The following is a 72089-nucleotide window of genomic DNA, read 5'->3' on the forward strand; positions in this document are numbered from 1 at the left end:
AATTGCATGGCTTTTAATATTTTTTCTAAATATGTTGCACAGTTACTTTGGGTACAGAGTTCTCAACTCAGAAGGATGTTTCTTCCATTGTTGTGGCAAAGGCCTTCACTTGCAAAACAGGAGGAAGAAAAGCAATGGTTGTAATTGTTGTTGGGTTAGAAACAGCCATTCTTGCTCCTCCCCCTTTCCCCCCTTTCTGAGCACCTTATTATGTATAACCCTCCTCTTCATTTTGGGAGCTTTTTGCTTTTCTTGCCACCGCCTCTCTGTTTTGCTCCTCACCACATCCTCCACCCTTCAAGGAACACTGACCAGCTTCTAACCACTTCAACCCTGTTGAGAGGCTGTTCAAATGATCCTTTGGGTGGAAGAAACAGATGCTGTCTCTACCCCTGTGGCGCTGCAATACACATTGTGTCAAGTGATATTCTGCTTCATGCAGGAGGGTGGAGGAACCAACTTGTTCTTTTGTTCCAAGAGTGACTCTGCTGTGGGAATCCAGGAGGTTCTCACACCTTCTGCCTTACATGGTTCAGAAGATGTTCTTTCTTCTGTGCTGTTAATTAAAGCATTTGTTTTATCCCTCTCTGCTGCTAGGTAATTTAAATCAGTCATTATGTCAACAGAAATAAATTAAAATTAATTTAAAAAATGAAAAATCAGGTCTTCAAATTTTATCTCCATATTTCTTAGAGGAATGTATCAAATCCATTTCCACTCAGACCAGGAAGGCTGGTCCCTCCTGAGCACGTGCTTCACTTTCCCTCTCCAAACCTTACTATATTCTTTTTGGCAGTGCAGAAACTCCGGCCTGTTTTGTATTTAAGCTCATTTTATGAAATGAATGGGTAACAGAAAAGAGACATCCTATTGCTAAAATAACTATTCCTGGGTTTAATAAATACACTTCTCTAGAAATAGCCAGATAGACTATTTTTAAAATCTCAGTGCCTTTATATAACGCAGATCCACAGAACCATGGTTGAAAGTGTACATTCTAGGGCCAGAATGGCTTGGATGTGAACACTGCCCTGTCTTGTGATAGCTGTGTGACCTTTGGACAATGACTTAACCTCTCTAGGGCCTGCTTTTCTCATCTGTAAAATGGGGCTAATAGTAATACCAATGTCTTTTGATTGTTGTGAAGACTAAAAGAATTTATACATATAAAGCACTTAGAACAGTCCCTGGCAGCTAGTAAATGTTCAATTACTGTTATTTGTAATTAGCGTGATAATTATGTACCACATACCCAATCCCATAAATAAAACCCCACTTACTGACTGTTCCTATAGAACAGATTCTGGGAATCTCCAGGCAGGATCGCAAAGAGAGAAAATGTTTTGCATCTCACTACCTCTCTAAACACTTTACTTGTTTCCTTTCAAAAGTTCTTTTGATTCTTGAAAAGCTTGTCCAAGGGATTATCTGTTTTAAATATGATAATTGGAGTCAGCCAGATAAGCATTTGACTAATAATGTTTAGTCCTATTAACAATTTTGTGTTAAGCCCTCTATAAAAGAAACCAATCAATGTGAGTGGCTCTCCTCTGCTTCTCTACAGAAACAAAAAGCCATCATAGGTCAAGGAAATTAAGATATTTGCCTTTTCCCTGCAAGAATTTCTCTTCCCACATGTAAGTACAGATTGCTGTCGCTGCATCAAGCTTTTGGGGAAATTAAGATATGGCTTGTGGAAGCAATTAAAATTTATTCATCCAAAGCAGTTTTGTAATGTTCTGTGGGGGGGAAAAAAAGGTCACTGTTTCTCTTACTTCCACCACATCAAGATTATCCTCCAACCTGACATTTCTTAATCCAAGTTTATTTTCCAGGTCATTAATTTGATTTCTCAATGTTTTGCAGCCTTTAATATTCTTCACTAAAACATCATCATGAACATCAATCATCATTTCCACTTCTCCTTTATGTTTTCTTTACTCCTGCCATCTTGTTTCTTTTTTAAAAAATTCTTTTTCCATCACTATTTTTGAAGAGTGTTTGACCAAGCTAATCCAACTTAATAAACCAATTCTGAGTCTCCCAAGGGAGACAAAAGGAAAAGAAGGCAGGTCTATTTTCTAGATTGTGGAAAACAAAAGAATAAGCAACAGTGAAACATATTTTTATCTTTGCAGTATTTCTCCTGGAAAACAACAAACCAAGCTACCAACCAAACACATAAACATTACAAATGAAAAGCAGAAGATGTGCTAAGTGTATTGTGCTATACCAGCTAACAGAAGCCTACCACCCCAACTTCTCTTTTAGCTGTCTTCGGTGTTTTAAAGCTGATCTGTGGAGATATTTATCTCTCAGCACTGTACACCCTCTGCTTTGGGTATAAATAAAGCATTTTTCTTTGCCTCTAATTTGGCAAATCAGATCCCCCAAAATACTACAGTCCCTACATGAATCAAGATTTAAATCTGGAGAAAATAAAAACAAAAATAAGAAAATGCAAATTCCAGGAACTTCACCACCCCATTATCTGACACATAAGTTAAGCTAGTTCAAGAAAATGTGCTTAAGTCTTAATAGTGCAACTTAATAGTTTTATTGCCCAGAGCCTCAAGTGGAGGGGATATGCGTACATTTGTTTAATTATGGTGGAATACACATAAAACTTTGATCACCTAGCCAAGAATAGGCCTACTTGGATTTTCTTTAGGACACTTTCAACCCTGAAATTGCTTGTAATTCTCCATTATTTTCACTGTCTGGTTTCAGATCAGCTCTGAATATCTAACACTCAGTTACTTGGTGGCTGCTCTTTGAAGACCATTCTTAAGCCTTTCCAGACTTTCCAAAACAGGATAGCTGTTTTCCTCTGCTATTGAAGGAAATATTCTGAGGCCTGATCACCATTCATCAGCCATTTAAAAGCTCCCTTTCCACAGAGAACTTTTCATAAGCATTAACACCATAAACTTAGGTATTTCTTCTTGTGTGTGAGTTGGTGAGGTGTATTTAAAGGATCTGGGTATAAATAGAATAGTGGGTTCTGTTACAAAATACCTTGTTTTCATGATTTTCAAGATTTTTGTTGATGTTTAATCAGCTTTTTCTTCTTCTTAAACAATTTTGTTTAGGTAGTCAGGTTTCCAGGTTTAGGTCTGCCTCTGGCACTTTACCTAAACTTTAAGGCAGCTGAATTGGAATATTCATAATAACAGTACAATTTCCCACCACTTCTATGTGAAAACCAATGAAATGGTCCTGACGGGCATATTGGAAGCAGAGTGAAAAAGACACTTTTGCAACAGTCCCAGTTTCCAGAATTTAACTTAATTTCCTTTATATTTCTCTCTAGCCCCCCTTTCTCTCTTCCTTTCCTACTCAGGGGCAGGGGGTGTTCTCTTTTCTTTTCCCTCTCCTGTCTCCCTAAGGTCCTCCTCTTCCCTTTCATGCTTCCCTAAACAAAGACAGGACCCTCAGGGGGTGCTCCCCAGCAGCCAGGATGGCAATAGCAGTGGTGGGCAGTGGCCACAAAGCAAAAGGGGTCTTCCCACAGCTCCTTTCTGAACAGCAATGTTCCAGGTCAACTGTGTAGGTCTTGGTGAGCACTGTTACAAAAACAACCACCAACATTGTACAGTAACTTAGCATTTACAAAACATGTCCACACCCATCCCCACATTTGATGCTGGCAGTAACCTTGCAGGGTAGGTGTGCTTTCCATTCTCATGTTACAGAGAAGGTAAATGAAGCTCAGAGAGGTTAACTGATTAAACAAGGCTGCATGGGATTGAAAATTCTTTTTCCTCACAATACCAACTCAGTCTTTAATATGTAATTGTCTTAGAAGTACAAATAGAGAACTTCTTTTCATTATTATTAATCAATTTGCCTTTATAGGTTTAGTTTAAATAAAACAAAGTGTCTGAAACTTACTGTGTTTTTTCCTTTCTTTAAAAAAAAAAACCTGTATTTTCAAGCTTATTATTACTCTTTTAATAATTTAAATGTTAAGGGCCTGAAAGTTTGAAAAGCATACCTAACAGTATATAAAATAAAGAACTGAAAGAATGACTAAGCATTAGGAATCTCATCAACATAACTTATTCCATTAATAAATTAAGCATAAAAATATTGGATTATATCAATATATGATGAAAGAGCAACTTAGGCAATTTAGTAGGATTTCATAGTAAAATTTCTAAGTAATATAAGAATAGAAGGAAATTCCTAAACAAGATAATTTATTGGAAACCAACAAATAATAAAACACTAAAGAAATTCCCATTAGTATCAGAAATAAGATACAGTGTCCCAATATTACCACTACCAATCAAAACGTGTTTTGAAGGTACTAGAACTGGTGGGGGTGTGGCAACAGAGAGGACTGAGCTACACAGACATGGGGCCTAAGAAACCTGCAGAGGGGTTCCCCTCAGATCCTGGGCCAAGAACTGGAAAGCACATGCACTGGACCTGACTCTGGGAAGCCTGCTGCTGGGAAGCTGAGAGCTGAACAGAGTCATTAGACATCATAGAGTTTGGAGACATTGGGATTCCGGCCCAGCCAGAGTGTAGAATCCTCAATGAAAACATCAGGAATTTGGTTGAGACTATGGAAAAGCCATACCTTATGAGTAAAAACCATTTCCTAGAGTAAAGGCCATACTCTAGGATTCCAGACAGCATAATCAATATCCTTACAATGCACCATCCACAATATCTAGCATGCAATCAAAAATAACTAGACCTGCAAAGATGCAGAAAATATGATCCATAATCAAGAAAAAAACAAATCAAAACAGACCTTAAAATGACTCAGATGCTGAGATTAGTGGACTGACATTTTAAAACATCTGTTATAAATATGCTCAAGGATGTGAAATAAAACATGAACACATATGAAGTAAGAGATGGGGAATCTCAGTCAAAACATAAAACCATAAAAAAGATCCAAATGGAAACATCAGAGCTAAAAAATACCAAATCTGAAATAAAAAAATTACTTGAGTAGGTTTAACAGCAGGTTTGACACTATAGAAGAAATTGTCAGTGACCTTGAAGACAGCTCAATAAAAATTTTTCAAACTGAAAAACAGAAAGAAGATTGAAATAAAAATGAACAAATCCTCTGTGACCTGTGAGACTAAAAAGTGGTCTAATGTATTATAATTGGAATTACAGAAGGTGTGAGTGAGGGAAGGCAAAAATTTAAGAAATTGTAGCTGAAAAATTTCCAAAATTGATGAAAGGTATCAATCATCAAGAAAATCATACATCATAGTCAAACTGCTAAAAACCAAGATAAAGATAAAATTGTAAAAGCTTTTAGAGAGAGAGAGGAAAGACACATTATATAGCAGGGAACCAAGATAAGACTGACGAATGACCACTCATGAGGAGCAATGGAGGTTAGATCACAACGGCATTCTCTTCTCTGTGACTGTACGTATACCCAACGTTCCTTTTCTTATAAGGGCAACAGTCATATTGGATTAGGGTCCACCCTAATTCATTTTGGCTTCATTTTAACTTAACTACCTCCATCTGCAAAGAACCTATTTCAAAATAAGGTCACATTTATGGGACCAGGAGTTAGGACTTGAACATGTCATTTGGGTGCACACAATTCAACCCATACAAGCTGCCATAGCATCCAGCCATTCCACTACCAGATATTTACCCAACAGTAAAGAAAATATATGTCCACATTAAGACTTGAAAACAAATGTTCATAGAAGTTTTACTGTAATAGCCCAAACCTGGACACAATCCAAATGTCCATCAGTAGGTGAATGCATAAACAAAGAGACTATTTCTCTGCAACAGAAAGGAATGCACTATTGATACATGCAACAACACGGATACATTTCAAAATTCATTCTGCTGAGTGAAAGAAGCCAGACAAAAGAATACATATGGTATGATTCCATTTGTATAAAATTCTAGAAAATGCAAACTAATCTACAGTGACAGAAAGCAGATCAGTGGCTGCATAGGTATAGAAAGAGGAAGGAGGCAAGTTAGGGAAAGAGATTATAAAAGAGTATTGAGGAAACCTTGGAGTGATGGATATGTTTACTTTCTTGATCATGGTAATATAGGTATATGAATGAAAAAACATCAAACTGTACACTTCAAATACGTGTAGTTTATTATCTGTCAATTATACTTTAATAAAGGAGTTTTAAAAAAGTCAATAGACAAAATAAATTAGAATACTAAAACGTATTTTATTAACCCAAAAGAAAGCAGGAAAGGTGAAATAAAAAGTAAACCTTTCTACTAATCAAACACACCATTAAGAAAATTCAAAGGGAAGTCACAAACTGGGAGAAAAATTTTCAATACATATAAATGACAAGGGGTTGAATTCGGAATAGGTAAAGCTACAAACAATTAAAAAAACGGCAACCCATATTTTTTATTAGAGAAGTTGTAGGTTCATAGAAAAATCATGCAGCAAATACAGAGTTCCCATAAATCCTCCTATTCTTAACACCTTGCCTTAGTGTGGTACATTTGCTACAACTGATGAAAGAATATTACAGTTGTATAAGACAAACTATTTTTAAAATGGAAAAAATACTTATACGGACACTTCACCAAAGATGACAAGAATGGCCAAAAAGCACATGAAAAAGTAATTAATATCCCTAGTTAACAAGGAAATGCAAATTGAAACCATGAGATACTACTTCATTTCCACTAAAAGGGTTACGAGTAAAAAGACAAACTATCAAATGTTGGCAAGGATGTGGAGCAACTGGCATTCTCATACATTTCTGGATTATAAAATGGCACAACTACTTTGGCAAAATTTTGCTGGTGTCTTATCAAGTTAAAAATGCATCTTCCCTGTGACCCAGTTATGCCATTCTAGGCATTTACTTACTCAAGAAAATAAAAAAATACATTTCCACAAAAAAACTTGTTCAAGAATGTTCATATAGAAGCTTTATTTATAATAATCCCAAACTGGAAACAGTCCTGAAGTCCATCAACAGGAGAGTAGATAAATCAATTGTGTATATTTATACAATTGAATACTACTAAACAATAAAATGCAAAGAATTATGGAAACATGCAACAACATGGTTATCAAGACAATTATGTTTTGTTAAAGAAGTCAGAAACAAAAGAGTACATCCTATAGGATTTCATTTGAATGGAATTTAAGAACAGACAAAAATTCAATCACCTATTGTGATGGAATAATGTCTGCCTCTTGAAGTGGGGGTTGACTGCAACAAAGCACAGGGAACTTTCAAGTAATGAAAATGTAAATTTTGACTGGGATGTTGTTTACACAGGTGCATATGTCTGTACATATTAAATAAAAATCATTGGACTTACACCTATTATCTGTATACTTCACTCTCTATAAATTTTGCCTAAATTAAAAGTAAAATTTCAGACAATCATAATGAACATAGCTAAGAACAAATTAACAAATTCAAAGTAGGAATATATTCTAAATACCTCATGAAAGGATGAGTTGTAAAATATGAAGTAAATATTTAGGTAAACAATGGATCCAGAAATAATAAAATCCTTTCATAGGATTTCTAAAGGAACTGAATAAAGAGATCAAAGAAGCACCAATATTTCAGAAAACAATAAAGAATTTTTTCTCAGATTTGAAGAAAAACGTGAGTCCTCAGTCTGAAAACAGACATGGAATGAATTAATAAACTGTGTCAAAATTTCAGAAAAAATCCTAAGGGCTTCCAGAAAGAAACAGATAACATACAAAAGAACAAGAAATGGAATAAAATAGACACTAGATGAAAGAATGTAATAGAACAGTGCCTTCAAAGTTGTGATCCAGGAAAATAACTTTGAATAAAGACATGCACGAGGATATCACCGAATTTTTTTTAAAACTTAAAAATCAGAAACATCTTAGGGAATCAATAGGGGAAGGATAAATGAAGATGACATATTCAAATAATAGTGCACGAAATAGTATTTAAATGAAGAAACTAGATCTACATGTAGCTGTAGTGATAAATCTCACAATGTTGAGTATAAAAAAACAAGTTGCTAAAGCATATTACAGTATAATACTATGTGTATAAATTGAAATTATCCTCCTTCTCATTACCACTGTAGCAACCATTTATATGTACCAGGTACTGTTTTAAGCATTTTCCATGTTTTAACTTATTTAATCTGTACAAAAACTATTATTCTTTAATATTAATATATTATTAATAATATTATTATTATCATTATTTTACAAATTAAGAGGACTGAGGCTCAGAGAGGTTCAGGTTAAGTAATTTGCCCGAGATCACAAAGCTATAAAAATGACAGAACTGAAATGTGAAATCAGGCAAACTTATTTAGAGACTGTATACTAAGTGGCACAAAAAGATACTATGTATTCTTTATGAATTCACCTTACCTAGTGAAAGTATGAAAACATGGAGAGGAAAGTTATATACCAACTTCAGATCATGGTTATCTGTGAGAGGGGAAGGAATAGGATAAGGGAGAGACGCTAATTCCATTTGTAATGTTTTATCTTGTTTAAAAAATCAAAAGCAACTATGGCAAAGTATTATCATGTCCAATCAGGATGCTGAGTAAATGGAGTATCTATAATATTACCCTCTATGGTTTCAACATGTGTAAAACATCTTAAACTAAAACAAAATAAATAAAACATGAAATTAAAACGTTTCTCCAACCTTGGCTGTGTCCTTATACTGAGACTTAGGTCAGAGCTCAGTGAATAATGTCATTGTTTTAAAAGACCCCATAAAAGAGAAATGCAAGTTTCATGGCTCATGATTTCTGAGAGTAAAAAAATCATAATTCCATCACCAATTCACAGTGTAAAATATAACCTTTATGTCATATTAAGATGGCAATTTCCTAATTTGCTAGATTTATCACAGAATCATAAATCTTAGCCAATATTTCATCAAATGAATGGTGGAGAACTATTTCTGCACTGTCTTTTGTTCCCATTTTTACTGTCCTTTGGGTTTTGGAATATGGTCATCTGACTGTTTGACTCAATTGAAGAACTACAGCCTGACTCTCTAAGTAATTTACTCTTACATTTTAAATGCCAAGAGCTTTCCAAGGGAATCAATACTATTGTTTACAATGCTATTCAATAGTTACCATTAAATTTCATTCAATCAGACCTACCAGAGGGGCTGTTTTCTTAACATTTCATTTTTCTACATTCCTCACAGGGAGGTGACATTTTAAAAATTGGCTGCATAATTAGTGTACTTACTTTCATTACTGCACCAATTAGTATGCTCTGAGTTCTCAGGGGGTGAGTGGTACATAAGTCTAGTAATATCTGATTCTTTCAACAAACTTTGAGTGCTTTATGTTAAACACAGGGTTCTGTTACAGGCAGGGGGTGAATAAGAAGCTATGTGATACAGCCCCTATTCTTCAGGATTTTCTAGTTAGTAAAAAAGACCTGAAATTCATGTAAATAACCATAATGAAAACTAGAATATGAAAAATACCTAAAGAGATATACAAATAAAGGGCTTTGGTAATTCAAAGAAGGGAAAAGTATCTGGGAGCTGAAAGGAGAGAGTAGGTTATCAGGAAGACTCCTTATTGAGAATAATGTTTTAGTGAGGTTTTAAATAGATTCAATAGGTGGCAAAGGAAGGGAGCTATGGGGGACATTTATAGAGAAGAAATGGGTGTGTTTGGCCTGGGTCTCTGAAGTGTGAAGAGCCAGGACAGAATCAGGCTGAACCAGAATATGAGGGTGGAACAGTTTTGTGTAAATGTTTTTGGCCCCAAGTGGCTGAAATGTTGATTTCAACTAGGTTAAAATGAGGAATGTTCTTATATTATATAACAAGATCTCCAGAAGGAGGGTGGATTTGAGAGTCAGTAGCTTTAACAGCTCGATAATGCCATTCAGGACCCAGGTTCTTGCCATGTCTCTGCCCTTCCATCCCTGTGGTTGGCTTCCTTCCATGAGTCACAGTTAAACATGGCAACCTCCAAAGGAAGAAGTCAGACCCTGTCTCTTCCTGCGACTCTCTCAAGAACAAGGAGACTCTTCCAGTGGCCTCCTGGCATACTTCTCCTCATTGGTCACACTGAGTTACTTGCATATTCCTGAACCAATCACTGGCCAGGGGTCTGGTTCATTCTTAGACCAATCAGAGCCTCCCTTCCCCCACCCCCAGACATTTTTCTATGTGTGGGATAAGCAGATATCTGAACAAAATAAGGATTTCCTTTGGATAAAAAGAACAGGAGGTAGGGAGATGGATTTTGGATAGACAAACACTAATATCCAAATAGGGATCAACAACTGCCACATGCCTTTTACATATAGGCACAGTTTTGCTGTATTTATGGGTTTAACACGCGTGGATCCAGATAGTGAAGAACCTTCACAAGGGGCCAGGCTAAGATGTCTGGACTTCATTCAATATAAATGAAAGACATACAGAATTTTGAGCAAGGACGTGATATAATCAGAGTCTGGTATTTAGAGGCTTAGAAGCAAGAACACATGGATATGGAGAGATTGTGTATGTATCTGGAAGTAGAAGGACTACCTGTCAAAAACAGGTTGTCGAATTTTCATTAGCTTTCCCTACTCTTCATTTCTAGTAGCCCTTCCTTCCTTTATTCTTCTGCCTAGTCTTTAGTTTATTCAAATGTACAAACTAAACTTTACCACCCTAAGAAGCAAATTTGAGGTTAAATGGATAGAACAGCGATAAATAACCAAATGGAGTCTTAAATGGCATTCATATTGGCACTGTGTAAAAGCAATAGTCCCTTTACATGCCTCTGGCATAGGTCCTCTTCCCTGGGGCTCTGCTTCTGGGATTCTTCTTGCATTTGTTTCATAGTTTATTTAGTTTTGCTGAGTTGAGCTTCCCATCTCCCTCTACACTTTCTGAGCTCTGTTCCTCTGGGTCTGTCATTCCAGCTTTTTATTATCCCCTTCTTCTGCTCTTGCTATTAAGTCTTTCCCAGGGATGTCCTGTGGCCCTCCCATGTATCTTTCTTCTCCCTGTCATTTTCACTTGGGTTTTCTCAGTATGCCATCTAGCCACCGCATACAGACACCCCATCGGTAACTCTGCTCCTTTGCACCAGAGAAAGTGAGATCATTTACATTTATTGTCACTTCTTAAGCAAATCTCTGAACTCATCTTTGGAGGGCAACATTTATTATCTTTTATCACTAGTCTTTAAAAGGGCCCAGAATATCACAGAAATAAACTTAGATTTAGGTCATTAAAGATGCTCAAATATTGACAGACAGAAAAGGCCTTAAGAAATCATGTCTTTGAGGTGGTGAGTAACTGTTTTAAAAGTATTGTGAGTACATCTGACTTTCTTATTTGCAACAAAAGGTTTGAGAGGCCTCTTCTCTGTCACTTTTGATTTTCTCCAGTGGCTCCTGCCCTAGGCCAGTCTGGACTGGGCCTTAGCCTGTGGTGGCCTCCATAATGGAGAAAGGGAGAAGGAGTGAAGGCCAACTCCAGGTTCCATCAGGAACCCTCTTTACTCCTTTCATTTCCTCTAAGCCATGTCACAAGCACTGTTGCTAGGATGAGGAAAAGGCTTGTGGTGATCCCAAGTGGACAAACTCTGGTGGAGTAGAGATGCATGATGGACTTGGAAAGAGAAGCATGGAAGCCAGACCCCAAGGGCAATGAAATAAAAGCTTAACCAGGGAACTAGGAGATTTTTCTTGGTTAAGGTGTAGCCTCAGGATTTGCATACGCAAGTCAACCCCCAACACTCTGCAATTCTCAAACTGCTCACTGGTCTTTGCCCCGAGCCCAGCAGCATTGGAGCAGGATGGATTCTCTCTCTCAGCCCAACAGGTGGGAAAATGGGGTAGGAGAGTCCCACTCAGAGCCCCCTGCCCTGTGGGCAACACATTCTGGACATCCTAAATTGGAATCTTGGATATATGTTTCCCAAAAGAAAGATGCTACATAGGAAAGACACTGGTACATAAGGCCAGAAAGGAAAACCCAGAGAGTCAAATCCACTGTCCCAGACAACACAGCACATTAGTTGCAGACCCAAAAGACTGGAACCCAGAATCCCAACTCTCAAACCAGTGTTCCTTTGTGAATACTCCATTTTGAGTAAACTGGTCTCCCCAGAGCTGACCTGGAGCCATAAACACCTCTGATTACATAATTTATATGGGAGGGAAAAGAGCATGGAATTTCAAATGATCCACTATGCTAACATTATTAATATGGGGACATCCTGTTCTGGACTTGAAGCTTTCTTTGTCAGCCTTTTCCTCTAAATGCCTCTAGCATGGCTTCTCAATATTGAGCAAACATCAGCTCTGCCTATGTCGTGGATTTAGTCAGTAGAAACTGAAAATGTGCTGGCTTTCTAAGCATCACCAATAGCTTTCTTAATTAACCTACTGATAGAGTCAACAGCACAGTTCACTGTTCACTGTTTACTCTCTAGCCACTACAGAATCAAGATGCTCTTTGGAAGTACAGAACACTTGCCTGGGGTTGTTTTCTTTTACAAAAAGAAAAAAAAGAAAAAAAACAAAACAAAAAAAAACCAAAAACTCACCACCACAGTGAATTTGACTTAATTGCTAAAGCTTCCTTTTGATTGTATTGCCTAAAGTAATAGCCCTTCTTTAACTAATATCTTTAATTATATCGACCACTAGTTATAAAAGTATACCTTTTGTCCTGACTTGCTTTATTCCAGCAAACTTCCAGTTATGAAACCTGAGGTCAGCAAAGTCACCTCCTTAGATTTTCATTAGAAGGGATGTAGGGTCCTGGAGCTACATGTTCCATATTTCAAGTTCTCCAACCAATCTGTTGAGTCCATCTGCCAGCATCTGTTTTTATGATTTGCCTGACATACAGGATGAATGAGAAATAAAAACAGGATCCTTATAGAAGAACTCATTTTTAGAAAGTTACAAAATTGAGGATATTGTGTTCTATCTTTAAGATGAAATACAGATTTCCCAATAAAACCTAGGTTGAGTAGGAGGTACATTTACTGTAAAAACAAAAAAAGAAAAGAAAAAAAAAAGAAATAATATAGCTGCTTAAATTTAAGGCACCAAAAACATCCAATGCAAGTCTATTCTCTGGCTCTGTGCCCACAGCATTTTCATCTGATAAGGACGAAAATACAATTTTTCTGCACTTCAGGCTGTTGTTTCTATTTTTGTTATGGGATGGTTATCAAAGGCTGTGTTGGGCTCAGTAATGATGAGGAACTACTTAAAAGACTCATTTCAGCCGTGTTGTTGCCAGGTGAGGATAGTGTCATGTTTGATGACATGTATGTATTCAGTGGCTGATTGAGCAAGGAATGGTGGTGGTGTTCTAGATTGTTTTGCCTCCTTACACATCAACCCAGCTTGTTTTCCCCACTGCTTTGCAAAGCTGCTCTTTCTCTTCTTTGAAAATCACTCAGCTGTCTCAAAGGTCCTCCCACTTGCTGGCTCAGCTTCACACACTCTCCTGTGATGCTGTGGGGTGGACATTCTCTCCCCTACCTCTTTGGGCAGGCTGTGGTTGGCCCTCACTTTTATATTAAAGTGGAAAGAAAGCAGAAAGGGGAGTTCACAGCATCTGGCTGCCATCTGTGGAGGGATGATTACTGGGTGAGCAGTGCTGACCACTACCCACCCCGTCATGATGATGGACATCCCCTATCCACACACCACAAGAATTTCCCACAGACTCAGTTTAAAAGTTTGATCCTGGCAGATGCCTTCCAGCCAGTGGCTGCATCTGCCTAATGGAATGCTGACTAACAAAAGTTTCACTTCTCAACCAGTGTTCTCTTCTCTTCCTTCTTTTATGCTCCCCTTTCTCTTACTGTGGCTCATCATTTTTAGAGAGATGTAATGTTAGATGAGTATCTGGTCAATCAGGATTTTTTACTTTTATTTTCAAATCAAAGAAGTGGCCATTTAAAATCTGCTAGCCACTTCACTATTCTAAAGATAGCAAGTCATGTTGGAGGCTTCCCTTATTCTGGGAAGAATAACACTAAAGGAAACGTGAACAAATAAGCCCATAAACTACTCCCTGGTGGATTGGGATCAACTGACTAAGTTCTGCTGGCAGGAAAAGACACCAAGTGCCCCCAACGGGGAACACACCAAGATGGAAGAGGGGTGAGGATCCTAGAAATGCAACCCTGACTCAAGAAGAGCTAGTGATGGAGGAGGGGTTCTGGTGTAGGGTGTGGTTGAGCCTGGGAGGCCCTCCAGACCCAGTCATTGGACAAGAGGGAAAAAAGCTGAGCAAGGAAATTCAAATGAAGAGCACTGGATCTTTGGGATTGCATCATCTTCCTCAGTGCAAAGATCACGGCCAAAAAATGGCTTCCTCACAGCAAAGCGCATCCAAGTGTGACTCTGTGGTCTAATTCTCAACAGTAGGGCAGTGACAAGAACAAACGCAGACAAAAGTGGGCTATCTAGTGGGAGGGTCATATAGTTCAGTTCTCTCTCCAAGAGGTGTTTATTACCAGAATTGACACCTTTGGCCTGAGTAATCTGGATACTTTAGAGAGAGGGATTAGGTATTTTGCCAATCTGTGGAGGCTCAAACCAGGTTTAATTTGAAAAACTAAAGGATATGGCTTCATTTATATCCAAGGTGGGACTTTCATCATTTAGGCTAATTTAGGACCTAAAGAACTGCAGAGATCATTTAGTTTTCATTCTGCAGATAAAGGCCACTTAAATCCAGATTAATTTATTCCTATCACCAAGCAACTAAGGGTGGAGACTGTCTTAAAGAACACAGAGCTGACTGCCAATGCAGTGTCTTTTCCATTGTCAAAACTTGCGACTCCTCCTAAATTCAACATTTTTTGCTTTAAACAGTTTGAGATTTAGAAAGTTGCACACCTCCTACTTTAGCTCCTACTTGGAATTTAGAGACTAAGCCTGAATTTTCCAGTTTCTCACTTTGCAAACTTGGTTATTAGATTTCTTCTTGTCACTAGACGAATCCAGAAATTTCTTAGTAATGTAACTACAGAGATGAATCTCTTATTATTGTCCCTAATCCCAGATCTGTCTCCTGAGCTATGGTCCTTTGTATCTAACCACCAATGCTACATCTTCACCTGGATGGCCCATAGGCACTTCAAAATCATCATGTTCTAAACCTAATGTGTTATTGGAGGCTCCACCCAACCCAGTATCTAGCTCTCTCTCCTCCAAACCAAATCCTATTACTCTCCACAGATTCTCAGTTTGGGAGATGGCACCACCAGTCTTTCCTCTCAACCCCACAAAGTCCTACAGATTCCAAACCTGAAAAATTGTTTTATCTCCTCTTCTCCATTTCTACTGCAATTCAGTGATTTAGGACCTCATCATTTTCCATGCGGACTATGATAGTCTCCTAATTGGCCCCCCAGTTTTTTTATCCCACTCCAGAGTTTTTCTTCACTGCTACCAAAGCGATCTTCTGAAAATATAAATCTGATTATGTTATTCCCTTCAACGGTTCTCTAGTCTGTCAAGATATGCTCCAAACCCCTCTGTATGGCAACAAAGGCCTCCATGACCTGCCTCTCACATCCCCCAGCCTTGTTTCATACACTCATCCTCAACCCAGCTCCCCAGCCTCTTCGTCCCAGCCACTCCAAGTTCTTAGAGTTCCTCTGACTAGCCACATCTTTTCCATGCCTCTTTTCTCTCATCAGGAATTCCTTCACCTAGGAATGTCCCTCTGCTTTTTAGCCTGGTTATATCTTTAAAGTGTCAATTCAAGTATCACTTTCTCTATGAAGCTTTTTTGAGACTCTCAATTCCACAGGGCAAAGATGAATACCTTTCTGTTCCAACTGAACCCTGTTTAGATTTTTATCCCAGCCCCTAAAACATCCAGAGCAACTATTATCTCTCCTCCATGATACTGAGACAACTAGACAGCAAAAGAGCATGTCTTACTTATCCTTGCTTTCCAAGTACCATATAGTAGGCACTTGATAAGTCTTTGAGGAATACAGAAAGGGAAAAAAGGAAGGAAGAAGGGAGGGGGAAAGGAATGAAAACATTTATTGTCACTATATATAATTGCTCACTTTTTTACTTCCAGAAGGAAAGACATGTGGCAAAATTTTGATCATTATATCTATAAAACACTGATCCTAAAGTTACCAAAGACAGTTCATGAATTCAATTACTAGTGCTAGAAAAAGATAAATATTTATCTGTTTTCATATTGTACTATGTGGCCATTGGTGAGATACTTCAGACTTAAGGTTTAAAAAAAAACAACCAACTGTTGTGACTCTGGGGGGTACTAGTCATGTCTTTGGCTGTCCAAATTCCCTCCTTATTTTTGGAGAATTCTCCTATATGTAAGTATTTGGGGGAGGCAGAGCCCCACCCTCTATAGTAGTCTCAGAGATGTGATGCTAACATTACCAGTATCCCATCCAGCTCATGACTAGGGCTCACCAATCATTTGTCACCATAAGGAACTAGAACTGGTGATATCAGGATGTGGGCACAGAGGGTAATTCTTTTCTGCTGGTAGCAACGGTACCAGCACCAGCAGCTGGGCAGACCACAGTGACTGATGCCCGGCAGTGGTCCTTTCGGCAGCTGGCTCATTCCACACAAGGGTTTTGGCCAAGGATCTGACACATTGCCTCCCTTTGTTTCTGACCAATCACTAAGCCTGTTCCTCCTAGTGGTTCTCTGAGCCACCTAATAGCTTTTAATAAATTTCTTTTTTGCTTATAGTCCTGATTCTCTTGCAACCAACAAATGCAAAAAACCCAGGAACTCCTCGGCAGTTCATAAATTTTTCTGGCTTCCATGATTTGTGCCTACCAGTGTGCATGACTTATATGAATTTAGTTAATAAAATGTCTGACCACTGATGAGTCATGGTTGGCTCATTCCACATTATTAAAGGAGTTTTTCTAGGCAGATTATTTTCCACATGGTTTTATTAGGGAAGGTTTTCTTGCTCTAAATAACATCCCCATGTTTCAGCACAGTGCCTGGTATATGATAGGTACTTGATAAATAAATACTTGCTGAATGAACTAAAGAATGAAAATGTTTTGAATCCAGGAGACCATTGGCTAATTTTACCATGTTAAATTGATACTGTGAAAACAATACACTACAAAAAAAATAGAGGGCAAACTAGATGGCCTTCAGAGAACTTCTTCAGACATTTGGTTTGATGATGAGTCCATTCAAGTCATGCTTGCAGATATGCTGGCAACCAGTTCAATTCAACCCTTGGACAAACTCTTATTCATTTTGATACTAAGTTTTCTCATCAATAAAATGGGGATAATAATCCTTCTTAAAGAGTTGTTACCAGAATCAAAATATTACCGATGCCCACTTTTGTCTTTATTATATCTTGCTTCCACTCTCAGCATCCTCTCATAAATTTAGTTCAAAAACATTCATGAGCACCTTCTCTGTCCCATGCACTAAGTCACTGTGGATGCAAAGATAAATAAGGCATGTTCCTGTTCCCAAGGAGATGGATAGGCAAGGGGTCAGTAAATGCGGTGAGGGGAGTGATGAAGGCAACACAGGGTTCTGCTAATGAAATACAAAGGAGGGAGCTAATACAAAGGAAAGCTAATGGAGTGAGGGGTGGAAATTATGGAAGGATTCCTGGAGAAGGTATCCTGGAGGGGAGTCTCAAAGCAGGTAAGTCAGGGAAAAAGAGAGGAATGGACCTCGAAGAAAAATGAACCACATGAGCAAAGGCAAAAGTGGAGAAACAGCATGTCAGTATTTGTGGAAGGTGGAGCTCAGGATGGAGCAGGAAGGAAGCCAAGGCTGCAGAGGAAGGTGGCATCAGATCATGCTAGATAAGGGGCACAGGACTCTGGGTATTGGAGAACCCCTAAAGGACTTCAGGCAGGTGGGTGCTCTCAAAATCTACAGTCTGACAACAGTATGGAGGAGGAATATTGGAGGGCACAGACTGGGAGAAGGGAGGCTCATTAGGAGGTTACCACCAAGATCCAGGTGAACAACCGTGATGACCCAGACTAGGGAAATGGGGGGAAAATGGAGAGGAAAAGGGAAGTCAAGCGATATTTAGAAGAAATTAGCATATTTTGGGAAGGACGATTAATCTCCTCAGGGTTCACTTTTGCTCTGTTTCCTAAATATTGTCTAGGCATGAAGGGGTTTAACTGATAAGTGGTCAATGGTGTACATGTTCCCCACACCCCCAATGTTCAAATAAGAGGGAATTATGGCCCATAAGACACTGTGCCCAGCTCCAACCTGTGATGGCACTGCTCCACACTGTCTTTCACCTACATTCAAAGACCACACAAGTAATGGAAAGGCCTTGAATGGGCACCATGTCGGGAGACATTTTGGTATGGTGGTAAATTCTTCTTCTTTCTGGAATTCTTTGTAAAATATTTTATATTCTTCAGACAATTTTTCTCAGAAGTTCAAATGAACCTTTAGAACTAGGATTTCTTTTCTTATTTATGCTGGCCAGCCTATATACATTAAAATCAAATAGAAAAAAAAAGAAGGAAAAAAAAATATTAGAGTAAGGACATAACATTGGCCAAAAATGCCGAGAATGGCTGCTTCTCTCCATCACATAGAAATGAGGCCAGGCAGCTATTTCATTGGGATTTACATCTCCCAGCCCCAAACAAATCTAATCTCATCCTGGTGCTCACAGGCTAGGCCAGCAGCGAGATGGACTAAAAGTGGAACGCACAGATGCAAAGCCACTGGCTCCATTCCCAGGAGGCCAGGTCAGGATGAGAATCAATATTTCAATAGTTTGGGATTAGGGAACACATATCGAATCTTGTCCACTGGGGAAACAAACATTAAAATCATAAGACATTCTGCATCTTGCACTGACCGATAGGGATGAAGTGTTTGACTCATCTGTAAAAATGTACCCATTATTTTTGTACTGTTTGGTCTAGTACAAATTGTGTAAAGAAATCCTCAGGGTGAGGCTGAAGCTGCTTAGAAGAATGCCATAAATAAGACCCTAAAGATCCCGAAAAGCAGCTTTTCAGGGTAAAGGGAAGGCAGGACAGGCAGGGCTCTAAGTGTGATAAAGTCCTATATTGTTTAGGAAATAAAAGTCACAAGTCAGAAAGGGTAGACTTTGTCTTGGGATGTGCAGCAGCCTTCGCTCAGATCTGACAGACCTCCCCTGAATGCCCCACTCACCCCAACATTTGGAAAATCCAGGAAACCAAAAGTGTAGACCCAGTCAATCTTTGCTATTTGTATCAAAGGAAAAGCAGTGAAACCACACTGTGATTAAAATCAACTCACACACTGGGACATGCATTTGCAGGTATAACGGGGATTTCACATTTACTTTTTTTTTTTTTTTTTACCTCAACAAGAATGAATGAAAGCAACTGTATTTAGATAAGGGGTTTTCCTCCCATGGAGATTATGTCTAATGTGTCCCAGGGCACACTTGGATTTCCCACAGCCGCACAGGTTTTTTCTAGGGGCATGCCTTGGTCTGGTGCTTCCAGGTGTCCACAATGAGAAGAAATACAGAAGAAGGGAGGTGTGGCCCAAGTGCAGCTTCTTAAAGATCTAATTGCAATTCTGACAAGAATCAGAAGATCAAAGGAGTATCTCCTTGGTTCTTTGATCTCTTGATAATCACATTTAGCACCCACCTCTAGCTGGCCCTGGGGCAGGCAGCCCTCACTTCTAACTCCTCATCTCTTTCTAGTTTAAATAAGCCAACGGCTAAGCATTTTCAAAGGTGTGAGAACAAGCAAATACTTTGAGGTCCAACTCACAAGATTTAGTAAAACGTCATTACTATTCTAATACTGGTTTGGAAAATAAAAATGCTACAGAATCCTCAAAAGGACATTCATTGCTTTTCCTACCTTATCTAACCTGAAGTTGTACAGTACAGCCATCAGGAATGGGGCAATGACCACAACTTCACCTCCAGAGGCTACTGGGGCTGGGATGAAGCAGATGAGGTGGCTTTCTGACTTCTGCTGGTGGAGGAAAGCATCTGAGCCTCATGGAGCAGCACCAGCAGCTTTCAGCCCTCCTGATTCCCAAGGCAATTAGTTGGGCCTCCCCTTCTGGCTCCACACTACTCACTTTCCTTTCAGGCCTCGGTTTCCTCTCGACTGCTCTGCTCAGAATGGCCTTTATTAAAATATGATTTTTTTTTTCTAATAATGGCTAAGAGATTTCAAATAGAGATATGCCAAATGGCCACAGCATGATAAGCCCAAGTCAAAAGTAGTCCAGAAAACCCTAAAGAATACCCAGGTTCCCATCTGAGACTCTATATGTTTCACTCAGTAAGTTTATTCTTTAGAAACTTAAATCCTCCAGAGAGCTCCTATGCCAGCTAAGTCCCCAAACCCAGAGGTAACAGCCTCTTCAGGAACATCAACCAGCCACGTCCCCTTTTCCCATAATGTCGACCTCCCTTTTCAACATGTACAGGTTAGGGTGATCACTGCCTAGACATCCCTGAAGATCGGGAAAGTGATTAAACTAGAGGAAGGGGTAGCAACAGACAAGATGGAATTTAACAAAAGATTATGAATATTGAAACTCTAATTTTCTTTTTCTTAATTGCTAGGGTATTAGAATAGCTGGAAGGAAAGAACTGAAACAGTGGAACTGTAACCCATAACATTCTTTGGAATTTGCTATATAGCTACTTGTTAAATTGTAATTTGGAAGTTATCACCTTTTTTTATATACATTATATTTCACAATAAGGAAATAACTGAAACTGTGGAACTGTAACCCATAACATTCTTTGAAATTTGCTAACTATTTGTTAAATTGTACTTGGAAAGTTATCACTTCTATGTATATATGTTATATTCCACAATAATCAAAAAAAAAAAAAAAAAAAAAACCAGGGAAAGAGGAGAAAAGCGATGCCAAGGAAATTACTTCTACTTCAGGATGACCCTGGGGTGCCAGATTAAGGAGAAAAAAAAATACACACACACACACACACAAACACTTACATTTATGACACCCAAACACTTACATTTATGACACCTAGTTGAATTTGAATTTCAGATAAATGATAATTTTTAGTATAATTATGTCTCAAATACTGCACAGAACACACAGTAAAAAATTGTTCATTGCTTATCCGAAATTCAAATTTAACTGGGTGTCCTGTTTTATTTGGCATCCCTACTAGGGTTTCTCTGTCCAAAAATATTCCTAGAAATCCATGGGGTAGCCAAGCCTCAGAGTTCAACAAAGATTGTTTCAGTTTTACCTCGAACTCCCCTTTTGAAAAGGGTCCAGGTAAGGTCTTTTACCAGGTGGTAGGGCAAGAGAGAGAGGCAACATTTTTTGAGTACTTATTGTGCCCTAAGTACGATGTACTCCATTTAATCCTCCCAACACCCCTACAGGATAGGTGCTATTTTTCTCCTTTCACATTTGACAGAACCAAGGCCCATGAAAAATACGGAATTTTTCCAGCTCCTGAGTTTGGCTGTAGGATTCTAATCCAGGCACCTCTGACTACAAAACTACTTACTCCTGCCTCCTCCCCTCTCCCCAATGGAGCAGGAAAGACCCTGAGGCTAGTGAACTGGTTCCAATATAAACAGGCTTTTTTTCCATTCCAGATTTTTTTTTTTTTTCATTTTAATCAAAAGCTCTAGATCTTATGCTCTAGAACTCTCTGTTCTGCCATTAGGAATAAGGGGTGTGGGAAATCCAGTCTAAGAAAGGAGAATGATCTGCAAGGGGATCTTAGGCACTTCAGTGAATTGAAGATAGTCATGAGTGGTTTTCCTCATGCAGGTGAACCTGTAAAATCATTAACCTGCACTGAATTCAAGCTAGGACACCACCATATTACTCCCTAGGACACTGATTCTCAATCTCGAGCATTTATCAGAATCACTTGGAAGGCTGGTGAAATCACTGCTAGCTGGGTTCTGCCCTCAGAGTTCCTGATTTTGTAGGTCTGGAGTGGTGCATGAGAATTTGCATTTCTAACAAGTTTCCAGGTGATACTAAAGCTGCTGGTCTGGGAATTGCATTTTGAAAACCACTGCTCTAGGTTTAGAGAGGGGGCTTCACTAAAAATAATACCCAGTATTTGGAAGTTAAATTCAGACACATTGTAATTCAAAGGCCACTCTAGACCTCTCATCTCCTTCACGTGAAAATCTCCTACAATCCTACTTTCTCAATCCTTCATTCCTTCACTCACTCATCCACAGAGATATGAATTAGGCACTATGGTGGTTTGAAGCTGAATGGATCCCAGAAAATCATGTTCTTAAAGCTAATCCATTCCTGTGGATCCATTGTAAGTAGGATTATACATTGGTGAGCAGGATCTTAAGATGAGACCCACACCTCATTCAGGATGGGTTTTAATTCTTTAACCGGAGAACTTATAAGAAATGAAATTCAGAAACACAGAGAAAGACACAGAAACTGAGAGAAAGTCACAGAAACAGAGGAAGCCACTGAAGCCAGAAGCTGGAAGTGATGAAACCTGGAAGAGAAGGGAGAGAACAGCAGTTGCCACCCTGTGCCTTGCCATCTGACAGAGGAGTCCAGGATCACTGGCAGCCTGTCTTCAGGAAGAAGGTATCATCTTGATGATGCCTTGATTTGGGCATTTTCATGGCCTCATAACTGTAAGCTTATAAACTAATAAACTTCCTTTGTTAAAAGCCAGCCCATTTCTAGTATATTGCATTTCAGCAGCCTACAGATGAAAACAGGCACCCACAATGTAACAAATACTGCACAGATCCTCATATGCACAGATGAATTAGACTCATTTTCTGCCAGTGCACAAGAGACAATCATGTAAACAAAACAGTGCAAAACGAGTAAGGTAAGTTGCAAAGGGAGAGAGGGAAGGGAAGGGAAGGTTCTTGAGGGACTTAACCCTTGAGCTGAGTTTGGAAAACTGAGGATGGGGTAACCAGGAGGATAAAGGGGGTAAGACAGTCCAGGCAGAGGGAAGAGCATGTGCAAAGGCACAAAGGCATGAAATGACATGGCAAGTTCAAGGCTGCAAGAAGTTTGCTGTAAAAATGTTAATAATGGGGGTGGGATGTGGGAACTCTATTTTCTGCATGATACTTCTGTAAACCTATAACTTCTCTGATAATAATGATAATAATTAATAATAATAATAAAGAAGTTTGCTGCCAACTAACATATACAGTAGATTTGGCGGTGGGTGAGGGAAATGGGTTAGAGTCTAGCAGGCAGGTCATCCTGAATGCTTGGCTTTTTTATTTTTGAAGATGATGATGAAACACTGGATGGTTTTTAGTGGAAGAATGACATGAGCAGGCCTATAAATTGGAAAGGTTATCTGAGTGGAGGAGCCAGGAATATCAAACTAGGAGTATGTTGCAGTAGGACTTGCTAGAGATGGTAAGGGTATGAACAAGGGTGGGACTTCTTTGAGCTGAGTGGAGACGGCAATACTGGTGGTCTGAAAATGAAATTTTCATGCTCACTCTTGCTTCTCTTCTTCGCCAAAAAGATTTTGTCTTAATTTGCCAGGCTGCTATGACAAATACCACACAATGGGTTGGCTTAAACAACAATGGGAATTTATTGTCTCACCATCTTGGAGGCTAGAAGGCTTGCTTCCTCCCAGGTTTGGTGGTGTTCTGGTGCTGGCTTGCCACAATCCTTGGGGTTCCTTGGCTTGCTCTGCATCACAAGTTGTTGCTTCCCATCACATGATGATGTCCTCTCCTTTCTCTTCTGAATTCCCACTGACTCCCGGCTTCTGGTTCCTCCCTGTGGCATTCTGTAACCCTGGCTTCCAGTTTCTTCTATTTATAAGGCCTCCAGTAGTCTGGGTTAAGACCCACCCTGCTTCAGTTGGCCATATCTTAACTAAAAATAACATCTTTTACAATGGGTTCACATCAACAGGAATGCAGATTAAGATGAAGAATTTTTCTAAATTGGGGTACATAAATCAATCTACTACAGATCCTGTTCTAGTTGGCTAATGCTGCGGAATGCAAAACACCAGAGACGGATTGGCTTTTATAAAAAGGGGGTTTATTTGGCCACACAGTTACAGTCTTAAGGCCATAAAGTGTCCAAGGTAACACATCAGTAATCGGGTACCTTCACTGGAGGATGGCCGATGGCATCTGGAAAACCTCTGTTAGCTGGGAAGGCACGTGGCTGGCGTCTGCTCCAAAGTTCTGGTTTCAAAATGGCTTTCTCCCAGGACGTTCCTCTCTAGCAAGCTTGTTCCTCTTCAAAACGTCACTCACAGCTGCACTGAGTTCCATCTCCTTGAGCCAGCACATTCATATGGCTCCACTGATCAAGGCCCACCCTGAATGGCTGGGGCCATGCCTCCATGGGAGTATCCCACCAGAGTCACCACCCACAGCTGGGTGGGGCACATCTCCATGCAAACAACCTAATCCAAACGGTCCAACTTAATCCCCACTATTATGCTTGCCCCACAAGATTGCATCAAAGAATATGGCTTTTTCTGGGGGACATAATACATTCAAACCGGCACAGATCCTAACTAAGTTTTGGGGAATCAGATACAGATATTTCTGTGTGTTTTTATACTGCTATCTTAACCAATCAGTGCCTTAATCTGTGTGTGCATTTCTGTCCTATTAATCCCCACTTTTTTTAGGATTGCTATAACTCATTAATCATTTGTTCAATTTCACTCTCCTTCCCACTCCCAGGCATTTGTTTATTCATCCAAAATCATGTAGTTGCTTACTGGCTGTTAGGGGAGACACGAAGTAAACATTGCAATTCAATATGATGCATGATATAATGAATATCTACAAAGATCTGCGAGACCACGAGGAAGGAAAGATGAACATAAAGGAGTTGACAGCACAACAAATAACTTTCAATCACTCTGAAATTAATTTTGAGGACTTGAACAGATAATATTAATCTACTTCCTGGATTGAAAACTATTTCCAAGATGAGCACGTATTTTTTTCCTTTATACAATTCCTTAAGTAACACCTGCAGCACAAGCACTTGATACATATACTTTGGCAACTTAAAGAAATTAATTAAACCATTTTAACACGTTAATTTCACTATAATATCAAAATTCTAAAATAAGTAAAATTTTCTCCATCATGTGATTTTCTCCAAATAAAAAGTATTCGTTTTTTTTAAAAATTTACTTATAATAAATAGGGGTGAGAGTGTAACATCAAACCATAAAAATAATATACAGTATTTGGCAGTTAAATTCACACCTACATTGGAACAATGTAGAGGAGTGATTTTTTATGCAATTTTATTGAGATATATTCACATACCATACAATCATCCTAAGTGTACAATCAATTGTTCACAGTATCATCATATAGTTGTGCATTCATGACCAGAATTTTTACCACAATTTTTTGAACATTATAAAAATAAGAATAAGAACAAAAATAAAAGTAAAAAGGAACACCCAAAACATCTCACACTCCTTTTCCCCCTCTATTATTCATCTACTTTTTGTCCCCCTTTTTTCTACTCATCTGTCCATACACTCGATAAAAGGAGTGTGAGCTACAAGATTTTCACAATCACACAGTCACACTGTATAAGCTATACAGTTATACAATTGTCTTCAAGAATGAAGGATACTGGATTGCAGTTCAACAGTTTTAGATATTTCCTTTCTTAATACACTAAAAACTAAAAAGGGATAGCTACGTAACACATAAGAATAACCTCCAGAATGACCTCTCGACTCTACTTGAAATCCCTCAGCCATTGAAACTTTATTTTGTTTCATTTCTCTTCCCTCTTTTGGTCAGGAAGGCCTTCTCAAACCCATGATGCTGGTCCAGGCTCATCCCTGGGGGTCATGTCCTGTGTTGCCAGGGAGATTTCCATCCCCTGGAGTCATGTCCCATGTAGGGGGGAGGGCAGTGAGTTTACCTGCTAAGAGGGCTTAGAGAGAAAGGCCACGTCTAAGCAACAAAAGAGGTTCTCTGGGGGTGACTCTTAGGCACAATTTTAAGTAGGCTTAGCTTCTCCTTTGCAGTAAGAAGCTTCATAAGGGCAAGCCCCAAGATCAAGGGCTTGGCCTTCTAAACTGGTAGCCCCCAATGCTTGTGAGAGAATATCATTAATTACCCAGACTGGTGTACAATGTTGTCCAGTCACAGAAGTCCCCCTAATATTTGTTCTATATTATTTACTAGTTGTTCCTGGCCATTTTCTAGTGGTTCTAAGGGACTAACTAAATTTCATACCTCCCTATGCCATCATCTTGCCCCGCCTCCTGAGGAGTGATCTGGACTTTAAAAAGAGATGGGTCGTTGATACAATCAGAGCTCATTATGGAGTGGTGTAATTGAGTACATAGGAAAAAATACATAACCTATTCAATAGTTACAATTTTAGATGAAAACATTTTTATAAATCACTCTTATTTGCATATTGGGATTCTGAAGTAGCAGCACTGGTATGATATATCAACAGAATCTTGTTAAATAAGGCAAGTTTTAAAAATCATCTTCTAGTGATTCAATGTCAAATGCTTGAGGTGGGGGTGAAAGATGTTACACTGAAGGGAAAACCCTTCTCTGGGCCTCCCTAACTCCATAAATTACCTTTGTAAAACCATGCAAGAGATGATACCCACTGTAGCGTCTACAAAGAGTCACTATGTGCCTTTGAGAGCTGTCAGCAGCTCTGTTCATCAAGGGACCAAAAATGTAAAAAAGAACCTTGCAAAGCCCAGTGCCCTCACTTCATAGTGGGGAAAACCTAAACCTTCTCAGCCAAAGGAGCTCCCAAAATGAAATTAAAATAAAATTATGTGGAAAAAAAGAAAGAAAATAAATTAAATGTGGTAATTCATGATCTCTCCCTCCTTTTGCTTTTTTCCACAGACCTAATCCATCACTGGCCTTGTTCTTGATAAACTAAATCAAAGATGGCCCTAACAGTCTAGGATTAAGTGAAGGCAGTTTTCCATGGTATCACTGTGGCCCCACCCGAGTGAGAGCATACAACTTGGGGGACAACCCGGCTGACTCCCCATGACAATAGTGAACTAAAACCAAAAGGGTATGTTCCTTGGGCCTCTCCACTTGCAGTCTGGCAATGTTGTGGTTGCTAGCATCATCTTTAATCACTTGGAAAGGGTCCTGGGGTGTTTTTTTCACAGCAGCCATCTGTGACATTAAGTTTAAGTGGCCGAAAAGATTTTCACCAAGATTTTAAGCAACTGGTACACCAGAGAAGTTGCCAATCCTGGGGACATTACAAAATAAATCTGGGTTGTCATTGTTGCCATTGTGTCCTGCTTTCACCACCCCTGTCCCATCATCTGGCCCCACTTCCACCTCAGGCCCCCAAACTGCCTGGCTATTTTCTGTCTACACAGTGATCTGCATGTTCAACCCCTCAGAAACCTATTTTCTTAAAGTACACCAGACATCGAAACTATCCTTCTCTGCCCTCCCCTTGGGTCTATCTCCATCCCATACACTGGTAAAAATTTCTTTCTTGTGGAACTGATCATAGGTAAAAAAGCAATCTGATCAGTTATTCACACTAAGCTATTAGCTATTTACCCATTATCCTCTTCTTCCTTGCAGCTATAATCCCAGCTAAAAATTGGCTTTCTCAGCCTCCCTTTTAGCCTAGTGTAGACACTGGTCACGGTTCTGGCCAATGAGACTTAAAAGTGCACAAGTTTTCTGGAATGTCCTTGAAAGTGCTTTCCCGATAGATGACAAACATTTCTGACACCCCTTTTCACCCTTCTTCCTACTCAAAAGCAGATAAGAGAGCTGGGGGTGAGAAATGGGGTGGGGGAGGGGTAGGTAGAAGCCATCCTGTGACTAGGAAGCAACCAGCAAGAGGTTTACCAGAAGACAAGTCATTGGCCTTGTTTCCTTCTCTGCTTGCATGGATCCCTTTAGCCCGTTCCCTCTCCAGTATTCTCCATTCCTTGGGCCCTCTTCTGGTACAGTCCTCTGCTCACCCCCCATTCCAGCTCCATCAAATCACTGGCCTTCTCCACCGGTGCCTCCCTCCCAACCCCCATCCATTGCTGGAAAAGGTTCATAACCACACTTGCAGGCTCCACCACACGTTTGAGGTTTCCCCCCCATGTCCCTGCAGTCAGGCCCACACTCATCCTTCCCCGTGGCTAAAGGAGAATGGAAAATACTGTAACTTAAAGACTTTCTCTGGCACTTCCAACTTCTGAATCTTGAATGTCCCTGCTTTTAAGATGCCTGATGGTGTCAGCTCTGCCTCCCTATTCTTCTGGCTCTTTCCCATTATCAAATACAGGGCAATGGTTAGAGCTCTGTTGTCAGAAAGACCCGCTACTGTTGCCATGTAACTTAATTTCTTTAACCCTCAAAGTCCTCACTTGCAAAATGAAAGCATTTTACGTTTCTTTATGGGTTTTTAAAAAGCATAAATGAGTTAACATATTTAAGCATGTGGTAAGTGCTTAATATCTTAATATACATATTATCTATTATTATTAACAGGGCGAATGCCAGGAGGCAAAGATACCTCTGTCCCCCCAGTGCCACTGTACTCCAAACCATCAGCACTTCAGGTTAAGCATGACCTCATCTCAAAAACTCCCTTTTATTCTTGAGAGGAAATAAGGCATTGTTACTAAGATATTAGATTTTAGTGGGACATTAGATTTAGTGGGAGTTTCACTATTTTAGTGGGAGAAGCTGGGACAGGTTTAGAACACGAGAGACATACCAGGAGAGACAAGATAGAGGACACTGAAATGCATGGTCTGGGGATCCAGAGAAATGTAGGGAAATTAGAAGATACCAGGAAAAATGCATATTTGCCCCGGGGGCAGTCCTAATTAGAATCTCTTCTTCTCTGTTGCTGTTTTTGTTTCCTTCAGTTTAAAAATAAAGTATCCCATTTTAGCTCTAATTATGCCTTTTATTTTCATATTTATAAGACTAAAATTGCATAATCTGCCCAGGAAAAACTGAGATCCAAGTCACTGGATGTATGTTAGAAAAGGAGAAGGAAAAAGGCCTCGAGCCCAACCCGGGGAAGCAAAATGCTTATGTAGTATAAGAATGTTACTGACTTAAGTTTCGGGATTGTTCTCCCAGGCAGGGAAAACCATCTTCAAAAACAAACAAGTTTGTATTCTGGGGCATTTCCCAGAAAAGACGCAGGTATGGTTAGTAAGATGGGATTTGGTTTTTGTTTCTCGGGCATCAGCCGGGTGGCAAAAGGTCAGCACTGTGTTGCAATCCACTCTGGAGCCTTTCTCCCGTAATCCCAACCACAGCCCTCTAAAAGCCATGCAGTGCGGCAATTAGTAAAATAAAATTTCATTTTCTGAACGTCTTCTCAGTATCTTACAAAGTTACTGCTGAGGTTTAGAGTGATCTGGATAAACTCTGGTGGTTGGAATTTCAGAATAATTTCCCTAGTAGAAAGTTGTAAAAACTCTTTCCCTTAAAAGTAACTTAATGAGATGGAAAGAAGAGGACCTGAAAATTGGTTAGAAGGAAAAATGAGGTGGTGATGTGTGGGAAGAAAGTTTTTCCATAGAGACTGTGTGGCCTTCTGACCTGAGGACAAGTTTGTTAGTCAGTATGAAGCCCTCCAGCTCTGCTCCAGGGGGTTCAACACATCACAAACTGCACGGATCGGAGCCCAGACAGTGCCCTGGCATTTTCCTGGGTCCTGGGTGTCCAGGCAGGGAAGCCTCTGCCCTGCGACTGTGGGTTCCCTGAGGCCAGGTCCCTGTAGCCCCCTCATCACATCCTTACAGCCTCGGGCAGAGCCCACCACCAAACCCACTCAATGAAGGGGCCAAATGCAAAAATCTCTCACAGTACCAATTGGCTTCTTTGGGGCCTGTGATTGTTATTGACAGGATGGAAAAATATTCTAGCAGATGCCGACCAGAACTCTATCTCCATTGCCCAAATCACACAGCAGTGAGCATTGTTAGAAAAGGGCATGTCAATATTATGGGTCCTGATTTCAAACTGGATTACAATCCTTACTTCGTCGTGGTCATTCATGATTAGGTCTGGCATTCTATACCTAATTCAGCCACCATCACCTTATCTATGATTGTGATGGAAAGGTTCCTACACACGCCATGAATTAAAAGCCTCATTTATACCCCCAACCTGTTACCAAAGCTTAGTGCAACTAAGTGAGGTATACTGGCTTGGACTTCAGTTTCTTCCCTTTCTTTATCTAACTTATTATAAGAAACTGGACTGCAAAAAAAAGTAAAGGGGAGAAATCAAGAGTCTATGAAATCTATAAACAAGTTAATCAGCTCCCAAGTGGGAAGGCCAACTCTTTGTATTTAAAAAATCCCATTATTTATAAATGGGTGATCTATCACAAATAGAAGAGTGAGGTTGTTCACGTAGATTTTAGAGAGTCCAAAACCCTCCCACAGGTTTCAAGATCATCTTTGTGCTCACAGAGTGATGTGTGAGATCCTCATAGTAATGGATGGAAATCTTAATTTTTAAAAAATTATGCTTCATGATTTAAAGCAAAACATACTGTTTTTCAGTTATGCGGATCTGGTTACATTTTTTTTTTTTTTTTTTTTTTTTTAAGGCAAATGTTAGCATTTATTATTTTTGTAAGGTGGTTAACCAAATGCTCTGGTTACATTTTGTTCTCCTCAAGTCATTAACAGCATCTTAATTTATTTCCCACATAGTCATGATCTGATGAAGATGAGAGTGATGCTTGGAATGGCTTCAAACCAATGCATCTGACGAAACCATCTTAATGTACTCTTAATATTACTTTAATCTGTCGAATGTGGGCTGTCACCTCTCCAAGAACAGTACAGATGTAAATGAAAATAATGAAAAACAATTTATGGAGCCATAACACCAACACTTCCTTTGCCATGCAACAGCAATTCTGCATTAGACCCTTAAGTATGTTAATATACTTATTACTGATAAGACCATTTACTAAAGGGCCCAGCAGGAGTTGGGAAAGAAGGCAAACATCTCTCAAAGTACCAATTGATTTCTTTGGGGTCCATGATTGTTATTGCCAGGATTGAAAAATATTCCAGCAGATCCCAAATGGAACTGTCCCTCCATTGCCCACACGAAGCTGACTTTAAGGTTCTTACTGGTGATCGCACCCTCAGTATGGCTTAAGAGCACTCACTTATGCGGGAAAATGCTGACATCACCAGAGAAGCAAAGCAGGTATGAATGACTATTACCAAGCAGATTTTCTGAATTCACTTTTGCCAAAATAATCTATTCAGTTGTTTATTTACATGTGAAATGGTCATGAAGATACATTTCTCCTTGGAAATCTGCTGTCAGATGCACTGGCATTTAATCTTCCTCTCCAGGCTGTACCCCATCCAACACCCATCCCCAACTCCTAACAGTTCTCCCCGATAACACCAATCCACATCAATCATAATTTTTACACTTTCCCACATTACTTCTTCACTTTGATTTTACTTTTTCCTTCCAAGCTCCCAAACTGAAATTTCATTAAAACTCCACTCCAAAGCTGCTCCCTATACTACTGATACGTAATCATTTTATAAACAGAAAATTAAATTGGGTAATAGCACTAAGCAGGGTAGAAAATTATGGCTCTTACTTTATGCCCCTGAAGGCAACACCTTATGTCCAAACTGCAAAGTGCCAAAGACAGCATTTGGTACTCACAAGGGGGAAAAAGGAGGACTGTAAACAGGACTCAATATGTGGCACTTCCACAGGGGTTTTCCAATCAAGTCATCACTAATGAATATACTTCTGGGTGGGTATTTTTAAATAATACCTTGCAAAAGAAAAGATTTTAGGATCGAATTCAAGTAATTAGGTGAGTAAATGTTGTATGATGGACCAACCATTTGTCTCACATAAGCACATGGAAGAAATGCCTTACGTAAGCGTTCTGAGGGCTTTGCCTTTATTTTCAATCCTTCCTGCAATTGCTTTGGGGGTTATCTCCTTAAAAGCCCATGAATGGGAAGCCTGATGCATTTAGTAATAACTCAGCAGAGTGGGGAAAGTCCAGTTTCTGCAGACAGAGAGGTCTGGATTGGATGGGGACTCGGCTGCTTGCTCACTATCTGATCTTGAAAATTTTACTTACCATAGAGGATTGTTATAAGGATTAAATGAGCTAATGGGTAAAGTGCACAGCCCTGGTTTTGAGCAAGTGCTCAGTTGTAGATTTTATTACCACTTGCATTTCAGACACTTGTTGGACACTGTTGTTCTTTGTTTGGGTACTTTCATCTCAGTCAGTCTACTCAAGGTCCTTGTGGGTTCATTCCATTTCACTTGAATCCTGAAACATGCCCCCTCTGCCCCCAGCTTCTGGACACCATCATGCATACTGAACCACTTCATTACAAAATGGGATGGGTACACAGAATGCTCCTGCTCAGCGCACCCACCCCTCTGCTCACTGAGACACCTCCTTAATCCAGCTCATCTCCCTCCTCCTGGCTTCAACTACTTCTGTTTCCAACCTGGGCCTCAGAGTGGGACATTAATCGGTGTTCTTCCTGACATCCCATAATTCCTATCCCCTCCAGCCATCACCCCCTAGTCCTATATAATCACCACCATCTCCTTTCTTTTCTCTCATGCCTGCGTTGCTGAGCATTGTTGCAAAAAGTCAAGAGATTCATTCATTCATTCAAAGAATATGTATTGAGCTACCGCTATGTGTACAAAGCACTTTTTTGGGCGTGGAAGATAGACAGGTTAACAAGACAGATGTGGTGGCCCTGTGCTCATCGCACTCACACTCACTTGTGTGATCATTCCATAAAAGACCATTCCATATGTGCCAAGTGCTGTAAAGGAAATGACAGAATGCTGTGATAGAGGATGACGGGAGGGGGGAGATTATTTTATAGGAGTGGTCTGAGAAGGCCTCCATGAGGAGGGGAGGGGATGTTCAAGCTGAAACCTGAAGGACAAGAAGGGCCATTCAGAGAGAACAGCATGCACAAAAGCTCAGGGAAGGGAATGCACCGGGCATGTCTGAGGACCTGAGAAGGCCCGTGTGGCTGAAGTGAGCTATTGAAGGGAACCGGGTATGGGACAGGGTAGGAGAAGCCAGCAGAGCTCAGTTCATTCCAGACCTGGAAGGTTCTGGTAAAGAGTTAGCACTTTATCCTCAGAGAAATGAGAAACTACTGACAAGCTGTAAGCAAAGGAGCAACACGAAGGGATTAAGATTTGCCAAGAAAAGGAGACTCTCTCACCTCACCCCTGCTCCTGGGCCATTCTGGTATCCAGTTCTCATGGACTCCCTATCGTACTCCCCGATGGTGTACCCAAAAGCTCTTCTCTCCTGTATCCTCTCCCTTAGAGGCCCCACCTCAGCTCCTTTACTTGACTGTAAAGACTAAGGTCATCCTTTCTTTTTTCCACTTCCATCCTCTGTATCTTCACCAGTGCCTTCCATTCTGTCTCTGAAGGAAAAGCAGGCTTCCCTATGGCCAAGGCCTGCTCTCTATAGGTATTCTCCATCCCACCCCCTCTAACCTTCTCTGAGCCATTTCCACGTACACAGCTGCTGACATCTTCAGTCTCTGCACTCTCTCCTTATACCTCACCGACAAACAGACCTATGTGAGTATGAGCAAATGATTCACTAAAGACTTTTTTAGAAATCTTCCTTCAACCACACTACTCCCTTGGCATAAGCTTACATTGCACCTTTGCTTCAATGCCTAGCTTCAGAGTCATTCTGTACCCTCTGTCCATCAATACTGACACCAAATTTGCTTCCAGCCCCAGTGATCATCAGTCCCCCAGCAGAAGGTGACCCTGTTTCCTCCCCCAACCCCCCAAAAGTCTTTCATTGCTGGGCTCTGTCGTGCTGAGTTACAGTGATCCCTCACATATCAAATGCCTCCTTTTCCATCTCTTCCCCTCATTCCTCTCCTTCCTCCTGACCCTAAACATAGGCAGCTCCTGAGCTTCTGTTCTCTAACACAGTACTTCTACCTGTACACTCATTCTTCCAACAGCCAGCTGGGATATTTCCATGGAGACAGCTTTCCAGCATCTCAAATGCAATATGTCCAAAACCAAACCCATGAGATTCCCTGACCAGGCCCAGGTCCACTTTCAGTTCCCATTTCCCTCCTGCCTCCAAGGCCACCATCCTTGTTCAGGCCCTCAAAGACACTTCCCTTTATTATTGCAGAACTCTCTCTTGTATCTCTGATACCTTTCTCTCTCTAGATGAATCCATCCTATCAGCTGCTTCCAGATCAATCTTCATAAAACATGGGCTTGATTATAGTACTATGAACATCACCCATTCAAAACACATCAATAACCTGCCATGAACACACCCTTAGCCTGACACACAATGGCCACATGCTCTGGCCCCAGGCAGTTCTTCAGCCTTAACTATGATGGCAAACTGGACCACAAAAGACTCAAGCCTTTATACAGTGTGCTGGGCTTCTGCCCTGCCCTTTTCTCCATCTGCCTTTTATATCCCACCTTCCTAAAACCTTCTCCCTTGACCCTGTGTGATTACTGCCTATAGCACCTGGCTACAAATTTCCTATTCCCACTAATCCTTTTCTGCACTGCTCTGCCTAATGGCAGTTTCTTCTCCTTCCATTTCTTCTCCAAACCACTTTGCCTTGTCTGTAAAATCATGACCGGTGGCCTCGATGATCTCTACCATGTCTTCCCCACCAAGGTTCTATGAATATCTTTGGCAGGTGGAGGCCTGGTGCAGAGAAAGCACAATGGACTCGAGTCAAAGGACCTGCCTTTCACTAGCTGGTCTACCTGGAGAATTCATTTGAGCACAATGGACCTTCCCTTCTCCATCTATGAAACTAATGACGTACATTAGAAAGATCTCTTAAATCTTTTCTTCTAAATCATCTTTTAATTCTTGTTTCTCCCAGCACCTAAGATAATGCCTGCTATTTATAGAACAAGTTAACTATTTGCACCTATCATGTTGTTTACTTGTTAGACCAAAAAAGTTACTTCCAGGACATGAAAGCCTTTACAAAAGGAAAAAGTCATCTTTTCTTACTTTTTTATAATCGCCTCTCTAACTCTGATTTTAAACATATGATCAGATGCATGCTATTATGTGCAAAAACTAGACATTTTTATATGTAAACCAAATCATTCTAGGTTTGTCAGCACAAATATAACCTATGCATTACGGAAACCACTGGCACTAAGGACTGGGAGTAAACATATCAGGGGGCCTCCCATTTTGTTCCACATGAGTGCTTACTAGGCAACTGAGAACATTCACAAGTATCTATCCATGTCACTCAGAGATATGGGAGGGAGGCAAGACTTTCCACTTTTCACAGAACCTGTGGCCGTTCTGCTGTGAGCTCCATACCCACATCGTCTCTGGCTTGAATTCCTCCCTCAGCTTTTCATGGAAGGGCTCCAGCATCTTCTGCCAGAGGCTTCCCCTTCCTGGGACAGCTCAATCTATGCCAGGAAGACTATTCCCTTCCAACCCCATACCAGCTTGATCTTCATTCACTCAGCCTTTTTTAGGCCTGTGCTACTCCTGGAAAGACTGATAGAAAACTAAACTTCCTGCCCCAGGCTTTCTCCATGTCAGACTTCCCAAACTCTTGGCCATAAGTTCAATCACAGTCTTCATAGTGAGTGTCTGAGCCTTCAGGACTTCAGGGATGCTTGCTTGTGATGAAGACCATATGGGAGAGAGTGTGTGCTGCCATACATCTTCAGAGGCTTTAATCCCCAGATAAAAAGCTGCTATCTGGACCAAAGGCGAAAACAACCCTAGCTTCTATCAAAAGATGAATGGATAAACAAAATGTGACTTATACACACAATGGACTATTATTCAGTCATAAAAAGGAATTAAGTTCTGATGCATGCTACAACATGGATGAACTTTGAAGACGTCGTTTTGAGTGAAATAAGCCAGACACAAAAGGGCAGGTACTGCATGATTTCATTTATATGAAATATCTAGAATAACCCAATTCATAGAGACAGAAAGTAGATCAGAGGTTACCGGGGGTGGGAAGAGGAGGTATGGGGAGTTACTGCTTAATGTGTACAGAGTTTCTGTTTAAGATGATGAAAATGTTCTACAAATAGTGATGGTGGTTGTGCCAGTTTGAGTGTATTGTGTCCCCCAAATGCCATTATCTTTATAGTCTTGTGTGGGGCAGAAGTTTTGGTGTTGGTTAGATTTGCTTGGAGTGTGCCCCACCCAGCTGTGGGAGATAATTTTGATGAGATGTTCCCATGGAGGCGTGGCCCCGCCCATTCGGGGTGGGCCTTGATCAGTGGAGCTATATAAATGAGCTGACTTGGGGGGAAAAAACTGAGTGCAGCTGGGAGTGATGTTTTGAAGAGAAGCAAGCTTGCTAGAAAGGAACGTCCTGGGAGAAAGCCGTTTTGAGGCCGGAGCTTTGGAGCAGATGCCGGCTGCCTTCCTAGCTAGCAGAGGTTTTCCGGACACCATTGGCCGTCCTCCGGTGAAGGTACCTGATTGCTGAGGTGTTACCTTGGATGCTTTGTGGCCTTAAGACTGTAACTGTGTAGTGAAATAAACCCTTGTTTTATAAAAGCCTATCCATCTCTGGTGTTTTGCATTCTGCAGCATTAGCAAACTAGGACAGATTTTGGTACCAGAGAAGTGGGGTGCTTTTGCTGCTGAGTTTGCAAATACCAAACATGTTGGAGTGGCTTTTTAAATGGATAATGGGGAGTTTCTGGAAGAGTTGTGAGGAGCTTGATAGAAAAGGCCAAAACTGCTTTAAAGAGACTGTTTGTGGAAATATGGACTCTAAAGACACTTCTGATGAGGACTTGAGCAGAAATGATGAATGTGTTGTTGCAAACTGGAAGAAAGGTGATCGTTGTTTTAAAGTGGCACAAAATTTGGCAAAATTGAGTCCTGGTGTCAGATGGAAGGAAGAATCTGGAAGCAACAACCTGGAATACTTAGCTGAGGAGATTTCCAGACTACGTGTGGAGGACATATCCTGGCTTCTCCTTGCAGCTTATAGTAAAATGCGAGCAGAGAGAGATAAACTTAGAACTGAACTCTTGGGTTCAAAGAAACCAGAAGTTGATGGCTTGGAAAATTACAGGCTTCCAGGGGGTGGAATCCCAGAAGCTACAGCCCAACCTGAGGACAAGCCAAGATTGGATAAGGAGTTAAGCAGAAAGGATTTGTGGAAACTCCTATTGTCTGATGGCTTTGACCCCTGCATGCTTCATGCAAAGCCAACAGAATTTTTGCGAGATCTTTATAGACAGAGTCATTGCCGGTCTGGACTGGAGGAGACAGACAAGGAAAAAATTAAAGGAAAAATCTCTTCAAAGACAGAGCCATGGAGGTTGAGGTCTGGAGTCAAGAGGTTTGGGGCTGGGAGAGCGGAGCAGCCCACACGCATGGAAAGGGTGAGTTTGCCCTGGAGGTCGAGGGCGGGCTTTCCGCCTCGATGCTCTGGAAGAGTTTTGCCACCTCAGGTCCCAAAGAGGGTGGAGCACATTTCCAGGGAATTGGGGAGAGCCTGGCTGCCACCACACTGTTCTGAAGGGGTTGAGCGTGTGCCCCGGAGATGGAAGGGAATCCGGGAGCTGCCCCGATGTTTGAGGAGGGTGGGGCCGAGAAGGTGGTCTCCCCAATGTGTGGAAATGTTGGAGCACTCACTTAAGTGTTTGGAGAGGAACGGGCTGCAGAAAAGGCCCTTGGGAAGGGTTAGGCTCCCACTCTCTCAAGCCCCAAGGATGCAACATTGTTCTGTAAATGACTCTCAGACTTTGAAATCTAATGGACTTTGTCCTGTGGGTTTTAGGAACTGTTTTGCTCCTGTTAACCCTGTTTTCCTTACTGTTTCTCCTTATGGCAATGGAAATGTTCATCCTATGAATGTCTCTCCTTTGTGTATTGGAAGCATATAACTTGTTCTAGGTTCACAGATCCACAGCTAGAGGGGAATTATGTCTTAGAACTGACCAAGCCTAAACTGATTTTGATGGGATTTTGTACTTAACTTTTGTTACTGAAATGATTTAAGTTTTTGTGAAATGAATGTATTTTGTATTTGGAAAGATAATGCCATTTTGGGTTCCAGGGGGTGGAATGTGCCAGTTTGAGTGTATTGTGTCCCCCAAATGCCATTATCTTTATAGTCTTGTGTGGGGCAGAAGTTTTGGTGTTGGTTAGATTTGCTTGGAGTGTGCCCCACCCAGCTGTGGGAGATAATTTTGATGAGATGTTCCCATGGAGGCGTGGCCCCGCCCATTCGGGGTGGGCCTTGATCAGTGGAGCTATATAAATGAGCTGACTTGGGGGGAAAAAACTGAGTGCAGCTGGGAGTGATGTTTTGAAGAGAAGCAAGCTTGCTAGAAAGGAACGTCCTGGGAGAAAGCCGTTTTGAGGCCGGAGCTTTGGAGCAGACGCCGGCTGCCTTCCTAGCTAGCAGAGGTTTTCCGGACACCATTGGCCGTCCTCCGGTGAAGGTACCTGATTGCTGAGGTGTTACCTTGGATGCTTTGTGGCCTTAAGACTGTAACTGTGTAGTGAAATAAACCCTTGTTTTATAAAAGCCTATCCATCTCTGGTGTTTTGCATTCTGCAGCATTAGCAAACTAAGACAGTGGTTATGCACCATCAGAATGTACTTAATGCCACTAAACTGTTTGCTTAAAAATGGTTAAAATGGTAAATTTTAAGTTAAGTATATTTTGTCACAATAAAAAATGAGGAAAAAAGCCACTACATGATGTTTTTTACTAATTTACAAAGTGTTGAACACTTCTTCCCCCTGCCCCCCAGTAAAAAACAGTCCCCTTATATGACCTTATCCATGTCATCCTTAAGAAAGCAAAGATTTTTTTTCCCCGTGCTTTGCTATTTGTTTAAATATCTGCCTAGTATGGATGATTATCAAGGGCTAATCCTGAGAAAAAGAGTGAAACAGGTAGTAGGATCCCTGTAGTTTGCATATTCCTGTACTTCTCATGATTTCTAGGCCTAGGGCTCCCTCTTCTTCTGGAAAAAGGATCTGACTTCAGGCAGGCACACCTTCATGTAGAATTTCTTGAACTGTAGTATAAACATCATCTTTGGGTGCTTGCTAAACTTCAAATTCCTGGGTTTTACCACAGAGCCATTGGATAATAGTATTAACTAGGTAGGGGGTAAGCAGGATATTGTGCTTAGCATGAATTTCAGTCCATGTGCTAACTAACTATCCCAGGGATTTTTAGTGGAAGGTACTGTCCTCTCTTATATGAACTTGAGAAATGAATTATGATCAATTTATAGGGAGTATGGGAGACTGGAGGTGTGTAGGGGACAATTTAAAATCAAAGGAACTTATTTATAATGTAAAAGTCACATTGCCTTTGGGTCACACCACCTGTTCCAGTTTGCTAATGCTGATGTACAAAATACCAGAAATGGACTGGCTTTTATAAAGGGGGTTTATTTGGTTACGAAGTTATAGTCCTATAGCCATGAAAATGTCCAAACAAAGGCATCAACAGTAGGGAACCTTCAATGAAGAACACTGATGGCATCTAGAAAACCTCTGTCTTCTGGGAAGGCACAGGCATGTGGCTGGTGTCTGTTCCAGGGTTCCAGTTTCAAAAGGGCTTCCTCCCAACAGGTTTCTCTCTAAGCATCTGGGGTTGTTCTCTTAGTTTCTCCCAGGCAAACTCTGGACTAGCAAAAGTCTACCTTCGATGGCCTTCTCCAAAATGTCTCTTTTGGCTGCAGCTGCGAGTTCCTTCTGTCTGAGCTCTTATAGGGCTCCAGTGATTTAATTAAGACCTATGCTGAATGGGCAGGGCCACACCTCCATGAAAATAATCTAATCAAAGGTATTACCCACAGTTGGGTGGGTCACATCTCCATGGAAACAACCTAATCCAAAGATTCCAACCTAATCAACACTAATATGTCTGCCCCCACCAGATTGCATTAAAGAATATGGCATTTTGGGGGGACATAATACATCCAAACCAGCACACCACTTATGTCTTTTAATATAGGCTAGTTCTCTAAGTAGCTGACACTTCAAATCTACGCCAGTTTAGAAACTCTGCTGAACCTTTGAAAGGAGCTATTAAAGACTGTAGCACTCCCTCTTTCAGGTGTTTTAAGTTCCTCTCACATTCAATTATAACAATTGCACTTTCAGTGCTAATGGAAAAGTAAACGACCAAATTAAAAATATACAGAGTACTGTCCCTTCTTTTTCTCTTCCTTCTACACCAAAACAAAATAAAAAACATTCCTTATATACATATAACTTATATGTATTCTGTACATACATGCAACTTACAGATATTCCTTATGTACATATAACATCCTACACAACATGGAGACTTCCTGACATAAGAAGACTTCATTATAGATTTGAATGATTCTTGGAATCCAGCTTTGTACCCAAAAAGAGTTTAAGAAACAGCCCCCTGGTGTTTTGTTTTGTTTTTCAAAACTTTGCATATGGTATATTTACCAGGGATATCAATATTTTCTAACTTTAAATTAAACCTGTGACTATAAGTGTATACCTTAGTTGTTTAATATATATTGAAGCCCACAAATTCTATCAGTGCACAGACACTGAGAAAATCTTATTAGCCTGGGCCCCATCTCTCCTGCCTAACATATTCTTAACAGACAAAGCCGGGTGTGAATGAGGACAGCTTTGATTGGTTGTATCTGGAAACCACGGCTACCCATAAAAATACACATCCCTGGGCCCCATTTTCTACCAACTAAATCAGAATTTCTGGGGCTGAAGTGTGAATGATCTGCATTTTTAACAAGCTCCCCAAGGGACTGTGGTGATTGCAATGCCCTAATCTACATCATAAATATCATAAGAAACAGTCAGAAGGTAGGTGTGTCCTTGCCAGGCTTTGAGTTCATACGAAAGCGTCAGCTCTCTAGCGAGGCTGGGCAGCAAGGCAGAACCCAGCCTTTCCTTTTTTGAAATATATCACAGCATATAATAGGAGATCAATATATTTATTTGTTTTGTTTTCTCCTGCTTTTGATGGAGAAAAGAGAGGTCATGAAATGCCAACAAGAAAGTGTCTGGGGAAGAGGGCTCATGCAAATAGCATTTTACCCCTTGAACCTCATTTTATTTTATCTGCTGGCCAATAGTGGTTTCTTCCATATTCTAGAGTCCCTCAGACTTTGGGTCTGGAAAGATGGTCCCAGTCTGCTCTTCACAGGATAGCTCCACCATCCCTGTATCCCTAACAAACAACTTTATCCATAGTCTGAATTTAAAAACTGAAGACTTCTATTTTACCTTCCGTAAAGCAAGAGCTTTGACTAAATGTTCTTTGATCTCAGAATGATACGTAAATTCTTCTCTGGACACTTATTAAATAAGTGTAATAGGATGGTTTGATATTAAAAAAAAAAAAAATAGAAAGACTTTTCTATGGTGCTTGGCATCATGCCCATTTTAATAAACCCCTCCATTACCAATGGAATTATAAGTTTGGAAAAGCAATATTACAGTAGAGTTAATGACTAAAAATGACCTTCAGAATTGGGAAGGGTCGTGGGGAAGTAGGAAAGAGAAAAACTAAATAATTCATGGGGTAGCTTTTCATAATAGTGATATTAAGAGCTACTATCATTATAAAGTTTTGGAATTTGAAGTTAAGATAATAACAGAAAATAGAAAACAGAAAATAGAAGTTAGAAAAATATGAGAAAACACTGACTTTATTATTTTTTAAGTCTAATTCCAGGCACCATTGAGAACTACACATTTTAAAACAACGTTAGAGACAATTTTTAACAACAGAAAGTCAAAATTCTTTAAAATGTTCATGTTTATTCAGTAAACCATTTGAGCTTTCTCTATTCCAATAAAAATACTCATTTAGGCTTCCCTTTGTTGCAGGATTCTAGGCCTAACTGGAACTAAAGTTTTCCTTTACTCTGATGGAAGAATTTTCATGAAAGTCAGAGTACATCTCTGTAGCAAAGGTTAGACAGGTCAGCAATTTGGCACTAGAATAAAGGGCTTGAGTGGGGCTGAAAAGCAAGCTACAGAGAGTACAAAAATACAATAAACCCCCCAAAATTTAAAATGATTTAGCATAAGACTCACATGATACAGATAAACAGAAATGTTTAGAAGCCAGGGATAGGAAAATTATTTTCCTTTGCTTTTTTTTTTTTTTTTTTTTTTTTTTTTTTTTTAAATAAAGATATTAAGAGTCCACACAGACACACCCAAAACATTTGGCTTGTTCCCCAAACTCCAGACTCTGGCACTGCTGTAAAAATAGCTGTGAGCTAGAAAGCATGAAGGGTGGCAAAAGTCTGCATTTCTGAAAGGGGCCTTGTTTGGCTTTGATCTCAAAGTCTTTTACATGTAAAAACTCATGTATCCACATGGATCAAAGTAGTCAATAATGATATTTGCATTACAGGGCATTTAGTCACATGAAGTAAAAATCTCCTAGTGTTCATGCTTTGGGGGGAGAGAGAGGAAACGAGCCATTCCAGATGTTGCTAGATAATGCTGAGCTGTTTCCATGACAAGCTGTAGGAATAGCATTAGCTCACATGGAAATAACGTTTTAACTACCTGAGAGTGGTTCCTGGAGCTTGCTCCAATACTGCCCAGATCTAACCCACCTTAAGCCATTTCAGAAACTATACCTAGGTACTGAATTGGTAGAGAAACTTCCATAGAACTCTGGCAGAAATCATGTCTGGCAGACAAAGATAAAGTATTTATCGCTCCCAGCATGGGCAGGGGTAAAAATTTACCTGAGGATTCCCATGGGACCCATGAAGTAGGCGCTCATGGCTCTGGGAGTACTCAGGCTGCGTTCACATTGCATGAGTGGGATCACCTGCAAGATGATTCAAGTGAGGCTCCAAGTTGTTTAAGAGTGTGTTTTGGGGAAGATGGCAGAAAAGGAGAGGAACAGCAAACTTCTCCCCCATGGAATAACTAGAGAAAAGGCAGCAAACAACTGGGACAGCGGTAACAGGGTATAAGCAACCAGAGAAGGACTTCTACAATATATAGGGGGGACTTGGATGAAAAAGCAGAGAAATTACATCTGAAAGGACAGGGTGAGTTTATTCAACCGTGACCACTGCCAGGGCTGGCAGCTGTGGGCAGGACGGAGCAGGAGAGGGAGGAGCTCTGCACTCCCGCACTTGCATCTGTGCAACCAGCTGGGGAGATAACCGTTGACAGCCCTGCAGCCGGGAACTCCCATGAAGGAACTCAGGAACCAGTGGGATTTGTGTTGGCCACACACAGAATCCTTGGTGCAGTGTGCAGTGCCCAACCCTCAGCCCTGAGGCAGGCCGCTGAGGAGGCCTGGCTCTGGGGAGGACTGTGGGGCCACCCTTCAGGAGGAGAGGGAACACAGAGCTGGGCAGAGCTGCTCCAGCAATCAGCAGGTGAGAGAGACAGTCTGTGTTCCACAGCCTATCTCCCTTTTCCACAAAGGCCCACAGCATACACAGGTGGAAAGGTAGGGGTAAGGGAGGGTGTCACATGGAAGCTTCTGGAGCCCATCCCCCACCCCAAAGGTCCAAAGGTGCACGGTTGGCAGGGATCTTTTGGGCTGACTAAAAGTGCACCTATGAACTGGCTGAGGGCTGGGGAATGTGAAATTAACAGCTCCACAGCTCAACAGTGATCCACTCAGAGGTCTGGGAATCACCAGACCCACTGTGCCCTTAAGTGGATTCTCCGCTGAACTGTACAGCACCCACGCCCCACCCCTGGGGCTGAGAGTCTCCAGTGCCTATAGAGAACTGCTGTGCTGACTGGATTTCCACCTGGTTTGGATCCTGCCCAATGCACAGCCACAGTCAGGGAAAAGCAGGCTTAAGGGGAAGAGATGGCCAAAGAGCACCATCTGCTGGGAAGAGAGGTGAAAGTGTACTCTGGCAAGTTGTGGTTCTGCCAAATTTTATACAGATATCCAAATAGACTTGCATTTTGAAAATAACATTATCAAGATAACCAAATGCCAAGAAATCAAGAGAAAATCACAAAGCATATGAGGAACCAAGAAAATACGGCCAAGCCAAATGAACAAATTAAAAAGCCAGAGGAAACACAGAACTTGGAACAACTAATCAAAGTACATACAAATCTCCAAAACAACTTCAATGGGTTGGTTAAAGACATAAAGGACATCAAGAAGACACTAGAAGAGCATAAAGAAGAAACTGAAAGCATAAATAGAAAAACGCAGATCTTATGATAATGAAAGTTACTGTAGCTCAATTAAAAAATATACTAGAAACACATCAGAGCAGATTTGAAGAGGCCGAAGAAAGAATAAGTGCACTAGAGGACAGACAATTGAATGTGAATGAACAACAACAACAAAAAAAAAACGGTGAAAAAGACAGCAAAATTTGAAATGGAGCTCAGGGAAATGATGGACAACATAAAGCATATAGATATAAGAATCATTGGTGTCCCAGAAGAAGAAAGGAAAAGTAAAGGGCTAGGAAGAGTATTTGAGGAGATAGTTGGGGAAAACTTACCAACTCTCAAAAAAGACATAAATATGCAAATCAAAGAAACCCAATGAAACTACAAATAGAATAAATCCAAATAGACCCACTCCAAGACACATACTAATCAGACTGTCAAATGCTGAAGAGAATGAGAAAGTCCTGAAAGCAGCAAGAAAGAAGCAATTCACCACATGGAAAGAAACCACATAAGACTAAGTACTGACTACTCAAAAGGAACCATGGAGGCGAGAAGGCAGTGATATGACATATTTAAGATACTGAAAGAGAAAAATTGCCAGCTAAGTATTCTTTATCCAGAAAACCTGTTCTTCAAAAGTGAGAGTCAAAAATTTTCACAGACAAATGCTGAGAGAATTTGTTAACAAGAGACCTGCCCTGCCAGAAATACTAAAGGGAATTTGTCAGCTGAAAAAAAAAAAAAAAGAAAGAAAGGAGAGAGAGGTCTGGAAAAGGCACAGAACAGAACTGAAGAATATTAGTAAGGGTAACTTAAAGGAAAAAAAGAGAGATGAGGGAAAAATAGATCTGACAAATAAAAACCAAAGGATAAGATGGCAGGTTCAAGAATTGCCTTTACTGTAATAACTATGAATGGGAATGGATTAAAATCCCCAATTAAAAGATGCAGACCAGCAGAATGGATTGAAAAGTATGATCCATCAATATGCTGTTTACAAGAGACTCATCTTAGACTCAGTGACACAAAGAGATTGAAAGTGAACGAATGGAAAAGAATACTCCATGCAAGCTGTAACCCCAAAAAAAGCAGAGGTAGTTATACTAATATCAGACAAAATAGACTTCAAATGCAAACATGTCATATGAGACAAAGAAGGACACTATATATTAATAAAAGGGACAGTTCACCAAGAAGAAAGAGCATCATAAATATTTATGCACCCAATCAAGATGCTCCAAAGTACATGAGACAAACTTTGGCAAAACTGAAGGCAGCAATAGATATTTCTAAAATAATAGTGGGAGACTTCAATACACAACTCTCTTGGGAGACTTCAATACACCACTCTCTTCTATAGATAGAACAACCAGAGGATCAATAAAAAAACAGGGAAGCAGGCATCGTGGGACGGAGAACATCTTCTTGACCAAAAGGGGGATGTGAAAGGAAATGAAATAAGCTTCAGTGGCAGAGAGAATCCAAAAGGAGCCGAGAGGTCACTCTGGTGGGCACTCTTACGCACACTTTAGACAACCCTTTTTAGGTTCTAAAGAATTGGGGTAGCTGGTGGTGGATACCTGAAACTATCAAACTACAACCCAGAACCCATGAATCTCGAAGACAGTTGTATAAAAATGTAGCTTATGAGGGGTGACAATGGGATTGGGAAAGCCATAAGGACCACACTCCACTTTGTCTAGTTTATGGATGGATGAGTAGAAAAATAGGGGAAGGAAAGAAACAGACAAAGGTACCCAGTGTTCTTTTTTACTTCAATTGCTCTGTTTCACTCTAATTATTAATCTTGTTATTCTTGTGTGTGTGCTAATGAAGGTGTCAGGGATTGATTTGGGTGATGAATGTACAACTATGTAATGGTACTGTGAACAATCGAAAGTACGATTTGTTTTGTATGACTGCGTGGTATATGAATATATCTCAATAAAATGAAGATTAAAAAAAAAAAAAAAAAAAAGACATAATGCTGAGCAAAATAAGCCAGGCACAAAAAGAGAGATATTGTATGTTACCACTAATGTGAATTCTGTGAAAAATGTACAATGTTTTATACTGTAGAATGTAGGGGACCTAGAGATACCAATTAGGGGAGGGGGAATGATAATCTAATAAGAACAGATAAACTATGGAGGGTAATCTCAATGTTATGGGAATGCTCAGGAATGATTATGGTTTGTAAACTTTCTTGGATATAGTAAGATCATGTTGGAAGCAATAGAGTTATTTTAGGTTTTTTTTTTTTCTCTTATTCCTTTGTTTTCTTAGGGGTTGTTAATTTTCTTGGGGTATGGTAGGAACATGTTGGAAGCAATGTAGCTATTTTAGATTATTTGTTTTTCTTACGCCTCTGGACACGGTTTATTAATTTTCTTGGGGTACGGTAGGAACATATTGGAAGCAAAGTAGTTATTTTAGGTTATTTGTTTTCCTTAATCCATTGCTTTGTTTGAAATGTTGTGGGGTTTTTTTGGTTGTTGTTTGCCTGTTTGTTTTTAATTTTTTGATAAACAAAGTTAAAAAATTGAAAAAAAATCAGTAGAAAAATGGGAGTAAAAACTAAATGACAAATAGGGTGGGATGGGGGGATGGTTTGGGTATTCTCTTTTCACTTTTATTTTTTATTCTTATTCTGATTCTTTCTGATGTAAGGAAAATGTTCAGAAATAGATTGTGGTGATGAACGCATAACTATATGATCATACTGTGAACAGTTGATTGTATACCATGGATGACTGTATGGTTTGTGAATATATTTCAATAAAACTGAATTAAAAAAAAAAAAAAGAAAAAAAAAAGAAAAAAAAAAAACAGGGAAGCAAAAAGTTGATAAATGAATTACATTTAACAGACATATACAGATTGTTGTACCCCAAAATATCAGGACATACATTCTACTCTAACATTCATGGAACATTCTCCAGGAGAGATCATATGCTGGGCACAAAACAAGTCTCAATAAATTGAAAAACACTGAAATTATTCAAAGCACATTCTCTGACCATACTGGAACACAGCTGGAAACCAATAACCACCAAAGAACCACAACTTTCACAAATATATGGAGGTTAAACAACACACTCTTAAACAATCAGTGGGTCAAAGAAGAAATTGCAAGAGAAATCAGTAAATATCTGGAGAAGAATGAAAATGAGAATACAACATATCAAAACCTATAGGATGCTGCGAAGGCAGTGCTGAGAGGAAAATTTCAGCTCTAAATGCATACATTAAAAAGGAAGAAAGACTAAAACCAAAGACCTAACTGAACACCTGAAGAAGCTAGAGAAAGAACAGCAAACTAACCCCAAAGCAAGTAGAAGAAAAGAAATAACAAAGATTAAAGCAGAAATAAATGAGCTGGAACATTAGAATAAATAAAATAAAAAGTTGATTAAGATCAACAAGACTGACAAGCCCTTAGCCAGACTGACAAGGTCAAAAAGAGAGAAGATCCAAATAAACACAACAAGAGATGGGGGGGGGGGGCATTACTATGGATCCTGAAGACATTTAAAAAATCATAAGAGGACACTATGAACAACTGTAAACCAACAAACTAGACGACTTAGAGGAAAAGGACAATTTCTTGGAAACACATGAACAACCTAGACTGACTCAAGAAGAAATAGAAGACCTCAACAAACCAATCACAAGTAAAGAGATCCAATCAGTCATCAAAAACTCTTCCTACAAAGAAAAGTCCAGGGCCAGATGGCTTCAGAGGGGAATTTTACCAAACATTCCAAAAAAAAAAAAAAACACTAACACCATTCCTGATCAAACGCTTCCCCCAAATTAAAAAGGAATATTCCTAACTCATTTTATGATATTAACATCACTCTAATATCAAAACCAGATAAAGATACAAGAAAGAAAAACAACAGGCCAATCTCCCTAATGAATATAGATGTAAAAATTCTCAACAAAATACTTGCTAATGAAATCCAAGTCACATTAAAAGAATTATATACCATGACCAAGTGGGGTTCATAGCACACATGCAAGGGTGGTTCAACATGAGAAGATCAATCAGTGTAATACACATTAACAAATCTAAAGAGGAAAAGCAAATGAACATCTTGAAAGATGCTGAAAAAGCATTCGACGAAATTCAGCATTCTTTTTTGATAAAAACATTTCAAAAGGTAGGAATCAAAGGAAACTTCTCAATATCATAAAGGGCATATATGCAAAACCCACAGCCAGCACAATACTCACTGGTGAGAAACTGAAAGCCCTCCCCCTAAGATCAGGAATGAAAAAAGGATGCCCACTGTCATCACTATTATTTAACATTGTGCCAGAAGTTCTAGCCAGAGCAAGTAGGCAAGAAAAAGAAATAAAAGGCATCCAAATTGGAAAGGAAGAAGTAAAACTTTGATTATTCGCAGAAGATATGATTCTATATTTGGAAAATCCAGAGAAATCGACAACAAAGTTACTTGAGTTAATAAACAAATTCAGCAAACTGGCAGGGTACAAAATTACTGTGCAAAAATCACTAATGTTTATATACACTGGTAATGACCTAACTGAAGAGGCAATCAAGAAAATAATCCCATTTACAATAGCAACTAAAAGAATCAAGTATCTAGGAATAAACTTAACTAAGGACATAAAAGACCTCTACATAGAAAATTACAAAGCTTTACTATAAGAGATCAATGAGGACATAAATAGGTGGAAAGATATTCCATGTTCAAGAATAAAAAGGCTAAATGTGATTGTCAATTCCACCCAAATTGATCTACAGATTCAACGCAATTCTAATCAAAATTCCAACAACTTACTTTGCAGACTTGGAAAAGCAAGTTATTAAATTTATTTGGAAGGGAAAGGGGGCTCATTACCAAAAACATCCTAAAAAAAGAACAAAGTGGGAGGACTTATACTTCCTGACTATAAAGCCCCAGTGGTCAAAACACCATGGTACTGGCACAGAGACAGACATATTGATCAATGGAATTGAACTGTGAGTTTGGAAATAGACTCCCAGATCTACAGTCAACTAATTTTTGATAAGGCCCCCAAATCCAATGACCTGGGACAGAAGACTCTCTTCAACAAATGGGGCTAGAACTGGATAGTCACATTCAAAAGAATGAAAGAGGACCCCTACCTAATACCCTATACAAAATTAACTCAAAGTGGATCAAAGACCTAAATACAAGAGCTAGTACCATAAAACTCCTAGAAGATAATACAGCAAAACATCTTTAAGACCTAGTAACAGCAGGTAGCTCCTTAGACCTTACACCCAAAGCACAAGCAATGAAAGAAAAAAACAGATAAATGGGAACTCCTCATAATCAAATGCTTCCATGCTTCAAAAGGCTTTGTTAAAAAGGTGAAGAGACAGCCAACCCAAAGGGAGAAAATATTTGGAAACCATGTATCTGTTAAGGGACTGGTATGCAGCATATATAAAAAAATCCTATAACTCAATGACAAAAGAACAAACAGCCTAATTATAAAATGGGCAAAAAATATGAAAAGACATTTTTCCAAAGAGGAAATAACAAACGGCTGAAAAGCACATGAAAATATGTTCATCTTCACTAGCCATTAGGGAAACGTAATTCAAAACCACAATGAGATTGCATCTTACACCTATAAGAATGGCTGCCATTAAACAAACAGGAAACTACAAATGCTGGAGAAAATGTGGAGAAATTGGAAGTTTTATCCACTGTGGGATACGTATAATGAGAATGTATAATGGTGCAGCCACTGCGGAAGAGAGTTTGGTGTTTCCTCAGAAAACTCAATATTGATTTACCCTATAACCCAACAAATCCACTACTCACTCAGTATATACCCAGATCTGAAAGCAGTGACATGAACAGACATTTGTACACCGATGGTCATAGCAGCATTATTCACAATTGCCAAAAGATGGAAACAATCCAAGCATCCTTCAACAGATGAGTGGATAAACAAAATGTGGTATATACATATGATGGAATACTATGCAGCAATAAGAAGGAATGAGGTCCTGAAACATGTGACAACATGCATGAATCTTGAGGACAATTATGCTCAATGAAATAAGTCAGACACAAAAGGAGAGAGAGTGTATGATATCACCAATATGAACTCCCTGGATAAAGTAAGATCAGTGTCTTAAAATGTAGAATATAGGGGACCTCAAGTTAGACAGAAGCTAGAGTAGCAGGAGTGGTTACCTAATATGTGCAGCCTTGTTAACAAGGTTGAATGGGATTATAAGTATCAGTGCCATGTTGAAGGTGAACATGATTGAAAGCGGTTGTTCAAAGTCATGTATCTCACTGATTAGCACTACAAATATAAATAAGTTCTTGCATGATCTACTTCTAAGGTATGACACTTGTGCAAAGAGTTGATAACAGGGTGGTATTTGGGAAAAATTACCTTTTGCATACTATGGACTATATTTAATAGGAACACCTTACTAGTACCACACCAATACTAGGGGTAAATAAATGAGGAAGAATAAGAGTTATGGGGTGTTTTAGGTTATGATAATAGTTTAAAATTGAGACTGATGATAATTGTAAAAGTAAGTGAGGATAATGTGAGACAATGATTGTTTATTTTGGACAGAATATATTTTAGGTGAAATTAGGGACCCCCTATTTAATAAGTCAAACCCTTAATCTTGAGGCTTGCTCTTATTTAATTTTTTTGCTGTAAAGGGAAGGCTAAGCCTACCTATAAACATGTCTAAGAGTCACCTCCAGAGAACCTCTTTTGTTTCTCAGATGTGGCTTTTCTCTCTCTAAGGCCAACTCTGCAAATAAATTCATCATGTTCCCCCTTATGTGGGACATGACTCACAGGCATGTAAGTCTCCTTGGTGATATGGGACACAATTCCCAAGAATGAGCCTGGCCTTGGCTTCATGGGATTGAGAATGCCTTCTTGACCAAAAGGGGGAAAAGAAATGTAACAATATAAGGTTTCAGTGGCTAAGAGATTTCAAATAGAGTTGAGAGACTATCCTGGAGGTTACTCTTTTGCAAGCTTCAGCTAGATATTGCAAATTTCCATGGTATGCCAAGCTTAAATCAACAGTATTCCCCCAAATCCTAAAGAATACCTATCTGAGACTTATATATGTTTAAATCACTAAGTTTATTTTTCAGAAACTTAAAACCTCTGGAATTGTACCTATGCCAGGTAAGTCCCAAAACCCAGAGGCACCAGTCTCTTCAAGAACATCAACCAGTTGCATCCCCTTCCCCCATAACGTCAACACCCCTTTTCAATATGAAAAAGTTAGAATGGTCATTGCCTAGATATCCCTGAATATTGAGACTGATCAAATGACAGGGAGGAGTAGCAACAGACAAGATAGGATTTAACAAAGGATTATGAAAACTGATTCATTACATAGATTTTTTTTAAATCTCTAGTGTATTAGAACAGCTAGAAAGAAATACCTGAAATTGTGGAAGTGTAACCCATACCAGACTTTGAAATTTGCTCTACAACTACTCATACTTTGAAAGTTATCACTTTTCTGTGTATATGTTATACTTCACAATAAAAAATGCTTAAAAAAAATTCCTCTGAGGACCAAAAACAGAACTTTTAAGGCTCTAGGCTGCAAGAAATGCCTAGAAAACCTCACAGTGATGCCAGGGAGAAGGGTGTTGGAGGGACAAAGTAGAATCCTGCACATCAGTGGCAAAAAAGGGTACCTTCTTCTCTGCATACCTTTGGGTAAAATCTGCCACTCTTGGGTTATTTTTAAAATTCATTCTCTATAATATACAATCATGGTGACATTGATTTATTTTAGATGATTTTAATTCATCTAAATAAAATAGTCTAGATTATCAGCTTAAATGAAAAAGTTCTCATTTCAGTATGAGTCAATATGAAAGGTTTCTTTGGAACGAGGCTTTGAGAATTAAAAAGCTGAGTCTGGAGCTCCTAAGAAAACTGCAAACATCACTCCCCACCAAAATCCAGGTATTTAAAAAATAAATTAATGTAAAAATAGTCTCAGCAAATGCACATACCTCTGCCTTAACCACGTGATTGCTAGGAACTGGCTCCTCACACCCTACAGGTGATGCCCAAGCCTCCATCACTGGGAAAAGCCTTGCAGACTCAGCCTTAAGGAGACAGCCTTTAGTAAGAGGGTCTTCCTGTCTGGTTTTGACCATTCTGGATATAAAATTCTTGAATTGAATAGTTAGGTAGGATCTATCAGATCTGTCTGTCTTGCTGATCAAATGCTATCTTGGCCATAACCTTCAAAATCGTTTAATGATTTGGAAGTTGCCAAAGCTGGCTCCCAGCTGGGGGTCTTGAAGTAAGATAAACCCACAGATGAGAGGAGGGTCAGTTTGGGAAACAAGGGACCATCTAAAAGGTCAAGGGGTAGAGGGTGGATGTAGGAAAGAGAAAAAACTGGGACTGAAGAAAAGGGTCAACAATAGAAAGCCACATAAGGATCTGGCAGATTTGTGAGGTGAGAATCTGGAGTTTCTTTAAGCCATTGGTATACAAGAAAAAGGAACTTTTTAAAGAGAACGTGGAAAAATGACATGTGTTACAGCTGTTGAAGGCATTGAGTCAGTTCAGAGAACTAACAGCTATACCTCGGCCTGTAATTTGTGTTTCCATGAAGGTAACAACAGGTTTTGTTGAGAATGTCAAACACCACTCTTCAGTGAGAATTATATTCAGTTTAGGGTTACCAAAGTACAGGATGGATACAACATGGAACATAGTTAGACTAAAAAAGTTACTTGTTTTTTACCTCAAGTTGAAATCTAACCAGGCACCCTGTATTTTTATTTGCTAAATCTACCAACCCAGACTGAGTTTACCGTGCACACTATGACTACTTACTTACACAAAATGAAATGGAAAGTCCACAGAGTGGGTTTTGATACATGCCTCCAATTCTTTTTCTCTAAGGAAAAGAGGGATAACCATTAACCAGTGTGGCCTGGGAAACAGTCTCTGACAAACCTCAGGTCTGTATCCTATGTATATACGTCACATTATTCCTGAGCTTCAAACCACACCATCTGTACCATGATGGCCCTTCAGTGTTTCCAGTCTCGCTTATGCATTTAGTCTAAGTATACTTGTTGAGTAAAAGGTCTATGTATCTGTATAAGTCAACTTCTACAGAAGGCTTTGTTTGCCTCCAAAATGTTCTTCAAAAGGCGGTCTCTCTAAACAGCGATGCCCACCTTCCATTTGGTATCGTGTCACCATTATGTGCGTAAGTATTCTCTGCACGGTGTACCTGCTGTGGGAACAATCTCCTCCTCCCAAAGTCCAAGTTGAAAATGGAAGTCTCATGGTGGAGCACGATGACACATTCCCTATGCAACAAACATCCCTCAGAAAGAGCATTTACTCACTTCAACCTCAACAGCATGTGGACCCAGGGGTCTCAACCCTGGCTGCAAATCACCATCACCTGAGGGGATTTGGGGTGGGCCCAAGAATCTGTATTTTTACAAACTATTTCACAACCAGGTTTGGGAACCAGTGGTGTGGGTTACAAGGAAAATTTTTTTAAACATTCTATTGTAGTTATTGGTTAACTAAGTCTGCCTCTTAGGCTAAAGTTTCTGGAATATAGAACAGTGCTTTGCACAGGGCCTGGCACATAGGAAATATGCACAAAATATTGAATAAATGACTTTACTTGTAACATTAACCCCTTCATTTCATCTTCTATCACTTCTCTCACCTAAATAGCTTCCCGGACTCTGGGCATCAGCTCTGTATTAGCTTTCTATCACTGCATGACAAATTACCACAAACTTAGCAGCTTAAAAAAATACCCATTTATTATCTCACACTTCCATAAACCAGAAGTCTAGGTACAGCATGGCTCAATTGGGTTGTCTGCTTAAGGCTTCTCAAGACCAAAATCAAGGTGTTAGTTGGGCTGGACTCTTATCTGGGGGCTCTGGGGAAGATTCTGCTTCCAAGCTCATTCAGATTGTTGGCCGAATCTAGATCCTTGCAGTCGCAGCAATGAGGTCACCATTTCCTTGCTGGCTGTCAGAGAAAGTTATCTGCTTTTAAGGGCTCATGTGATTAGACTGGGTCCACCTGGATAATCCAGCATAATCTTCCTATCTTACCCTCACCTCACCCTCATTATATTTGCAACATTTCTTTTGCAATATAAGTAATGGAGTCACAGGTTCCAGGGATTAGGGCACAGACATCCTTGGCGGGGGGGCAGTCTGCCTCCCACAAGCACTATGTCTTGAAGCCAATGAAAATTCTCAAGTCTCTCTGCAGAGAGCAACTTCCTGGGCTACTGTTGCCACTAGAGACCCTAAGTTACTTCGGTAAGGGGGAAGATGTGGTGGCCTGTCAACAACGGTCCAACCCAAAAGCTTTCAAATGCTTCTCTAAGGAGCCCACCTTAGGGAAACCCATGGGGTGAATCAGAGAGAGAGGAAGGGGAGCACAGCGTAACTACAAAGCCTTACAAAAGAAAAACAAGGCAAGGAGGAGGGCTGCCATGTCCAGGGTGCTGCTTCCAGTGGGAAGTTCCGAGGTGCAGGGGAGCAGCATGCTCATAAGTGGCCTCGCCATGGGAAGAGGGAAGTAGATGGGAAGAAATACAGAAGACCCACAAGGGCCAGTTATCCGAAAGGGCTTTGAAGGACTGGAGCAAGATAGTCTGTTTCTTAGCAGCTATTGCTGAACATATGAGGGCAGTTGAGAGCAAAAGATCAATCTAAAGAGGGCTTCTCATTTTGCTCAGCAATAAAATGTAGCATCTCCTCACCATTCTCTATGCCCTGCCCTGCAGTAGAAAAATATAATTTAAAGAAATTCAAATCTTCATTCAGATTCTTGAGAAAATACAATCTAGGACACTAAATGGAGACAAGACTTTGAACAAACAGTGCAATGTCTAAAGAATAGTTTAAGATTTCTGATCTATCTGATAGCTGATTTCCAAAAAAACCATGTGGAGTGGGTGGGCCTATAATAACTTGAATTCTGATCAAAAGAAATTGTAGAGTTCCCAGTTGCTATACTTTTTTTTCCTTTCCCCACCCATCTCACATATGCAAGAGATCCAGCCTCATGGAGCTTGTCCACATCTTCCAGAGGATTCAGGGTCCTCTGGAAATTTATTTCTATTTTCTTCCTTGGCTGACAATCTCACCCTCTGCTATGGTGCCCAACTGACAGCTTCATGGGGATGACCCACTTATCCAGCTGTGATCATTTTCCTGATTTCCAGACCTACATATTCAACCACTGCTTGACTTGTGTGTGCACCAGGGGGCTTCATCAAGAGCCAGAAAAACATCTTAGACCCACTGATTACAGGCCCCACCAAAAAAAAAAAAAAAAAAAAAAAAGCAAGTTGGCAGGTTTAAAGCACACTGGAATCATAGAAAGTAGTTTTATACTGGAAAGAGGAATATGCAGCAAGTGGTCTCATTATCCAGGGAAAGGGGTTGAATTTTTTTTATGTTTGTTTGTTTTTTTATCCCTTTGAAAGATACAGTGCTATGGAATCATGGGAGGGAGTTCCACTTTAGATGGCAGATACAAGGCAAATAACCCCATTTTGGGAGGCAAAAAGGACGAGGGGATTCTTTGTAGTTGGAGGACAGTAAGAAAACCTGCCCAAGACCTGAGGGAGGATTGAGAAGTAAAGAGGAGCTGTTCTGTGGAGAGTCGGATGCCTGAATTAAACTAGAGCTGTTTTGGGCTGTGAAGGGCCTCCTCTTCTTTCACATGAGCTCAGTGAGTTTTTTGTTTTTGTTTTGTTTTGTTTTGTTTTCCCTTGAAGTCTTCTGGAGGCTAACATTTCCTGGGAGTTTAGTTTAAGCACTCTGGCATTTCCTTAAGTATAACCCGGTAGCAGGTTAATATGCAGGAACAGGCAGGGAACCTGAGCAGGACGGCCAACTCTGTGGGGTGAGCATCTGAAAAGGCATATTTGGTCAGAGCAGTGGATTGATTTTCTCATAGTGTAAAGCCTCAGATTAGATTATTGATTAGTAATTTAATTTTTTGTGGGATATTAGATCTGATTTGCATTTCAAAATCAGCATTCATTAAATTTGCATTGCAGTTGATTACCTTCCATTAAGGAGCACACTTGAAGTTTCATTACTGGGTAATGTATGTGCCTTGACACCTCCTCAGTTCCAATGCTAAGACTGAAAATACAGGTGCTTCCTACTGATTTCATTGAATTTCACTCAGGCCTAAAGCCACATTTTATTTTTAATCTCCACACTGGTGTCTTGAAAATTTAGCACCACTACCAGTAACTACAAAGGGATACAAGTCTAGAAAACCATCTGTTGTTAAATCCTATGGGCCCTTCACATAATAAATAAAAAGTAATTTAGTGAATAAAATTGCTTTAAACAGTATTTCAGTTTTAGGAGCAAATACATAATTCAGTACCTTTTAAGGACAACTTCACTTACAAGTCTATCTGAGAACTGTCCCTACCCCCTTTCTTCAAATACCAATATATCTATCCAGGATCTTGAAGCTGTCTTTCAGGTTCAACCAAGAAGCTGAATCTGAGCCCTGGAAAACCCATCTCTCTATATCACAAAGGAATTTGAGGAGGAAGAAGAAATAATCCTATGAAACACCAAGTTAGCTTTGTAGAACTGAAAATCTTCCTTACTTGGCCATAGCTTTGGGTGATATCGATGGCTTTCCTCTTTAAGGCAAAATAGTGTTTTCAAAGGCAAATGAAAATTTCAAAGGAAGAGTTCACAACTTCTAAATTTTTTTTTAACCTCTTACTTGTGAGAGACCAGGCCTCCTGGGGGTTTTAACCAAAGCTGTTTGTGTGTGGAAAGTTCTCTTTTTTTTTTCCCGACTGCAACACTGGAGAATACACCCATGCCTCAGGAAAACAGACACAACTGTGGGGAAGGTGTATATGTGTTCTACCTCTAGATTCCAGAGGCTCCACATCATCCTTTGTGTTTCCTCAATTGTGAAATGATGAAGTAAGTTAGACAACCCACAGGAATCCCACCACAGTCTAAGCACTTCCCCAAACAGCCTCATCTCACTAATGCAAAGTGGGAGCAGCAATCACTCTGTCTACCTGTTTGAAGTGTGTAAAGTTCTATCAGCAGAGCTGTTGATCTGAGCCACACATACCTACCAGCTTCCTCTTAGATCTTGAAATCAAGGAGCCATGTAGATGTCAAGAACCCTGAAGACAGGCTGCTATAGTCTTGGAGTTTTGAGCCTAGGTGTGCCTATGGCCCATGTCTGAAGACTGAATAGGGAACCAGAATTTCACCAGGAAAAGCCATGTTCAATAAGGCTAAGTCAATGCAAGTTTCAAAGGCCAACAAGGACGTGTATTGGGAATCCTTGCAGACAAGACAAACAATTATCAAAGGCCAGAGCCAGGGCAGACAGGAAAGTTAACACAATGTCAACTCAATAGAAGTCAATACAATAGGAACAAAAGATACACCTTTTACAGCACCCAGGCAGATTCAGCTGTGCATGGTTCTCAACCCTGGCTAAACATTACAGTCATCTAGGGGTATGCGTTAACTCCAATTCCCAGCCCCTCTCTGTACCAATTGAATCAAAAAGGGGAAGGGGGGACATGAGTATCTTTGTGCTTAAAACCACCACAGGTGACTCTAATTTGCAGTCAGAGTCCAGAAACACTGATCTCAAGATTTCTTAAATATTTCCAGTGGGAGCAGGTAGAAGCATTATATTATGGACAGCACAAAATTAATCTAAATAAGGACAGGCAAGGGATCATACCTGGCTAAAAAGAGGAAAGGGAGGAGGCAGACAAATCAAGAACTTAATCTAGCTGCTTGGGCAGCTGTAACTAGCTGGTTATAAAACATGCCTTTGGGTCTCAAAAGTAGGAAGAGGACCTGATCCTCTGTGGTAATCACAATTGCTATTATTCCTCCCCAGTATGGTGATTCCTTCAAAGTCAGTGGGCTCCACTCCCTTGGGGCCAGGATTATCAATGGGGAACATCCACGTGGTCCCCTACTAAAGACCCCCAAGGCCCTGCCCTTCAGAGGCCCTGAATGCATGTGGGTTCTATTATCCATCCCTTGCAGTACCCATCTTCTCCCATCTTCCTTCCCATTCCCCAGAGATGTTCTTCAGATCAGAGCCACATCTAAGCAGAAGTGGGCACAAAAGTGATATGCTTCTCCCAACAAGGTCTTTGAGCATTGTACCAAAATCTTGCCACCTTGTTCCTTGTCTGATTATGAATACATTGAAAAGTAGTCAGATTTATCAAAGGCATAGTGGAGATGTCAGTCACCAAGAAGAGAAATGGAATATTCCGGCCAACTTCAAAGTACTTAGCAAATGTCATGACTTCCTACAAACACTGCTCAATGTATCTTCTAACAGCAAACACAGTCACTTCTCTGGTAGTTTCTCTATTTCTATAAAAATCTTCTAGGATTAATGGATTGCAAGTACTTTCCCATATAAGCTACCCTCTCTATTGTTGTTACATAATGTTACACCTTCTGAGCATCATTTTGGATTAAATTGGAAACCACCACCTGTTTTGAGTGCTGATTTCAGCAGTTTCTATGTAAGGGATATAATATATCACCAGAGGGATCCTTCTAACTGTAAGACTATCCCATAAATTGACCATTACAGTTAAGAAAACCAGCACTAATAGAATTATTTTCCTTTGACATTCATACTCTCTTTCACGTTCCACTTTGCCCTCAGTCTCCCAAACCCTTAGGAGTTGTCCCTGTTACACCTAGAACACAAAACTTAGCCTCTTCTCCAATTTCTTTAATAAATCTAATCAAAAGCAGGTATCTTACAACTTTTTTTTTCTTTATAGATTTTACTGGAAATTTGTGGTTTTGCATGAAGGAGTTTCATGGCAGGTCATGTGGCCACCATCAGCTCTCTTCCTTGCTCAACCTGTATTCCCCTCTCTGTTCACCACACCAAAAGAATAAATTAAATCTTCACAATAACATGTTCTCCAAGGAACCAGAATGAAAATGTGGCATCTCTCTCACATCACTTAACTGAAACCCTTTACAAACCAATGGTTGTTGAAATGTTCATTGGGAACAAGGGCTTTCAAATTAGTTTCTTTTTTGCTTTCTTACCTTTTTAAAACCACCAGTTTCTAATGACCCAATGTCCAGAGCATCCACAAAAACATGTACCCAGTCCCTGGCTTTCATGGTGTTGGCAAAAGTACCACAGTTCTGGCAGGTGAATATTCCCACCCTGGGAACGGTTTCCCTGGAAAGTGGAAGCATTTCTAGCAAAGTTTTTTTTTTTTTCTTTAAGCTTTTTATTTTGAAATAATTTATGGGACATTTGCGAAAATAATACATCACCCATACAGAGAACTCCAAAATACCCCCACAGGTCCAAAAATTTTAACTTTTTGCTACATTTGCCATATCATTCTATTTCTTTCCATCTATCTATCTATTTATCTATATCTATCTATCTATCCATTTTCTGAATGCTTCAGTGTAGTTTGTATACATCATGCTCCTTTAATACTTAATACTGCCATGCATATCTCTTAAGAACAAGGATATTCACTTATGTAATCATTTGAAGTGCTGCTATAAAGTTTAAGAAATTTTACATTGATATAAAGCTTACAGTTTATATTAAAAATTTTTTCATATTCAGCAAAGGGTTTTATGACACCTGCTCTGTGATTTGGGCTCCACTATGTCCTATGCATCAAGTTTTCACCTACAGCCCCTGGAAGAGGTCAGGCAACACGAAGGCAGGGACCTCAATTCTGAGCGCTTTAAATTTCCACAGTCTTCAATATTCTGCATAGCTCCTTCCATGGACTATTTTATACTCTTGAAATTATAAAAAACTCCTCTCACAAGCACAACTTTAAACAAGTCATCAAGAGCTGTTTTCAGGACGTTGTGTGGGTGCGCTTTCGGGAAAGGGATGAGTGTCTTGTCCTAAAAGGTTAGCCAGTCAGATATATTGATACTATGACTCAAGCGGTGCCAGATTGAGGGTGTTAAACTCAGACCTGTAGTTTGATAGCATCCAAAGGTGGGGTAACAAGTTACAAACGTCGTTTGAAAAGAAGAGAGACTCTTGTCCCTGATTATTTTATTACATTTGGAACCTCAATTTATTTCTAAAATTGTCTTTGTTCCAAAGCAAACACTTCGCAATTAATGCGCCCTGATTGGTGGCTCTCAACCCACCCAGGCCCTAACAGTTGCTCTCTATAGAGAACTGAAGAGCCACAGTTATTGCTGACTTTCTTATTGTGCCTTCATTTTTAAATGAGACTAAAGACTGAACTCATTTTAGAGGACTGTTTCTCAGGGAACTCATATGTAGCAAACTATGAGAATTTTGAGGACAATTTAGTTATTTCATAATCCTTAAAATTCCTGATAACACGCTGAAGTCAGAAAAAAGCATAAGTCTTTGGACGACTGGAATTCGAAACAAGAGCAGGGCAACTGGCACTTGTTTCAAGTTTGTAGGAGTGCAGGTTTTCTTTTTGGAATCATTGCTAATTTAAGTGATGGTGAAAGACTGAAACGTTAACCTTTCTAATTGGCCTTCCACAATGAATAAAGGTCATTTCAACACAGTCAAGAGGAATGCTTCTCTATTTTTGCTTTCTTTCTTCAAAATAAAGCTTGGTTAAACAACTTTATTAAACTCTATTTTAAAAATTATTCTCTTTGGATGGTAGAACTAAGGATGATTTCCTACCAAGCTTTCTACTTCTTAGTATTGTCTAAACATTCTGTAATAGGTATGGGCTGCTTTTACCACATTTAAATCCTCTTTTAAAATATATATACATTGAAAAACCATAGAGTTCTCACGAAACAAATTAGAATATCTCCTGAGTATTATCTGAGGCTAAAATTAGGGGTAAGCGAGGGGATTCATTATAGAACTATTGCAAATGGTCGGAAACCAATTTAGCCATCACAGTTAGCTTCTAGAAGCTAGAGGCAGTGGTGTGCGGGTAAATGTTTTAGGACCAGCTTTCCCAGGAAAAAAAGAGTCCTGATTTGCAGCACTTGTCCATTTGCATGACCAATTTTAGGCTACCAACATGATGCCACTGAACACAGAGTTGGCAAGAGACTGCATAGACAACTCAGGAGCTGATCAATGCCAATACGTGCAGCCCCAGCACACCCCTGGAACAAAGTAGGAAGTCCATGCAAACACTCACAGTCACTGCACCAGGAAAGTACGTTATAATGAAAGCAAATAGCAGACTGTTTCTGCTACTATTCACTGGCATATAGGCACAAATGCAGTCAAACTCTGTGTTCCTGGAAAAGTCGGTGAAATCCCAGGTTTATGCCCTTTTAGATATGCCATCAAGCACTCTCTGAAAAAGACTCAACCCTGTTTGTGCTAGGGCAGAGGTGCCTACAATATTTCTAGCCCATCCATACACCTTCAACACCAGGGAAGAATTATTTCTAACATCTCTTGCACTAAATAACTAAGCCTCTACCACTAATGGGGACAGCCAACAGATGAAGACTTGAAGGAGCCACTCATGGATTGAGGATCTTGGTACTGCAAATGTTAATTAACCACCCTGGGGAGTAGGTATTTCTGATCCCTTACTAGCCACTCCCTAGTACAGATTGAAACTAAAATCTGTATATCTCATGGGTTGCTCTTTCTAAATGTGTTTGGCCCTAGGGATAAGCCAAGCCGGTGCCAGACTGGTATCACACATCCCCAGGGTTTGCCAGTTGGGGCAGCATCACTTCCTACCCCTTTGGGCCTGCATGGACTTGGGAAGGGAAAAGCTGGAAGCTCAAAAGCTTTCTAGCCCACAGACTGGTTTAGTGGTCATGCTCACTTTGTCTCCTAGTTTCCAGATTTGCCTGTAGGTCAAGACTATGTGTTCTGAGTCGATTCCAACAGGCTTGGGTAAGTAAGTAACTAAGTGCTTGGGGCACAGCGCAAGGGGGTAGAAATGAAAAACAGTTGAACAGCTCATAGAAAGTCTAGGCTTGAACATCAACATTTAAGATACCGACATTTCCACCAGCTCATTTTATGGTATTGTGGGCCAATGTCTCACACCTACTAGTCATGCGACCCTGGGCAAATTACCTGGTCTTTGGAGCCTCTGTTACCTCATCTGTAGAACACGGAATGTTATACCTCCCTCCTAGAGATGATGTGATTAATTGAGTAGTTAATGAGAAACAGCCTCTAGCATGACACCAGGTACATTACAGGCTACTTGCGTTGGTGATATTATTATAATCTCGACTACTCTGATACCAGTTTAAAAATCATAGCCAATTCCACATGACAGGAAGCTCTTCAAGGACATGAAAGTGTGTTCCAGATTCCTAAACTCTCCTGCTACTCCCTCCCCCAGCCATATCTTTAATTCTTAACCCAATTTATTGGATCAATTTTTTTAAATCAATCTATCAATTACTGATCTGCTGTTTTTTTTTTTTGTTTGTTTCTGTTTTTAACATTATATTGATTCCATATGGGGAAGCTCTGAGCTGGAACTAAAAGAAAAGTATTATCATCATTTTTACACATTAAAAAAAAAAGCTAAGAATAGTGAATCAATGATTCACGATAAATGGATCTAGATTTGACAGTTTCAGATTGTCATTTTTATTTTTGCTAGACTTTCACGCCTCCTACTGTTTTAACCTAGTTTTTAAAATTTATTTTATATACTCCAGCAGTATCCTGCCTGTCATGAATAGTTTTTATTGCCATGATATGTCTCATGCCAACAGATATGTTGCCACTGAGAACATCTTCAGAGGATAACAGGATTTAATGATTAAGCCTTTCTAAGTAAATATGTAAGGACAAACATGCAGAAAACATACAATCTATAGATGCTATCATGTTCACAAAGATCTTTCAATTCCTAAAAATTGGCCCAAATCACAGGACTTGCTTTGTTCTTTCAGTTTGTCACATTCCCTCTAATGCCCTGATCAAGGTCATTCTCTTTGCAAAAGCACCCAGTTGGGTCTGGCGGGCAGGCTGGTGACCACAGCCACATCCTACCCTACCAGACCAGCGTGCTGAGTGAGGACTTAGCACGGAGCCGAGATGGTCAGGGAGGGGCAGGCTGAACTTACTCCTTCCCTGCTCAGGCCTGGCTCTCTGTGGATGGTACCTTCCTTCACAGCCTGCCTCCGCAGCACCTTCAGGGTGGATATCCAGGGGTTCAAGGCTCTCAGTCAGTAGAGATGGCTTTTCACCTAGGATTTTCCCCAAGGCACCAAATTAGGGCCTCAAAACTGAGAGGCAGACATTAGTCTAATTCCTGTTTTATGTCTGACAAGATGATGGCCATGACCAAAGAAGAATATCAAATCAGGGATGAGAGTAAAGAGTAAGCTCGTTGGGGGATATTTAAAAGTTAGCTCAACCAATGGCAAGCATCCAGCCCACGCAATTCTGGGCAGGGGTTAAAACAGAAAAGCCCAGAGCAGTTACAGCCAGAGGGCACATGGTAACTGAAAGTATCTCAGAATTTACAACCTCTGCCCAGTGGAGAGGGAGGGCAAAAAGGGGATTAGTTCAACTTATATAGAAATTGACATCTCCACCTAAAGCTACAAGGAGGCCGACTCCCCACCAATGCACTGGGCAGGGCCAATTAGAGAATGTTCTGCCTAAAGAGAGAAGCAGAGGCCACAGCACCCCACAAAGAGATCCCTTTCCTGGGCCAAAGCAAAGATAGCTCCTGTTTGGAGGCAAGGGACCCTCCTCCAGAGTTGCACAACTGGGGGAAAAAAACAAAAAAACAGAGCTATAGAAATAAAGATAAAAGAGTAAAAAAAAAAGAGGTTACACTGACACTTCCTAAAAGAGAAAAATTGCCTCTTTTCTCCTCTTAAATAAAATGCCTTGATCAGTTCTTGGGAAGGGTAAGAAGAGGTAGAAGATGAAACATAGAAAGCATGGGATTGTGGGCGGAGAGGAAACAAGGAAGACATGACCCGGGATTCAGAGGTGGGAGGAAAGTTTTGAAGCAGGTAGAAAGGAGAGGGAAGGGTGTGCCCGGTGGTGTCTGGTGGGGTGGTCCAGCTCTTTCTCCTGCTGGACTCTGGCCGCTGGGTTTCCTCTTGCTGAAGTCTCATTCCTGCTGCTTTCCTGCACCAGGCATAGCCAAGTCCAGCTTCTTACCTGTTCAGGAACTGAAGGAAACTCCTGTGACAGCCCAAGGCATGAGTCCCTTTGAGTCCCATGTTTTACAATGATCTTTTGTTTTTACTGACTTCTCTTCCCAGGGTTTAGCACAAGCTCTGGAAGAAGGAATGACACTGAAGAATGGACATACCTCCCCATTCAACATATGCCCTCCCTCCCTTGCTGGCTATTTGCCTTGGCCCAATGTAATGCTCCTTTACACTCTCTTCCTTGAGGGCAAGTTCTTTCCCAAGAGACTCTTTGGCATAAATACCAACAGGTCTTGGCAGGCCTACTTCTGGCCTTCCAGAGCTGTACGAGTTCTAGAACAAACACAGTGAAGACGCCGAAGCTGGAATGTCCTGTGACATCTCTCTGAAACATGGACTTATCTCTAAATGGTGTAGGCAGAGAGACCCTCAAAAACGTAGCTTCAAAATTCTCATCTTCAACTGTATTTACTGACAAACTCCTATATACTGAGCACTGTTTTAAATTGGAGCAAGGGGAGATGAAATAGATGGCCCCTACCTTTAAGAAGTTTTTGTCCTCATCAGAAAGAGGAGTAAAAATATATATACAATTTTTTTCATTTTTATTATTTTTTTTACTTTGTGAAGATGGGCTTGAGGGAAAAATGAAGGGAATACAGTAAGGACAAGGAGAAGGGCTTGCATGTGGAATATCGTGGGACCATAATGTACCCAACTGCCTGCAGTGGAAAATGAGAGTGTCGCAGGGAATGAAATGTTCCCAAATAGTAGAGGGGCTTGAAATCCAAGTGGAAGAAAAGTCCTTTTGTCTATAAATTGCTAAGGGAAGTTGATGGCTCTGCAGAGTAAAGCAGGCAGAGTGATAATTAGTCAGTCTGCCCCCAACTTGGGATTTTTCACTCTGTTTCTATGAGTTTCTAAAATCCTTAGGGACCAGAGATAGGTATTTGCTTGCAAGAGCAGTTCTAAAAAGATTAACAGAGCATTGAAATGTCACAGTGACTCTCCAAAACATTTCATCCTTCCCCATCATAAACATAATCACAGCCTTCACTCCCACACCTCATGGGGAGGAAGGCTGGAAATGTATGAGGTGTCTTAAGTGTGCATTCAGAGATAGGCTCCATAAATAGCCCGGTGAGCATTCCTCAACTAAGAGTTATGGACGCCAGATGCTGTTAGCAGCTCGTGACTGGGGTGACCAGAAACAGGGTCCTTGGTGATAAACCACAACCTAGCTTTTGGTCTTAGGGCTCTAATCACACTATTTATCCACCAACTAAGCAGAGAACATTCTTCTTTCCAGGAGCAACACCATGTTTCTATGCGTGGCTGTTTTCACTTTGGGTCTGAGAATATGAGACAGCTGAGTTTAAGATGCCACACTCTAGAAACTCAGTGAGGTAAATTTCAGAATGCTGGCCTCCTTGAGAATGGGGACCCAGCAGAGCTGGATCTTAAACAGCAGCCCACACCCCTGGGGACGGGGGGCGGGGGGGTGACCGAGGGCCTGGTGAGAGGAAGGATGAAACGTTTGGGAGAGTCCATGTGACATTACAATGCTCTGTTGGTCTTTTCAGAACTGCTCTTGCAAGCAAATACCTATCTCTGGTTCCTAAGGATTTTAGAAACTCATAGAAACACTGTCCTCAGCTTCAACTTGAAATAATGTGTTTATGAGAAGCGATCACTCTGCCCCTTCCAAGGGGAGGAGCTGGATACTCCTTGGATCCTCCTTCCACTCAGAGTGGGTTGGGCAATGTTCCAGAATTTGTTAAGTGTCCAGGAATGTTCATCACCCATATCATTATCTAGAGAAAGACTGCAGTTATTTAACCACCTTCCTGCTAGGCCTGGAGACTTTACCACCTGATGATCCACCTGGTGAGGGGGCACCAAGCCACCCAGACATCCTGAGACAAGAATCCACGTCTGGGCTTTGCCCTATTGCCACTTCCTGGCTTCCCCATGTGGAGCAGAGCCACGATCCCATCTCTTCTCTCACAACCACGGAGTATCCTTGAATGTAAATTATTTCTTATTATAGATCAAGGGTTGGTGAACTTTTTTTGAAAAGGGCCAAATAATAAACATTTTAAGAGTTTGTGGGCCATATTATCTTGGTCTTAACTACTCAGTTCTGCAATTGTAGAGCCAAAGCAGCCACAGACAACATGTAAACAAATGAGCACTGCTGTGTTCTAATAAAACTTTATTTACAAAATCAAGCACTGGGCCAGCCCACAGGCTACAGCTAGCCAACTTTTGTATAGATACACATATACATAATGATGTTTTTGTACAGCAAATTGTTATTTTAGAAGTGCTTTCACAGCCATCTTACCTGTTAGGCAGGTAGGAGTAGCTTTATGCACCCCCGTTCTACACAGAAGGAAACTGAGCTCAGTAACAACTTATCTCATGCCAACAGTTAGAACGTTAGAGTAGGCACTTTCTACCGCACCATCATTTTCCAGGAGGTGTCTCTCCCTATTAATAATTGTTATGTGAAAAAGAAGTTCTGGGGTCAAAAAAGTTTGGGAAACTCTGCATTAACCAAGGTTAAGGATGTTTTAATGCTTCTTATGAAGATTCAATAGGGGAATATAGAATGCTCAGGTTTCTGACATATTTGACCCTAGACCCCTTTTTCTTTTTCAGCAAAGCATCTCTCAAAACTTAACGCCTGGGGAGAACCTAAGATGGCAGCTAGGAGAGAGAGGGCAAAAAAACACATCCATGAAAAATACTAGATAAAAGCCAGAAAGTGACCCAGAACACCAGTTCCAGTGATGCACCAGCTGGACAAGGTCTGCTAAATCCACAGGGACCGTGAACTTGGTGAAACTGGGAGTCTGTGTTCTGAAAAAAGTGAGTAAGCCGCTGAATATCCAGCAGCCACGCTGCGGTGTGGGGAAACCATGGGTTGGCGTTTGGAGATGGACTAGTTCTTTTTTTAAAAAAAACCCAAAAGCGGCTGCAGATACGGCAGTGAGAACCACACAGTGAAGCACGGCAGGAACAGGCTGGGCGAATGCCTCAATATCTGGCATGGAAGACAGCCTTTTGTGCACCCGCTGCTAACTGTCTCGGAGTGAGACAGGCAGAGGTTAGCCAAAAGGGGAAAAAACCATGCCCCTTGCAGCCATCTTCCTGGTGGGCTGGGAAAGCTCCTGCCCAATGCCGGGGCCACAGCCCAGAGCCACACCAAGAAACCTAGTGTGACGGGGGGGGGGGTTGTTTCCAGTGGCACGCATACACACCACAGTGTCAGGTGTAGACAATAGCCTTTCGTGTACCCACAGCTAATTGTCCTGGAGCTGGGAAGGCGGAGCTGTGAGAAAAGGGGGAAATTAACAAGCCCCATTCAGCCATTTTTACAGCAGGCTGGGAATGCCCCTGCACGACCCAGTGGCCCAGGGCTTCCCTTGAGAGATGGCACACACTTGTGATGTAGCACAACCTTCCCTCAGCAGAGGCCCTAGAAGGGCATGGCTGGGAAGAGGAACCCACCCAGAAATCCCAGGGACCCTATGCCAATACCAAGGACTTGTGGGTCAGTGGCAGAGACAATCTGTGGCGAGACTGAAATGAAGGTTTAGGCTCTTGCAACAGCCTTAAATCTCCAGGAACACCTGGGAGGTTTGATTATTAAAGCTGCCCTGCCTCCCTAACCACTTAGACACACGGCTCACATTCAGGGCGGACAGCACCAACAACACACTCAAACTTGGTGCACCAATTGGACCCCACAAGAACCAGACCCCCACACACCACAAAGACAAAGTTGGGGAGAACTGACTTAAGGGGAATAGGTGACTTGTGGATGCCATCTGCTGTTTAGTTAGAGAAAGTGTACACCACCAAGCTGTAGATCTGACAAATTAGAGATTGGTGTCTGAATAATTCTTCATATTCTAAAAGAACCCTATCAAGTAAAGCAAATGCCAAGAGCCCAAAAACAACACAAAATTTTAAAGCATATGAAAAAACCAGACAATATGGATAACCTCAAACCCAAATCAAAAGATCAGAGGAGACACAGTACTTGGAGCAATTAATCAAAGAACTAAAGACAAACAATGAGAACATGGCACAGGATATAAAAGACATGAAGAAGAACATGGCACAGGATATAAAGGACATGAAGAAGACCCTAGAAGAGCATAAAGAAGAAATTGCAAGAGTAAATTAAAAAAACAGATGATCTTATGGAAATAAAAGAAACTGTTGACCAAATTAAAAAGATTCTGGATACACATAGTACAAGACTAGAGGAAGCTGAACAACGACTCAGCGACCTCGAGAACCACAGAGTGTAAAATGAAAGAACATCAGCGACCTCGAGAACCACAGAATGTAAAATGAAAGAACAAAAGAAAGAATGGGGAAAAAAATCGAAAAAATCGAAATGGATCTCAGGGATATGATAGATAAAATAAAACATCAAAATTTGAGACTCATTGGTGTCCCAGAAGGGGAAGAGAAGGGTAAAGGTCTAGAAAGAGTATTCAAAGAAATTGTTGGGGAAAACTTCCCAAACCTTCTCACAATATAAATACACAAAGCATAAATGCCCAGTGAACTCCAAATAGAATAAATCCAAATAAACCCACTCCAAGACATATTCTGATCAGATTGTCAAATACTGAAGAGAAGGAGCAAGTTCTGAAAGCAGCAAGAGAAAAGCAATTCACCACGTACAAAAGAAAGACCATGAGACTAAGTAATGACTATCAGCGGCCACCATGGAGGCAAGAGGCAGTGGCATGACATATTTAAAATTCTGTGAGAGAAAAAATTCCAACCAAGAAGACTTTATCCAGCAAAATTCTCCTTCAAATTTGAGGGAGAGCTTAAATTTTTCACAGACAAACAAATGCTGAGAGATTTTGCTAATAAAAGACCTGCCCTACTTCAGGTACTAAAGGGAGCCCTACTGACAGAGAAACAAAGAAAGGAGAGAGAGACATAGAGAAATTTAACAGACATATATAGAACATTCCATCCCAAATCACCAGGATACACATTCTTCTCTAGTGATCACAGAACTTTCTCCAGAATAGACCATAGGCTGGGACATAAAACAAGCCTCAATAAATTTTAAAAAAATTGAAATTATTCAAAGCACATTCTCTGACCACAATGGAATACAAATAGAAGTTAATAACCATCATAGACTCAGAAAATTCACAAACACCTGGAGGTTAAAAATGAGGGGGAGATGAAAACATTCCCAGATAATCAAAAGCTGAGGGACTTCATCACCAGTAGATCAGTCCTATAAGAAATGCTAAAGGGAATTGTGCAGACTGAAAGAAAGAAACACTACACAATTGACTGAAACCACAAGAAGAAATAAAGATTTCCAGTAAAGATGACTTGGTAAATATAAATACCAATACTATTGTATTTTTGATTTGTAACTCCACTATCTATTTCCTACAAGGTCTAAAATACATAAAGCGTAATGACAAATCAGTGGTTTTGGACTCAATGTAAAGCATGTAATTTTTGACAAGAACTACATAAAGGTGGGAGAATGGAGGAGTATAGGAACATAGTTTATGTGTCCTATTGAAGTTAAGCTGGTATCAAAGAAAACAAGATTGCTATAGACTTAAGGTGTTAAATTTAAGCCCCACAGTAAACACAAAGAAAGAACCAGAGAATACAACCATAGAGATGAAAAGTAGAGCATGGGTTACGAGAAGTGGGGCAAGTCGCAATGGGGAGTTAATAAGAAATGAGTGTAGGGTTTCTGTTTGGGGTGAAGGGAAATTTCTAGTAATGGATGGTGGGAAGGTGATGGCATTGCAACATTGTGAATGTGATTAATCCCACTAAATGGAATGCTTGGGAGGGGATGGAATGGGAAGATTTATGTTGTATATATGCTTCCACAATTGAAAAAAAAAGACAGTCTAAATAGATAATGGCAATTAAATGCCATAGATGATCCTGGATGAGATCTAAGAATAGAGGAGAAAAGGCTCAAAAGGACACAATTGGGACATAAGAAAACAATGAAATATAGAATGTAAGCTTTATATCAATGTTAAATTTCTTGAACTTCTTAACTACACTTAATGTGATTACATAAATGAATATTCTTGTTCATAGGAAATGTATATGTGAATTATATTATTTGTTCAAGGATGTGTGCAACTTGCTCTCATATGTTCAGAAGACAGAGCAATATATGATGGATGATAGGGAGAGAGGGAGGGAAAGAAAGAAATGGTAAAGTGACAAAATATTAAAGTTGGTAGATCGGGGTATCGGTGGAAGGGGGTTGGGGTATGCTGGAGTTCTGTGTATCGGGTTTGTATTATTTTCGCAACTGTTACTGTAAGTTTGAATTTACTTCAAAATAAAAAATTAAAAAAAACAAAAACAAAAAACTTAACGCCTTTTTTGGAGGAGGGGATCAGATTCTGGGAAATCCTTCACTTAGCAAAAGTATGACCTACAGAGAAGATGATTTCAGGGAAGAAATATCAGATGGAGATCCCATGCAGTTTAAGGTTCCTATGGAAGCCTACCTAAGACAGACCACGGATTTTGACCACACCTGAACCCACCAGAGTAATAACAGAACAAAATAGGGACCATCACCCTCTAGACCCAAGTTCAATCCTACCAAGGTAACCAAAAGAAGTAGAGGAAGAAAATATATTTTGTTCTTCCTACACCGTATCTGCTTCTGCTCTTCTCCTACCCAGGAGGAGTTGCTAATCTGATTGGTCACAATCTAACAGGATGACTGGGCCTCTTTCCCCTTACAATCTCTCTAACTTCTACAATTAGTAGAATATTTCATGTAGAATATTCTACAATTAGTAGACTATTTCAAAGAAGCGAGTGTCCCTGGAGAGAGGTTTTGATGATATTTTGAAAACATTATGAATGTCTGACCCTGACTACAAACACCCCATTTCCCTATAGGATTCTGGAGGGAGATACACTCGAGTCAGAATAACAGAAAGAGAATAAAAACTCACATTATTAGTAACGGCACAATCACTTCCAAACCCCCAATACTGGTATCTCTGGTAAACTTGGATTGGAACCCATGGCTGATGCCCTTTATTACCAAATTCAAAACTAGGACCTGCACACTTAGACACATTTGTGGGGAGCCAGAGTCTAAGATGCAGCTGGGCTCTAAGAGGGGACCTGACTCAGTTTACTAATAGTGCTGCATTGGGTGGAAGAAGGGGTGCAAGAGAGTAGTGACTTGTGAGCTTCAAGGAGCAGAGGCCAGAAACACAAGGAAGAGGGGCGCTTAATTACTGTTTCACTTTAGCGTGTCAGCCTGTACTGCCTGTTGGAAGGCAAGGAAGTGTATGCTAGGCCCTTGAGGTCCTGTGTCTCATCTTTGACTGTCTGTGCCAGGGAGTATTCTCAGATGCTTAGGATATTTCTCCCTTTAATCTCTTTTAAGGAGCATGGACTAATAAACACTATATGAGTGTCAACAATTCCAAGAAGATAGAGAATCTTTGCCTTTGAAAGGCCTTGGGGGAATCTTACCAGTGACAAGGCCCAGCTGGGATGGCACAGTCCTTGGTAGAATATGGGTGTGACATGGCAGAATGTTCACCTCCTTTTTGCAGATGAGCACTCCTTGTACTTAGGGGTCCCAGAAAAGGGCTTGCACTTCCCAGGGATTATAGATTGCACCTGCAAGAACAATACAAACCTATACCAT

Source organism: Choloepus didactylus, chromosome 7 (genome assembly GCF_015220235.1).
Source record: "Choloepus didactylus isolate mChoDid1 chromosome 7, mChoDid1.pri, whole genome shotgun sequence".
In the NCBI taxonomy this organism is placed as follows: domain Eukaryota; kingdom Metazoa; phylum Chordata; class Mammalia; order Pilosa; family Megalonychidae; genus Choloepus; species Choloepus didactylus.